Raw genomic sequence first — 72,089 nt, forward strand, 5'->3', positions numbered from 1 at the left:
AATACCGCATTATGCATCTCTTACGCTTAAGATGCCCGGTCCACGAGGCATCATCTCTTTGAAGGGAAAGCACTAAAGTGCACCTCCCCAAGCGGAGGACTGTGCGGCCGCTCTGACAGCCCCACAGCAAAATGGCCTCACCGGCCAAAAAAACTTCGAAATAGGTCATTCAAGACCACAAACGCGGATAGACGAGTTCGGTGCAAAATCATAATTGATGCAGGCCTAGAAGCCATATACCCCCGCACTAGGGGCTCCACGCGTATACAATAAGAGACAATAAAGCTCAATCTTATATATCTTACTTTATACTTTGCTTATCTTAAATTTTTTCGGCACGACCCGTTTTCAACTCAGTTCCTCTCTTTTACAGATGAACGTCGTGCGGCGCCCGTCCAGGATACGACACAACGGAGACACAGGCGCAGACGTGCAGTAGGGACCCGTCCTAAAGGATTCTTTTTAGATTAAGACCCTGCGTAAACCTTTTTTACGGTCTCTTGTTGCTACACATCCCCTGGTTTTTTCTTTCTGATATAACCAAGGAGGAGCCTGGCGTCTTGGCATGTGGCCACGTCAAAATTTTTGCACGTACCTGACACTAGGGGCTTTTTTAATAAAGAGTGTTGTTTCGCCTGCACTCATAAAGACTGAACACCTTAGGGAGAGTTCAGCGTCGCGAGTTTTGGCATTATATGCATCAGCTCCGAATCATGTCTTTGGTCAAATGTTGGGTTGCCCGGCTCCTGAGTTCGGCTACCTTACATTCCGCTCTATCAGCTAAGGTAGCACCAGGAGAACTACTATGATTGTGCCCCGGTTCGGTCGGGCGAGCACCTCAGTAGAGAAAGCCGAAAACTGATTGTCATGATGTAGCATGAGACTGGTCAGCCACTCGATGACCTATCGGAGTCTATCGGATTCCTCCAATTTAACGAAGGGCCGCTTCCCGGTCAGGCACATACGCGCCCCGAACTTGGATGAGCGCAGTTGCCACCAAGGGGCTACCTAAATAGTCTCATTGTCAAACTCCTATGGCTAAGTGAAAGTGTTAAAGCATTATAGTCCGGTTGCCTGGCCCGCTGCGCTATCACCTCCTTTGTAGGACCAAGACGTTGGGTTAAGTGTGAAAATGCATCTTCTGCGAGCACCCCCGCACTATGTGCGTGGGGGCTGAAGCCAACGACTGCCATCTTTCAGATTCTGTATATATATATATATATCTTAAAACGGCCGCATAGGAGGTGTTCCCAATACTTGGAGGCACAAGTATAAAAAAGGCCACTACAGTTTATCAAAATATTACTTTATAATTACATATGCTATCATAACATAGCATCTTTTGGGCACTGCGTCTCTATTACACGAGCGCCTTCAAGAACTTCCTGAAAATAGTGCTCGGAGTGTACTCAGCTTTGGTCTGAATCTCGGGACGCAACAACGGTGGTCTCCATCTCTACCCAGTATGTCTTAACACGGGCAAGAGCCATCCTAGCGCCCTCTATGCATGCTGACCTCTTCATTGCATTTATACGTGGCACCGCGTCAAGGAATTGCTGCACCAAGCTAAAATAACTCTTCGGCTCCGATCTCCCCGGCCACTGGTGACCCATGACGTACTTCATGGCGAGTCCAGACAACCTATTCAGTTCGGCCCATTGAGCCAAACGATCATCCACTGCCAGCGGACGCTCTGGATTGTGAAACTGCGACTAGAAAAGCTTTTCCACTTCGCGATCTTTCTGATCTCGAAAGTGTTCGGTCGGATCAGCAGCACTCGCTGCCAAGTCCAGATAGGTATCCTCCACAGTCCACATCCGGTCCAACGGAGCAAACTTCGGATCACAAAATTTCCTTCGCAGCATAAAGGGCTTTCCAGCCGCAATCTGTTCGGCTTGACGCAGCTCCTCCTTCACAGCTCTCATCGCAGAGCGCGCGTCCTTGGCATTGGCAACGGCCTTCTCTAAGTCCATCTGTTTCGCCTGGTCTTCTTTTTCAAGAAGTCTGCAACGGTCTGTAGCGCTTTTTAACTTTTCGGCCATCTCGGCCATCTCTTCTTTGCTTCGGCAATGAGCAGCCTGTTCGGCTCTTAGCTCTTCAAGGGCTTTCCTGGTGGCCGCATCACTTTCGCTGGCTTGTTCTTTAGCTCGGGCAAGTTCTGCCCTAAGACTCTCCACGGCGGCCGCACCATCTGCGTCAAGCACACACATCGTAAGACACAGGCATAAAACTGTTCTTACCTGATGCCGCCCGAGGAATTACATACCTTGAGCCTGATCAAGCTGCTTATCGACAAGCGTGATGTCGGCATCTGCCACTTCCAATTGCCGCTTTAGTTTGGCAAAATCGTCAGTTCGGCTCGATTCCGGACACCCTGCCGCCTACATTCAAAGGCGACATCTTAGACCTGGGATTATGATCCTCCGCGTGCCATCATTTCTTGACGCCGCGCAGAGTCTCAGGGGCTACTATCTACACAGGGTGCATCTTATTCATGCGCAACTGACAAAAGTATACATTATCTAATGTACCTCGAAACCCGTTGGTAAACTTTTGACGGCCTCATACAATCCGCTCTCTACGGATGAAATCCTTTCAATCACCGTGCCCATCAATGCGCGGTGCTCCTCTGAGATAGAAGCTTGCCCCAGCAGAATCTTTAGCTCCTCCGGCCGAGCACCAGACGGTGCCGGGCTCGTCCCATGACCTCTTTCGAAGGCCGGACGCGGAGAACCTCGGGGGGCCGCATAGCCACCTTCCGCCCTTTCCGGATTTGGAGAAACCCTCCGCGACGACACCTCAGGGTCTCCCGCCTCGCTAGGCGGCATGGCAGGGGGAGGCCTCCCGCTCTCCATCATCTCCGAAAGGAGATCCCCCGAAGACGAGCTCTACTGAGAAGGGCTGAGGTCCGAGCTACAAGATAAAGGTTTGGTTAATATTCTCAGATATAAATCAAGGACTTCCCTCATCCCTCAAAAGGAAAATATTTTCTCCACTTACGGCTCGCTGGAGGGCTGATCCCCTTGAGGGCGTAGTCCGACCGAGGAACTCCCCGGCGTTGGACCCTCTGACGAGGATTTTCTCCCCCGTTTCGAGGCCATGGTTTCCGGGTCGTCAGAGGAGGCTCTCTTCTTCCCCTTAGGAGAGGAATTGTCGGTTCCTCCCTTCGCAGAAGCCTCCTTCGAGGAGGCCATAGCTTCGTTGTCCTCTCCCTCCAAAAGCATTATCTCCAGCATCCTGACTAGCACGGGATCCGGCCTGGTTTCAGGAAGGGGAGCCGGACACCTGATCAGCTTTGCCTTCGCTATCCACTCCTGTTTAAAAGGACGACTCTTTTAGGGGCAAGTTTATGACAATTATACGGATAGAAGGTCCGGGCACAAGGTTGCTTACTTGAGTATCTGGGCGATTGCAGCTTAGGCCTGCGTCCTCGGTTAAATCCGGACACATCTCTTGTGATCCGAAGAACAGTCTATACATCTCCGCGGGCGTTGCGCCCATAAAGTTCTGGAGAGCTCGCGGTCCCTCTGGATTAAACTCCCACAGGCGAAGAGGGTGACGTTTGCCGGGCAATATTCGGCGAATCAGCATGACCTGCGTCACCTTGACCAAGCTGAGGCCTCCTTCCAAGAGATCCTTAATTCGGCCCTGTAACAGGGGCACGTCTTTGGGCAAACCCCAATCTAACCCTCTGTTAACCCATGACGCTAGCCGTGGTGGGGGACCCGAGCGAAAGGCAGGAAGCGCCACCCACTTGGTGCTCCGGGAAGCGGTGATATAAAACCACTCTCATTGCCACAAGCCTAGCTCCTCTTGAAAAGAGCCCTCGGGCCATGGAGCATCAGCATTTTTGCTTATAACAGCGCCTCCGCACTCTGCGTGCCGTCCCTTGATCATCTTCTGCTCCACTTTGAAAGTATTGAGCCATAATCCGAAGTGAGGGGTAACACGGAGGAACGCTTCGCATACAACGATAAACGAGGAGATATGGAGGATGGACTCCGGAGCTAAGTCGTGGAATTCCAGCCCGTAATAAAACAACAGTCCCCTCACAAAGGGGTCCATCGGGAAGCCTAACCCCCGAAGGAAGTGAGACACGAACACTACGCTCTCACCGGGCTGGGGACTGGGGATAGCCTGCCTTTGAGTAGGCAACCTGTGCGAAATTTCGGCGGTCAAGAACTTAGCCTCTCTCAACTTTAGCACGTCCTCCTCCGTGACGGAGGAGGGCATCCATCGGCCTTGAAGGTCGGAACCGGACATTGTCGAAGGTTTGAGGCGCCCGGAATCTGGAGCCTAGGGTGTTGGAACTCGAGGCGACGGGCGAACTTGTTTTGGGATTGGAGAAAAGGAGTAAGGCCCTGGTCTCTTTATAAGAGGTTGAATACCAGGAGCCCTCCCCGTAACCATTTGGGACTCGCCTTTAATCGAGAAAACATGCTAACGGGCACGATTGGGTTACCCACGTCCGTATTGATGAGAATCCCATAAAAGGGGGGCACATGATCTCTGCTTTGACAAGACGTGCCAAGGAAACCGCCTCGCAAAACACGCTAAGGTGGAAAAGTGAAAACGATTCGAGTGAAGGACTTGGCTGTAGTGTGATGACACACTATGGAATACGTCAGCAGATTTGATTTGTGTTAATATTATTCTCTCTATGGCAATATGTGGAAGCTTATTTTGCAGAGCCGGAAATTAATCTTGGTGTTTACAATCTTCTATGAAGGACTTGGAGGAGGAACCCGCCTTGCAATGCCGAAGACAATTTGCGCGCCGGACTCGTCGTCATTGAAGCCTGGTTCAGGGGCTACTGAGGGAGTCCTGGATTAGGGGGTGTTCGAGTAGCCGGACTATACCTTCAGCCGGACTCCTGGACTATGAAGATACAAGATTGAAGACTTCGTCCCGTGTCCGGATGGGACTTTCCTTGGCGTGGAAGGCAAGCTTGGCGATGCGGATATTCAAGATCTCCTACCATTGTAACCAACTCTGTGTAACCCTAACCCTATCCAGTGTCTATATAAACCAGAGGGTTGTAGTGCGTAGGCAATCATCTCCATATACAACAATCATACCATAGGCTAGCTTCTAGGGTTTAGCCTCCTTGATCTCGTGGTAGATCTACTCTTGTACTACCCATATCATCAATATTAATCAAGCAGGACGTAGGGTTTTACCTCCATCAAGAGGGCCCGAACCTGGGTAAAACATCGTGTTCCCTGCCTCCTGTTACCATCCGGCCTAGACGCACAGTTCGGGACCCACTACCGGAGATCCACCGGTTTTGACACCGATAATTGGTACCCTAACAAGCGCTGCTGTTAAGAAAATAGCAGTAGCGCGAGGCCACTAAGAAGTGCTACTTCTACTTCTTCTATGTGTAATCTTTTACAAGTAGCGTGTTTTTTGGGAAAGCGCTATAGCTAGTTTTATGTAACAGTAGATAATTTGGCTGGCACACATAGCAGTAGCGTGCTTTGCTGCCCAGCGCTACTGTTATGGTCGCCAGCCAAAATATCTGCCACCTCCCCCCTTCTTCTTCCCCCCTTTCTTTCTCCCCCCTCCCTCTTGCACTTGCTTGTCCTTCAATGCTTCCCCCTCTTCTTTGCCCCACCTCCCCCCTCCATTAATGCCCTTCCTCCTTTCTCTTCCTTGTTTTTGCCCCTCCTCCCCTTCTCTTCTTTGCCCCTCCACCACCCCCTCCATTAATGCCCTCCCTCCTTCATCTTCCTTTATTTTGCCCCTTCTCTTCTTTGCCCCTCCACCACCCCCTCCATTAATGCCCTCCCTCCTCCCTCTCATAGCTCTATCTAGAGCTACTAGCTAATTATAAGAAGGTGCTCAATATTCCTCTCGACAAATAGCTGAGCAAAAAAAGAGTTGCGCAAGAATGGAAATATGTGTGTTTGTGATTAGGACCGAAACTATGTGCGATATGAATATACCGAATTGTGTGTGGCATGTGAGTGACATGAGTTGCCTATGTTTTGCCGAAATGTCTATTCATTTCTATTTTGGCGAATTTCGGGCAAACTCTATATGTCCTATTTTTAGGGAAGATCATGCAGAATTTTTGTACGAATTTGATCCATGCATGCATGCATATATACGTGGTTATAATATTTGCTCCGCGTGAAGGTGTTCATGAAGGTCAATGGAAGGATGGTGGAAAGATATTAGCAATCCGCTGTGGATGACATGTATGAAAAAAGACTGAAGGATGTTTTATGTCCGTGTTGAAAATGCAAAGGAAGAGTCAGGCTCGACCCCTTTCAGGGTGGTAAATTCAAGGCGCACATGCTCATGCATCGTTTCATGCATGGCCATACTCGGTGGATAAGTAAAGATGATGATGATGATGATGATGATGATGATGATGATGATGATGAGGAAGAGGACGTTGTCGGGCCACCAGACGAAGAGATGACCGATTATGTGCCTGAAGAGGAAGACGGCCTCGGAAATGTCGATGGCGAAGAGGCAATTCAAGGCGGAGAAGATGCGGACACGCCACCGTCTTCGTCGCTACTAAGTTCAGCCATGCGGGACCCGCCTGCTCGGGACCTGCTTCGCAAGAAGGCGACTAGCTATAGAGCTGCTTCAAGAGAGGAGGCCAAACTGGCGCAACTGGAGGTAGACTCAATGAATCCTTTGTATGATGGTTGCAATCCCGAGGTGACCCGCTTGAGTTTCACACTAGAACTTCTGAAGATGAAGGAAAAAACAAATGGACAGATACATGCCTGGATGAGCTTCTCAAGTACCTAAAGAAGGTTCTTCCCGCGGGAAGCCTGGGTCCTACTAGTGTCGAGGAGGCAAAGAAAATCGTGTGCCCTCTTGATCTGCCACATATTAGATATCACACATGCATCAATGATTGCATCATATATCGGAACGAGCACGCGGAAAAAACCATCTGCCCAAAGTGCAATGCTTCACGATATAAAAAGGCCGGAAAGAAAGCTCCAGAGAAAGTTGTATGGTTCTTTCCGATCACTCCGCGTCTACAACGGTATTTCATAGATCCTAAGGAAGCAAAGCTTATGCGCTGGCACGCGGAGAGGGTGAAGCCAGATGACAGAGATGAGCTGAAGCTGAGACACCTCGCAGATGCTAGCTAGTGGAGATCATTAAATGCTGAATTTGAATTTTTCACAAATGATCCAAGGAACATCGTGCTTGGCAGTAGTAGTGATGGCATGAATCCATTTGGCAGCCAGAACACCAATCATAGCACATGGCCCGTGTTTGTATGGATGTACAACCTCCCACCTGGTTATGCATGAAGCAAAAATACATACACATGGCTATGCTTATTCAAGGGCCGAAACAACTGGGAAATGATATAAATCTGTATCTCGGGTTGCTGAAAGAGGAGTTACAGACCTTATGGACAACGCCGGCCAAGACATGGGATGCAAGCAAATGAGAGTATTTCTACATGAGAGTCGCGCTGATCACGATGGTGCATGACTATCTCGGTTACGGCTCTCTCTCCGGCCAGCTGTGCCACGGATATTGCGGATGCACGAGGTGCATGGATGATACAATTGCTCTGCAGCTATCGAAAGATGGCGGGTCTTTGAAAATCGTGTACATGGAGCATCGAAGATGGCTCGAGAAGGATGACCCATGGAGAAAGCGTGGAGATCTATTCAATGGTAAGGCTGAGCATCGAGGTCCTCCATCTAAGCATAGTGGTGCAGAAATATACGAGTTATTGAAGAACTGGGAAGAGTGCCCCTCGCCGGGAAAGACGAAGAAAAAGGCGCCGGAGCCCCTGCTGAAGATATGGAAGACGAGATCTGTTTTCTGGGACTTGGAATACTGGCCCATACTCGACACGCCTCATAGCCTTGTTCAAATGCATATCACAAAAAATATCCTTGAGAGTTTTCTTGGAACATCAATGAACATGCCGGAGAGGACTAGGGATGGGCCGAAGGCAAGAAAAGACTTTGAATTTTTGAAAATCAGGAAAGATCTCCAAATGCCCGGTAAAAGGTTGTCAAAGGAGACGGAGACGGAGACGGAAGATAGGGGCAAAAAAGTAAACAAGAAGGAAAAACAATATTGCCCCCCCCCCTCTTGCTTCACCTTAGATCCGAAGGAGGTCGATCAATTGTTCAAGTTCCTTGCCGGAATCAAATTTATTTACGAATACTGTGGGAAGATAAGAAGATATCTAGACACTAAGAAGAAAAGGTTCAGTGGGATGAAGTCTCACGATTGTCATGTGATGATGACGCAGTTACTCCCGGTTGCACTTAGAGGGATTATGGACACACATGTGCGTGAGACGCTTACTGACCTATGCCACTTTTTTGATGCTATCTCTTGAAAGTCGATCACTGTGAAGCAACTCCATAGGCTACAGGAAGATATCATTGTCATACTGAATGAGCTAGAGATGTACTTCCCACCCGTGTTCTTTGATGTCATGGTGCATCTATGTGTCCACATCGTGGACGACATCATCGACCTAGGCCGACATTCCTGCATAGCATGATGCCGTTCGAGAGGATGAATGGGGTCATCAAAGGATTCATTCGTAACATGTCCCGTCCATATGGAAGCATAGCCCAGGGATGTCTGACCAAAGAGTGCATCTCTTTCTGTGAGAGTTATCTTACCAAAGACCCTGTTGTTGGTTTGCCCATCAACAAGCACTGTGGAAGGCTCGAAGGCGAAGGTCACACCAACGGTCATAGGGATGTGCATGTGTTACACTTGGACCTACAAAATGACCTTGACAGGGCAAACTTAGTAGTGCTACAACACCTAGATGTGCTAGAAGATTTCGTGACACTGCACAAAGAGACCATCGCAAACAAGTACCGTGACCGTGGGGTGCACAGGACGGACGCTGAAGTTATTAGAGAGCACAACTCCACTTTCGTGTGTTGGTTCAAAGAGCGAGTTCTGGCTAATCCCCCGTAAGAGGGTTGTCTGAACGGAACACTCATATACGCCTTAGCACATGGCCCCTCGACCAACCTCGCGACTTATCAAGCATACGATATCAATGGATACACGTTCTACACGGAGGAGAAAGATATAAACAGTGATGACCAAAACTCAGGGGTGACGATGGAAGCCATGTCCGAGAATGTAATTGAAAAATATTATGGAAGGGTCGAAGAGATATGGGATCTTAACTACTCTGGATTGCATAGCACAACGATGTTCCGTGTCAGATGGGCTAAGAATGTACATAGAGAAAACCGACATTTCACTACCATGTGTCTACCCGACTCCTATAGCGGTACCGTCAACCCCATCGCCAAAAATGAGCCATGGGTACACGCTAAACACGTGACACAATGTTTCTTCATAACTGATCCGATCAATCCCAGCCGTGTTGTTGTGAGGAGAAGCAAAAGGAGCATCGCCAGAATGGATGGAGTCGCCAACGAGGAAGACTATGACCAGTACGGTAATCCGATGAGGGAAGATGATGCTGATGACGACGAAACATATGTCAAAAGAAGAATGAAGACTACAATACCTGGAGAAGGAAAAGTCACGACCATGGGCTCAATTATTCGACAACAAACAAAAGAGGAAAGAAGACCAGTCTGAAGCGTCGTCGTCGCCCAAGCTGACAAACTAATCCCCAAAGTGCAAATGGAAGAAAAAAAAGTGCAAAAGAAAGATAAGAAAAAGAAAAGTGCAAATGAAAGAAAAAGAAAAAGAAAGGAAGTTTTGCAAAATGAAATGAAAAGAAAAAGAAAAAGGAACTAATAAGTTGTGGAAAATGAAATGCAAGAAAAATAAAGAAAATAAAGAAAATAAAAAAAATAAAAAAAGTTAGTAGTAGCGTGTTTTGGACTGGGCAGCGCTATAGCTAAGAAAAAGAAAAAGAAAAAGAAAAAGAAAAACAGAAAAAAAGTTAGCAGTAGCGTGTTTTTTCCTGGGCAGCGCTATAGTTAAGAAAAAGAAAAATATAAATATAAAGAAAAAAAAGTTAGCAGTAGCGCTGTTTTGCTAGACCAGCGCTATAGCTAACTTAGCTATAGCTATAGCTAACTTAGCTATAGCGCATTTTGCCCACACGCGTTATAGCTAGGTTGCCTACAGCGCCGGTCCACTAGCTCCCCTCTTTCCTATCTCTCACTCGCGCCACTCGTCGATCCCCTTTTCTCTGATGCCACCGCCGACGCCGCACCGCCCACACTGCCGCCGACGCCGCCCCGCCCACGCTGCCGCCGACGCCGCCCCTCCCACGCCGCCACCGACGCCACGCCGCCCATGCTGCCGCCCACGCTGGACTCGACCTCATCCATGACCTTGACGCCGGCCACTGACCCCCTCCCGCTCTGGTATGGCCTCCCACCCCCTCATCCTTCCTCTTTAACTCCTCAGCCCCGGCTCTCTCTCTCTCTCTCTCTGACCCCCTCCCACTCCGGTATGTCTCTGCAGATCAAGAAGGCTCAGCGACCCCGGGGACCCCGACGCCGGCCACCGACCCCGACCCATCAGCGCATCCCTCCAAGAAGAAGCCGGCGACGCCCAACAACGCCAGCGAGCACTTCATGGACAGGTGCCTTTCCCTCCCCTCCCCCCTCCCCGCCCCGTGTGTACAAGCTTAATTTAATTGTTGTTAGTGTTTGTTAGTGTTAGTGTTAGCCCAGTGATGGTGCTTAGCTTAATTGTTGTTTGTGTTAGTTAGTGTATTCTGCTGGTTTCTGTGGTGGTACGAGCAAGTTTAATTTACTGTTACTACTATTCTGACTAAATTCAGTTAAATGAAAATGAGCTTTGACAGAATATTGAAATAAAAATTAGCTTATGTTGCTTTGTTTTTAAATGAAAATGAAAATTACAGTTTTTGCAAATTAGCTTATGTTGCTGTCCATTTTGAAAACTATAGTGTTTCAAAATAATGATGTAAGGGGGAGTGTTCATAATGTGGTTGTTAAGGTGTTCATAATGATGCAATGGGGAGTGGAGCTGTTAGATTGGTTAATGATCTCGCTGTTTTACTATGGTAGTTGATCTTTTTTGCATCAGTTGGGCAGCAATGTTCGTGATTGTGTATATGTCAGCAGTAACAAAGTTTGTGATGTTTTATTCAGCTTCTTAGAGTGCTCATAATGTGGCTGTTAAAATGGTTGTTAGAGTGCTGAAATGCTTGCTGTTAGAAAAGTGACCTATGTTTTGCCGGAAATGTTGATTCATTTCCATTCCGGCAAATTTCAGGCGCTCTATATGTGCACTTTCTAGAAAAGGTCATGCCGAAATTTTTTGTGAATTTTGGCATGACTTGTGCTAGAAAGTTGGACATATCGAGTGCTTGAGATTTGTCGCGACGAGAATGAAACGAAATTTACGGCAAAACAAAGGTCACTTTTTTGTCATTATTCACTTTATTATATAAAGCTCGATAATTAAACAACTACGACATTGAACCCTAGGAAACATGACCGAAAACAATGAGGCTAGAGGTTCTCAGTCCCAATTAGGTCGAGCACACGCCTACCTCGACTTTCTAGCAGATCAAGAGAGACATCAAGTTGGGTGTCCAGACCCCCTTGTCATGACGGATGACAACGGTGGTGGCGCCGGCGCCGACACTGATGCCACCAACGACACCGGCACTGAGACTGGCGCTGATGATGTTCCTAACTACAGCACGGAAGTTGGGACCTCCCAAGCCAGTGAGGGAAAGAAGGAAAAGAGTACACGACGCCGAAATGAGCTCGGCACCGGAAGACTGGTGGTCACGACAGTGCACCCTGGCGAGTTCGAGCCAATAGAGCCGCGAGAAGTGGCAGCGTGTTACGGCAAGCAACTAGCATCCATCCTACAGGATACCGCTAACATCAACACCACAAAAATACTAAAGAATGAATATTTGAAGAAGCTCCTTCTAACTAGGTTGGACGCAAGATTCTTGTTCCCCCATCGGAATGACGATGTCAACCCATGGGATGATGATGCCATGAAAAAAATCAACAACAAAGCCCTAGGGAAGTTCAGCAACGCATTGAGCGCTTGGAAAACTTCGGTGAAAAGGCAATTCAAGTAGACCATGGAACCTACACCAAGATTGTTGCAGACAATCCGAAAATTATGATAGAGGACTTTGAAAAGTTCAAGGAGACTTGCAATGAAGAAGCTGCCAAGGCCAGGTTGGAGAGAGGCAAGCAGCTGCGGGCAAAGAACATGGGGAACCACCGCCATGGAAGTCATGGTTACAAGGGAAAGAGGCCCGTGTGGGCTAAGGAGGACGCAGAACGTGAACGTCAGGGGATCCCAGACCCATTGGCTGAGGGTTTTCCTAGTAGTGCGGCGGTGGCCACTCTCTCTCTCACCGTTGGTCAGTGATCCGGCCACATCCCGTCCGTCGGCGGAAAGGGAGGATGTGCATCGTTTCTCCATTCGACGGCGTTGAGGCAGCACGTCCTGATCCGCGGTACCCGCCGTTCTCTCTGACCAAGCTCGGGCGTGGTAGGGCCTTCGCCACTTGCTCACTGCCGCAGTATGCGCAGATCCCGGCCGCCGGTGCCCTCCTAGTAACATCCCGACGACCCTCAGGTACAACTTCCTCCGACCTTGCTCCACTGCCCATCTTCCCATGTTACTGCATGTGGATCTTCTTTAGTTGTTTTCTTAAAACGTATCTCGTCCGGCATAATTTCCATCTTGCAATCTAATCCTCAAACCATTTTTGATAAACCACCATGATGTTATCTTTCCCTTATTACATGGAATATGCTTCTTTTTCGTTGGCATATGTGTCTTCAACTCGTGTTATTGGGCAGTAATTGCTTCCTTTCTACCTCCTTTCGCAAACAGGGCTATCAGTTTTCACTTCGTTGCTATTGTGACCTTTTGGTGAACTGCACAAATCACTTTTTTCTTAAGAATGTTTTGTGCAGTTCCGCCAAAATGTCACACAGGCAACGTTTTTACATTTCTGCAGGACTGCGGAAAGGGAGATTGGTTTTTCTATCCTCCTCATCCAACTGTGTGCCTAATCTTCTCCAACAAGTAGTTATTCCTAAAGACAGATCACGCAGGTGATCGGCTTCTATTTGTGTGTGTTCTTTTTCATCATCTAGTTCCACTATTACTGTAATCACACTAACTGGATATCTTTGCAAGCAGGGATGGTCCGATCAATTTTAGTGGAGCTGCACAAAATAATCGGATTGTGGTGTCCTCCATACACCTCTTTTTTGGCTACAGAGCTGGGTGAAACTAGCTGCCAAGCAATGAACATTGTGCCCAGGAAATGGAGCCATGCCTACGAACAACATCGATCAATTATATATTTTTCTTTATTTGTACACCTTCTCACAACTTTGTCTTCAGTTGTGATGTGAATACTAGCGCTGCTCTGTGAACCATTCAGATGCATTAGCAGCCATGGTAGTTTCATTTGTATTTGATGGAATATTGTAACGAGATAATCTTGAGGCTAGAGGAAACATGAATTCTAAGTTGAAACCTTTTTTCCCGCGGGAACCAAAGTTGAAACCTTCATAGCATCATAGTACAATTTCATTAAAATTATGCATACATATAAAAAAATCCTGAAGGATTGATAGCAACGCTAGAAATAATTCAACTTCGTTTCACCGACATGTGGGACATCCTTCATCCGGCTCCACCTGCCATGCAACAATATTGAGTGCACAACTGCAGGGAAAGATTCACCCCGGTCGTTGCGCCGCATTAGTAATAACTAGTGAGCAGTCAAATCACAGAGCCCCACCTTCCCCACAGTAAGTTGCTCGGAAGAAGCAACCATCATTTCTCTGTTCCTTGAATCCGCTGGTACTCCCATATTCCCAGAGTAGTAAGTTGGTCGGGCGAAGCAACCATCACTTCACCTTTCCCATAGTAAGTACTAGTACCTCCTTTTTTTTACTCTAGAAACAACCACACACGAATATTGGCGGTAGCAGCACAACAACAGAATCAAAAATCAAAACCAACCAATGAACTACTACTAATGGTGAGCGTCTGCTAGTATCATATACTCCGTCTATCCATGTATATAGGGCTTAATGCGTTTTTTGAGACTAACTTTGGCCCTGTTTGGATCCATGGGTTAGAGTTAGTTTGAGATAACACGACAATAGATTCCTGACGACCGAGAAGGAGCAAGGAACCTCGTGGTGGAGCGTCTGCACTCATAATATTTTATATTATTCAGCGATATAAAATCAACCAATCATCTCCACAGTAGACCGGAAGAGTACGAAACACGGCAGCCTAGTGTAGTACTACATGGCTAACCTACGCTATCACCATATTTCTTGGCCTCCGTGCGACACCTAGCTCTAGTAATACAGCAGCCCGTATCGCTTCTCGCTCCTCGTCTCTCTCAAAGTGCGGAGGGCTGGCGTTTGCCGTCTATTGAGGTCGGTTAACTCATCACATGTTACCGAGGCTTGGGTGGGATAGTTTTTTTGGTGGGTTTGGGGCAACTTGCTCCAATTTAACCCTCAAGTTTGGCTACTTTAGGGCTAGCCCAAACTAACTCTAACCCATGGATCCAAACAGGGCCAAAGTTAGCCTCGGAAAACGCATTAAGCCTATATACATGGACAGACAGAGTACATGATACGTAGTACTAGGAAACGCTCACTACTAGTAGTAGTTCATTGGTTGGTTTCGATTTATGATTCAGTTGCTATGCTGCTACCGTCCAATATTCTCATGTGGTTGTTTCTAGGATAAAGAAGGAGGTACCCCTGCTTATGTTACTCCCACTATGCCTAGACTAAGGTTAGTAGGTGACCTTGCGCTTGGCTCTTCGCCTCTTTCGGAAGTCAAAAAATAATGATGGTACTACAGTAGTACTTCTGGTAATCTGACACCAAATGAATTGTTGCACGTCCACCGCTTGTAAGCAAAAGTTTCTCCTCGTGCTGCGAGCCACCGCGCACGCGTTTGCGAGGGAGAAGGCGTAGTAAGCAAGCTTCTCGTCATTCTGTGAGTTGACGGGACACATCAAAGTTATTTAGTACGTACTCTCTCCAAAAAAAGGGATGACCATGTCATGGCTACCATCCCGTGCTCCGTTGTTGAGTACGTGCACTATTAAAGTGCCATCAACGAGAAAAAATATTGTGAAGTAGGTGCCATCGAAGTGCACGACTCACTTATGCACTGCTTATCTGATTATCTCCATTTTCTTGCATGACACATGCACCTTGATGCTAGATGTCTCGCGTGTTGGCAAAAGGATGAAGAAAGATCACGTCAAAAAAGAGAGTGGAAGAACATAGATTCCCGACGAACGAGAAGGATCAAGGAACCTTGTGGTGGAGTGTCTGCAAGGAACCTTGTGTGTTTTCCCCTGTTATTGCCTCCTGCCCACCTATAAACAAATAAAAGAACATGGACTCTTCGCTAACAACTAGAGACGATACATCATGATGCTAAGTTGAAGATATTTTATAGTTTATATTGATAACCATGCAACAAGCCACGCATGTTCACACGCCAACACACTAACTCATGCCAATTCAACTCATGTACATACGCGGACAACATGGAGCACACAACACACATAGATAACACATGCATGCACACACACTCGGCCGCAGAATGCACGTGAATAACACATGCATGTGCACACACTCGGCTGCATGGAGGCTTGCGCCATCTACGGTGATGTCTGGTTCGTCGTGCTACGGCGAAGCTCGCACAGAACGGCGCCTAGGCATCTCTTGCAGCACCTCTTTGTTGTCGTTGCTCAATGACTAGCCGGAGACAAAGATGACCGCAGCCTCGGCCTTAGAGCTAGCACCGATGGAAAAGCACGCACGCTGCATGCACATGAGCATGTACAGAGTGCCCACAACGTGGTGCGTCCCCAGACGCCTCTATTCCTTCGGTGCATGTTGTATATGAAGGCGGCTGCATGCCCAATGATGATGTGGGTGAGATCTTCTAGGACTCAGATGATGACGAGGAAAATTATGAGGTTGTCCCCAATAGTGTTGCTCGGCTCGCACCTCTTGCATCATGGTGGTCGAGCTTGGAGTCATTCATCTGGTACACGTGGCATCTCAGATCTAGACACAAGGTGACGTATACCGTCAAGGTCCACGGTCAAGGGGGTCAGGGCGGACGCAACCTCTAACTGTGTCTGCCATTTGAAGTGGCGCGCTGGCCCAGGGCGCCGCCCACTGCACTCAGAGCTGTACCCGCCACCTCGCTGCATTCAAAAACCTACATTTAAAACCGCGTGGAATGCGCAAAACCAACTCCGGCCACACACGTCCGTTCAGGACAAGGACGCCGGCCAAGCTCCTCCTTCCACCATTTTGTCCACTCTTTCGGCGGCATCCGACGAGCAGGAAGAGAAGTTCTCTAGCATAAAAAGCCATCTGGGTGGCCCGCCGAGCCCGACAGTTACGAGCAAGGCAGCCCGCTTCTCCACCTACCTCGCCTAGCCCGTCGGAGGTAGTTGCCACACTAAGCCAGCACGTGGTTTCGCAGCTGGCCTCTCCAATACAGCTCGACGAAGAGGGTCGACTTGCTCCACGCCGGCTTGTCGGGGAGCACGGCGGCACGGGAATCATTGCAGCCCTTGAAGCCGCCGCGTCGTACATCGCCTCCAGTGTCTGCGACTGCGCCATCCGCCATTGACGCGCTCGTAGCCACGATATGCAGGGAGAGAAAGAAGCCGCCACCGTGGATGTCAACGAGGTGATGCGGCTATGCGGATGTCGACGAGGTGATGGGCAGCAAGTCCCCGCCCGCCGCCATCAACGACGAGAAGTAGAACATGGGAGGCCGCCGCCGATTGTATCCCATGAAGGCCACCACCGAGGCGACACCGACGAATACAGCCAGTGTCTTGCACGATTCTTCTTCTGCCAGATGCTGGAGGAGGACAAAGAGATCAGGCGGCGACCATTTATATTAGGTATTTTAATTCTACCAGGCTGGTTGTAATATGAGTATTATAAGTAGTATCATGTATGCCAAGTAGTAGTAGGCAAATTTGATGAGGTGGCGTAGAATTAAATGAAGAAAGAGAGAGTTGAGTATCATATTATGATACAGTATGGAATTAAGACCTCTTCCAATGCAAATGTGCTTAGGTGAGGTGCTAAGTGCATTAAATGGGTTAGCTTACTTTGTTGTTGCTAAGCTTGCTTCATTTAATTAGCTATAGACTCAAAACTGTCTTTCCACCGTTTCTTCCTGGGGTCACTAAACTAGTCTCTATCTTCTTAATTAACTTGCCACATCATATTTTATCCCTACGTGGCAGACTTAGCAGCTATACATGGTGGAGCACTGGCGTCTCTTTTATTCTTTCGAATGGGCAATAAGCTGGAGAGTGTCTCGGGCTGCATCTAGTGTTAAGTCCATTTGTTTTTGTTTTTTGCGAGTAGAAGCCCATATTTCTTGAAGAGGGGGCGATCCCAGAAAAACCCTCCTTCCTCCTCGCTTCCACTTATAATACAGCTCGCTGGACTCTCCCGCTTCCGTCGCCCCCCAATTCCCCCCGCTCCCCATCTTCCTCACTCGTCCAGAAAACCCCCGCTCACCTTATTCCTCACTAGTACAGAAAACGTCTGCTCCTCTTCTTCCACTCCTACAGAAGACCCCAGCCCTCCTTCTTCCCCACTCGCACTGCCACTAGGCTCGTCTCTGGCTACTCTACTCAAAACCGTGAGCTTGGCGCGACGCCCACAAGGAAAATGGAGTCGGCTAGCACCAGCGCCAAGAAGATGAGGCTCCCGCCAGTAGCGATGCCGGTTGTAGATCCCGCTCCCGGCAGCGCGGGGAGAAGCGGCGAGCCCCCCGGCCCCCACTCGAATTCGAGGAACAGGTAGAATCTCCGGTGGACCGCATCAGCGATCTCCCGGACATCATCCTTGAGGAGATCATCTCGCTTCTCCCCACCAAGGATTGCTGCCGCACATAAGTCCTCTCAACTCGGTGGCGCCCTCTATGGCGCACCACGCCCCTCGATATCGATTGTCATCAGATAACTGTCCTTCCTGAATTTGATCTCCTTAGAGCCATCGTCTCCTCTCACCAGCAGGGCCCCGTTCAACGCCTCTACATCCCGACATGCTACCTACTGTCCATACCCAGGACGGTGGACGCTTGGCAGACATCCCATGAATTCGGAAAACTCCAGCAGTTTGAGTTCTACCATTACCACGAAAGTTTCATACCACGAACACGCCAAAAATTCATGCCCACACCACCGTTGTCCATCTTGCGGTTTTCCTCTTCTCTCCACACCACCACCTTTGCCCGGTGCCATCTACCAGATGATCTCGTACAAATGCTTCAACTCCTACTGCTAAAAAACTTTCGCTTGTGGTGGTTTATCTATCGAAGGCCTCACTGCACAGCATCATCCATTCCAGTTGCCCTGTCCAGGAGCGCTTGCTGATTGTTTTGGGAATAGAAATCCCTATCAGTTATCTCAAAATAAAGTTACCTCAACTTAAAAGCATTGAAATTTGTTTTGAAGGACAGCCGCTCATCATCGAAGATGCCCCTTCACTTCAAAGGTTGCTCCTTAATAATTGTTATAAACCTTCGCAAATAACTGTCGTCTCTGCGCCCAAACTGGAGACCCTGGGTGTAATTCGTGATCCGTTTGATTATCACAACAAGTTGGTTTTTGGCTCCACACTTTCTCAGGTATCGTATATTATCATCTACACATTTGTAATCATAAGCTGCATTTTTCATTTCTGCTCATAAGTTTTATATCATCTTGAAGTACACTTTGGGTACTAATATTATGTTATATGCTCAATGAAGAGTTTGTCCATGGATAGCCTATCAATGCTGTTGGATTCTGTCAAGATCTTATATATATCAGAATGTTTAGTTTTGATCTGAACATAATTATTGGCTTGATGCGATGCTTTCATTCTCTGGAGAATTTATATATAAAGGTGATGATTTCATGCACATTGAAAGACCATATATATTGTACTAGAATTAGCCGTTCAGCTGTTGCTCTTTCGACACTCTTTTTTCAGACTTTAATAGTATTCAAATCTTCATGTCTACTTAGGTACTGCAACCACATGGAAAAAAATGTATAAACAATCGGTGGGTAATAAGCACCAGGATTTTTCAGTTCTCATGACATTTGTTTGAGGACAATAACGATGGAAAGATATGCATCCAACCAGGCAAACAGAAGGTTTGTCATATTCTACCTCTTGAATGTGAGGTTACTATTGTCCATGAGGCTTAAGTTTTACAGCAAGAGATTTCTCACGGACGGACATATTGAACAGCAAAAAAAGAAGTTTCAAGTGGACAAATGGGTTTCTAAATGTGCTCATTTTCTATTTACAACAAGTTGTAGTCATCCTGAAATAATTTTGTTTGCACAGGAAGTTGATTTTATGGATCAGACCGATCCATTTGTTTGTGACTGCGAAAAAGAGTGGTTGGGTTAGATGTTACTGCCATGTTCAATCTGTGTTTTGTCTAAAAAATTGATGAACAAATAATCCTTGGGCTTTTTGTACTGTTTGTAAGCTTGAGTTGCATGTTGTTGCCCTCGTACTCCCCTCCACCTGCCACTACACTGCCGCATCTTCCACAGTTGTTGTTCGTTCCCATCCGAGGCCTCTCTGTCGTTCTCCCCCTTGGTTCACTTGCTGTGCCCGCCGCAGTCTGGCGTTGTCAACATGGTCAACAACCAAGAGGAATCAGGAGATGACTGTATGTGGAGAGGCTGATATTAGGGACCCACCAGGTTCATTGCATTATGCAACTAGGTGCCTCGTTATTACAAGCCAAAAAATACTTCCTCCTAATTGTTTACAACTAGGTCCCATGCCATTGTCAATGTAGTCAATAAACGAGAAAATTACACAACAAGCGGATAACACCAGGGACCCAGCAGCTCGCCCATTTGTTTTTTAGTTTCAGAGACACAGCTCAACCGCGCGCTGTGCGGGGGTTGTGGCCCGTCTTGCCCATGCTTACGCTTTTTATTAAACATATGACGAGCCCAGTTGATATCTTTTTTCTTTCTGAAAATGGCTAGCCTAGTTCTTTTCTTTTGGAGAATACCAAAATTGAGGCCTACGTGCTTTTCTCAGCCCTGCTGGGCTGCAAATCTTTCAAGACGAGGAGGGATGTAAGTGGTAAGAAATGGGCTTCCCCAGAAAATGGGCTATAAGTTGTAAGAAATGGGCTGTAAATTTTTAAATCAAAGCCAACCGGCAATTACATTAAAATATCATTTTTTCTGGATTTCTCTACTCTCTACTCTTATAAAAACCAAAGCTAACTGGCAATTACATTAAAATATCATCTTTTCTAGCACAAGATAAACTACTCATACAAATGCATCTTCATGTTCCGTGCAACGCACAGGCATCTTGCGAGTTAAGATTTTAAATTTCATTCATTTTTTTATGGAGAATTGTTTTTTGAAAATTATTTTGATATAATTTTTAAAAAATTATTTTTAACGTGACTCAAATTTCGTAATTAAAAGAATTCCGACCCCACCGAAATATGCAAAATTTCGTTGAATTTTTTAGGAGTGCCCAGAATATATGGTCTGTAATGCTAATAAAAAGAATATGTGCACGAAATACCCTTAAGAATTAGCAAATGGGATGTAAATTATTGACAATATTGGCAAATGGGTTGTATGCTGTTTTCCACAGATTTGGAGGCTAACTTCTGGGCCAACTAGGTTGACGATGACGCTGTCCTAAATTTTTTTTGAACCTGGATATTGTGATGTTAAGTGGTTATGCCACCATTTTGTAGGATGTCTCAAATCTTTTTGAGCATTTACAGGCGTTATGCTGTCCGAGTCATCCCAGGTTTCGAAATAGTCTGATGCATTTGCAACTCCCTTCTTTCCATTCCCGATGTTTCTTTGGTCCAGTTTAACCATACTAATCGGTGAGTTGAGGTACTCTGTTGCCCCGACATATTTGTTGGAGCTATTATTATGACCCTAGGTGTCTTAGAGGATCACCTATTAATCTAGCAATGCTTTGTATCCCCAGTGTGATGATTCTGGCCATTATTCTCCGAAGCATCTTGTGATGCCATTTAGTTAGTAGGCATTCCATTCCTGGGTTCTTGAACCCGACATTCACTCTATGCATCCATGTTGGTAGTGTTTGCTAGTTCCTTTTATGATATTATTAACCTTTGCAATAGTCCTCGAGGTTCGTGGTATTTCCTTTTTCCAAATACCATGAACTACTTATGGCAGAAGTTCCTCGTTGAACCGAAAGATCTCAACTAGAGTGCTCTTGATGAGTTCTCGATTCTATGTTGTGACTCTGCCAGTGTTACCTTTATGCATGGGTTATCCAGAAGAAATATGTTGAAATTGTTCGACATACCAATCTATGCATCCAAAACTCAGAAAGTCATATGTGCCTTGAGTTGTCCCTCTTAAATTGTGTTGTGACCTTCAACTATCAATTGAGAGTCAAGAGTATGTGTGCATTCGTGTTCATTGATGCCTATTATTCTTATAGTCCGTCAAGTCTTTATATTCCGGAATGACTAGGAGAAACAAACTCCAGTACCTCGTCCATTTTGAGGATTGGGTCAAAGTAGTTGTATTCCATAGATCAAATTGCTAATCCAGCCTTTGATCTGTTCTATCTTGTAGTGTCACCCTCTTTCATATTAACAATGATGTGAGAATTGCACAATCTCTCATGAATTCTTGATGTAGTGATACTTCTCGCCATCATTATTTATCCCTCGGTCTCCGTGTTGGTTGTAACCGGAATGCTGACAAGTGAACCGTGATGTGTGAAATCAATACTCCTAGTAACTACGTTGCTTGGTATTTAATGGACAATAATCTTATTCTTAGTGTGTTGGTTATTGGATCATCATCCTAAGGTTTATCGTGCGACCTAGTCCATTTTCCCTGGTGCACTCCTCGATCAATGAGATAGGATTGTGTCAATCCATCACTCGCTTGATCACATCATCTTGCCCCGAAAAGCAAGATTGTTCTCGAGCTTAGTAACATATCAGTGGTTCGTGATTTTCTGAATATCTTCTCAAAAGTGTTACCAGGTTGTCACCTGACCGCTATGTTGAGTTCGTGATTGAGTTGGTTTCTTGTAAAACATCCCTTCTCCAAGAACCCGTGCTGGATACCCCAGGGCTAGTTGGTTAGGCCAAACAACAACTTGGAGAGTTGGAAGATAAAAGCTTGTCTGACTTAGTTCATTTTAAGGGATATCTTCTTGTGTGTGCATTGAAGGAAGATAATATCTTCATCAATTGGTCCTCGTATCAGTTGTTGGATCTATTGTCTTGTTGGTTTGAGTGTGGGATATCGTCCAATCAGATCAGAACCAACAGTGTTCGTAATGTTGTCTTATTCGTGGTTGATCCCTCGAGCATGCACCATTATATCTTTTGGTCTGACCAACACTATCGCTTTGTTCACATAGTTGTGGAATTCCATCTTCAAGGAAACCTGGATGAATTCTTGTTGATCCCACTGACAATATCCCTATCTTCTCCATGCTTTGTTGGACATTAAGCTAGTGTTGGAAACTTTGTAAGCAATGCCTTCGTGTTTTATTCATGAGGTATATGTTTGGATGAGAGAAGTGACTTCCTCTAATTCACGTGTAATTGATGCAAGTAGCTATCGTGAATTCAAGAAAGCTTGTTTTCGCTTCCTCTCGGAATCATCACAAGTCAGTCACGCATGTGTGAAGTACTCTATGGTTTGATAGGTTGGCCGCCTCCATTCTATATGTGTTCCTAGCACACCAAGCCACTGATTTACTTGTTCTATGTAAAGAAGTCTAATTTAAGTGCAAAAGACTTCGATATCCTCGATGATGGTTCCCTACCGGGACTCAGTAGTGTTTCGTTGTAAGACTACCATGTGGTCATGCTTGTCTGGGATAGCGTGTTCACATGTGTGTAGTAGAACCAGCTCATGTTTCGAAGCTTGCTATCATAGTTCATCTCCCGAGAATCTCGCAATGTCATCTCGTTGATTTGTGTTGCAAACTTTCTTTTCAGACATGCTGAGTCTGAAGCCTGTTGTCACCAACCAGATCTGAATCTCACGCAGATATGATGGTTGGAACATTCCCAATATTTGCATTTTGTTCCCAGCTAGCACCACCATTGTGCCAATTTTCCATGGGCTACCCTTCTCAGTAATTGCTGTTAAGGATCATCTTCAAAAGTGGTCCTACCATGGGTTCCATCTATTTCCGATGATAAGCAAAAATCATCCATTGCGTTGTCCTCAACAAGGTAGTCCACATCATCCATCCTAGTCCGAGCATGTCGTTCTTTGGAACTCCTTCAAATGATCGATTGTGATTTCCTCAGGCTGGTATAGAGTTTCAATGATCTTTTTATCAGAAGTAATTCCTTTTGCCACTTAAGGGAATAACACTACAAGTCACCTCCCCTAAGGTGCCCCATTTTGGAATCATGGCAATTATTTCATCACTATCTTGAAATCATGCACCATCCTCTTCAGCGTGGAATTTTTGCCTATACAGTAGAACCTTGTCATCTACCTCTTTCCATCACTCCTGATCTGTGTTTCATGTCTCAGCTCAAGATATTTCTAACGTCTCACTACATGAGTTGATCTTGAGTGCTCGATCTTCGAGGAGATCGTTTCTTGTAGAGTTTCCTTCTGTCGTCATCCTGTTGGATGAAGATCTCGAAAGCAAAGACGTCAAGATCAATATGAAGCAATGAATCAACATCTTCGAGAATGGAAGGTGGGTCATGAGATCGTGTTAGCTCTGTGTCCCCTCGTTCTACTTACCTCACGTCTTGAATCTCGAGACGAGATTCTTGTTTAGTGGGGGTGAGTTGTCACATCCTTAGATTTACCGTGCACTAGGCTAGCACTTGTCTCTTGCATCATGTTTAAATTTTATGTAAAGCTGAATGTGGGATTGATCAAACCCTAGCACCAGAAAGAATTCAAATAGGTTCAAATAAAATCTTTTTCAAAGAACCCAAAATGCCCTTGAAAATGTTCGTGATTTTTGATAAACGTGAAAACGTCTGGCAAAACTGATGAGCATATTTGTTGGCCATTTATGGATTTTTCAATTAACTCATATTGTATTTGAATTGGGGCATTTGAATTCTATAAATATTTTGAATGCTCCAAATATTCTGGAATCATTTGTGGGCCTTTGGCATAATCCAAATAGTGTCCACCATTTATCTCAGGAGTTTTAAAAATGAATTAGTATTTTTACTAATTCAAAACATAGGTGAAACAAATGTATAGAAAACAATAAATAAAAGAGAGAGACAGAAGAGAGAGGACTGACCTGGCAGCCCAACACTGTAGCAGCCCAGCCCATAGGGGCAGCACTATCTTCTTCCCCCTACCAGGAGGAGAAGCAGTTGCGTGCCCGCAACACACACAGCTGGCGCCACCTCCTACCTGCCTGCTTACCCCTCCTCGAGCCTGCACGAAGCTCCAACGAGATGGACTCAATCCCCTCTGCCATTCCACTCTCCCTCTGTTTTCTCTCTCCCTCTCCTCGCCTTCCCATCGCCACGGCCGAGAGCCGCGTGAGCTCGTCGCCCTGAACCTCGCGGCCAAAGCCTCCCCTACGTCCCGTGATGTGACCAGGAGCCTTGCCGCAAACTCCTCTTCCTCAACGTCGAGCCATGTAACCGGGGACGCCCTGCTTCACCATCACTGCGTCGTCTTAAACCTTCGGCCCCGTCGATCACCGCCGTCGATTTGTCACACCCTAGCTAGTTCAAGCATTAGAGTGTGCATCATGTTTAAATTTCTCTTAAATTTGAAATGGGGAAGGCAAAAACCCCCAACACCCCCTGGAAACAACTAGGGTTTACTAAAATTATTTTCAATGAACCTGAAATGCCCTTCTAAAAAGTTCACCCTCTTAGTCTTGGGTTAGAACCTCTGGCAAAATTGGTGCACAATTTTCTAGGTCAACAGAAGGTCATTGAATTAAATCATAAGTATTTGAATTTGGGCATTTAAATGCTATAAAATAATTTAAATGCTCAAATAATTCTGGAAATAAATGTTTGCTGTTGGAAATATTGTAAACAGAGCCCACAATTATTTTCAGGATTTTTGGAAATGTTTTAGTATTTTAATTAAAGCCCAACAATTGCAGTCAAATAGAAAAACAGAAACAAATCAAAAAAAGAGAGAGAGGGAGCCCACCTGGGCATTACCTGTGCTGGCCCAGCCACCTGGCTCAGCCCAGCCGACTGGCTTGCCAGTCGTCGTCCACCTCCCGCCAGGAGGACGCGGAGCGCGTGGCCGGCGCCCACGGCCACACGCCGGCCACGTCCTGCTTCTGCCGACGTCCCGGAGACGTCCAGGGATGCCTTGCGACCCCCACGTCCTCCTCTCATCCTCGCTCACTCTCCCCTCGTCTCCCTCACCCTCTCCCGCACCATGGTTGATGCACATGTCGCCGTCTCACCGCCATAGTCGCGCCCTCCATCACCACCTCGCCTCTCCGACATGTCCAGAAGCTCCGCCGCGACGCCCTCGCCCTCCCCACCGAGCCACGCTTCGCCGGAGGCCCTGCATCGCCGCCATCGGGCCGTCTTCAACCTCGGTACCCGTCGGACGCCGTTCATTGATTCGCCTCGCTCTGGTCGCCCCCGAGCCCACTGAGCTGCTCATCGACCTCCCTGTGAGCTCCGCCGCCTTTCCCCTCTTCTTTCCCAAGCATTTGCACCCTCTAGGCCATAGTTCCACCATGGCCGAAGCTCGTCTCCGCTCGAGCTTGTCGCCGGCGTCGCTCTGGCGACCATTTGGTCCTCCGTGCTACGCAACATGCTTGCCGCATCGCGTAGTGCCTCGCCAGCGCCTTACTTTTCGCGTTTGCACACCGCAGCCCACACCCCGCACATGGCCGAACTCCGGCCGCCGCCTTGGAGCTCGCCGTCGTCGTATCCGGCCACCGTTGGCTCGGCCTCCACCACCACTAGATGCGCGACTGCAAGAGCTCTCCAACAAGCCCAAGAACGGCCTCGCCTGTGCACTATGGGCGTTTTCTGAGCCGCACCACCGTCTCGGGCCTCGCCGGCGTCGAGTCGCCGGCGAGTTTGACCCAGTTTGACTCCTGGGTGGGCCCAGGTAGACCCCCCTGAGTCTATGACAGGTGGGGCCGGTCTGCTAACTAATCTAGGATTAGTTTTAACTTAATTTTAATTAAATCAGTCACTGACATGTGGCCCAGGCCCCACTGACAGCTAATTAGTGTTAAAATCTAATCCTGTTAATTAGCTGAGAAGGCTGACAGAAGGCCCACCAGTCAGGTTTGACCTGGGCTGGCGCCTTTGACCTGCTGAGGTCAGCATGATCAATGCTGATGCAATAATGCATTTTCTGGATTATTTTATTCAGGAAATTCCAGAAAATAGTCAAAACTTCTAAAAAATCATAGAAAATCAACCATAGCTCCAAATGCAAAGATTATATATGAAAAATGGATTAGAAAAAATTCAATCTATCCATCTGTAATGGTTTCATGCATTGACAAAACAAGTTTACCTTGCTGTTTAAGCAGAATAAGGAAATGCACTATTAAGCCATGTTTAATGAGCTAATAATTTGAATCTTTGATTCAAATGAGAATTCCTTTCTGTTATTAGCTTGGCATTAGGCCAAGACACATTCATATGCCATGTCATAGCATGCATTCATATTGTTGCATATCGTCATGTGTTGATTGTGTTCCCGATGTGTTCTTCGTGGTAGGTTCTGCCTCCGAGGATATTCACGAGTATCCAACTGAAGGGCAGTATCCACTACCTCCATCAGGCCAAGCAACCCATTTTATCATTCCGATACAAACCCATGTTCTCGACTTCTGCTCTTGTTTACTGCATTAGACACGCGATTCAAAACTGCTGTGTGCTACGGTAGTTGAACCTTATTCCTCTTGCATGACCTGTCATTGCCACAGTAACTAGATGAAACCACTAGCATGTGTAGGAGTGATTGAGCCATGTATGTGATTCCTACCTTGCTATGCCTGCTATGCTAGATTGTTGCTGGTCTGGTTCATTCTGGTGATGGGCTAGAGTGAAATGCTTATGTCGGTAATGTGAGATGTGTTGAACATGTTTGGTAAAGGTATCGATGAAGAGGCCATGTAGGAGTACATGGTGGGGTTGTTTCATTGAGGTCGTCCCTAAGAACTGAGATCTGTATGTGTGATTTGAGATTCAGCTACTACCATGCATTGGGATCCTTAATTGACCCTCTCGGCTTCTTAATCACCCTAGTACTCTGTCCAAGAGTTGCAAATAGTTTCTAGTGTTTGTAGGTTTTGTGTTGGCGGCCGTGCGTAGCGCTGACCCTAGGGGTGGGCTATGTTGCGGTAGATACACTGTGGCATGGTGTACCGAGTCACCCTGTTTGGTGTCTCGGGAACCCTGTTCACATCGTTCGGGGCCGTTATGGAAACCTCGGCCGGACTCCCTGCAGATGGAACCTGGATAGGCGATAAACCTGGACTAGAGACTTAAGTGTTTAGGTAGGCCGTGGCCGACACCCTCGCTGGGCTTCCGCTTGAAGGTTGCCGAGTACATGTCGTGTAAACGGCGGTAAGTGGTGAAAGCGTGTATGACGAAGTACACCCCTGTAGGGTATAAAACTATTCGAATAGCCGCGTCCACGGTAAAGGACTACTTGGTTGCCTATACAGTTAATAGACAAGTTAATGGATACTACTAAAAGACTCAAGATAAGTTTGAGTACCGAGGATGGCCCTCCCGTAGGATGACGAGGGAGGATCCACCGGATGGAGTATTGTGTTGGTGAGTAGTGGACTCGTGTGCGAAAACTATTTTACTGGTGAAGTTCCGTAGGATAGCTTAGCCAACAGTCAAAGCTGGCTTGCTGCATAACCCCACCACCTTCTTGAGAATGAGCATGTATATTAGGTTCTGATGTAAGACTTGCTGAGTACCTTTGTACTCATGTTTGCTTATTTATTGTTTTCAGACGACAACACTGCCCCCTCCGATGGGTTTTATGTAGACCTTGACGTCGATGAGTGACTAGCCACCCAGGTGGTGATCCTGGCCATGGAGGGCCCTATGTAGATAGACAGGCTTCGAGAAGCCTTCTTTCTTTCTAGTGTCTGTACTCAGACCGGTTGCTTCTGGCATGTGCTTGTATGATTGTATGACTTGAGTGTCGGGTCATGTGACCCCTATCTATATGAACATGTTATGTATGGCTCCCTAGAGCCTTTTAAATAAAGTACTTGAGTTGTAGAGTTTTGTTGTGATGCCATGTTGTATGTACTCATATCGGGCATATTGTGTGTATGATTGAAATGCTTGGTATGAGTGGGATCCGACAATCTAGTTGTTTATCCTTGGCAGCCTTTCTTATGGGGAAATGTAGTCTAGTGTTCCTCGAGCCATAGTAGTCCGCTACAGCCCGGTTCACCGGAGTCCTGCTAGCCCAGCACTACTGTTCAGGACACTTGACTGGCCGGCATGTGTTTCACTTCGTTCCTATGTCTGTCCCTTCGGGGAAATGTCACGCGGTGACTTCCGCAGTCCTGCCTAGCCTGCTACAGCCCGGGTCCCCCGGAGTCCTGTTAGCCCAGTGCTACAGCCCGGAATCACTCGCTGATGACCGACATGCTCGATGTGATTCATGTATGCCTGTCTCCATAGGTCTGTGCCGCTTTGGGTTCATGACTAGCCATGTCGGCCCGGGTTCTCTGTCATATGGATGCTAGCGACACTATCATATACGTGAGCCAAAAGGCGCAAACGGTCCCGGGCCATGGTAAGGCGACACCCGTGGGATACCGTGCGTGAGGCCGCAAAGTGATATGAGGTGTTACCGGCTAGATCGATGTGACTTGGAATCGGGGTCCTGACAGCGTTGGCATCAGAGCCAGACTGCCTGTAGGTTCGTTGAGCCAAACTGGTCGATGTCGAGTCTAGAAATGCTTTAGTTATATGTAGGGGAATTGATTGTGGGAGGGAACGTAAGGCTCTTTTACTCCTTTACCCTATGTCTCTGATCTGAGTCATTCTCTTCTCATTCAACGTGGGTTAAGGACTAGGGTCTCTTCTTCTATCAGGTTCACATGTTACTAATCCGTAGTAGCTTATAGGATTGTTGTTACAAGTCCCAGTTCAGTTTCTACTATTCTTAGTATGCTGCTAATTGGATCAGAACCTTGATATGATGATTCTGAGTGGTATTGCGAACTGTTGTGGATGTCTCAAATCTTTTTCTAAGCATTTACAGCTGTTATGCTGTCCAATTTTTCCCTAGAAATTCTGATGTCTTTGCATTGTGGTTGTGCTTTTAGATGGCCAACCGTGTTCAAAACCAAGTGGTTCGCCTGACCCGGTGCCTCGACGTGCCCGGTCATACTGCTATGTTAGTCCGGGTAATGATCGAGACGGGTTACCGTTGGTATCCCGAATACACCGTCGAGGAGCAATTCCGAGACTTTAATCAAAGCCAATATTTCTGCACCGTCAGGATATTTCCTTCTTATCCTGGATCTATCGAGCCCCTTCACTGTTCCTATGGACTCGGGGTTACTGCTGAGATGGCTGTGCAGGATGCTACCTATTCCATGATGACCATCATGCCAGTCCGGACTGGCCTGCTTCGGAACACCGACTTCCGTTACATGCCAGCTTCACTTCCGGGAGCGCAAGGGTATCTTCAGGCTATATATGCTGACTCCACTCAGGAGGACTCATTAACTCGCACCACTGCCCATGGCCATGTCAACTATGTTTCAGCTGAGGAGGCTCATGAGGATCCTAACGTCGTCCTTGGTACGCTCCTTGTTAACTGCCATCCGGCATCTGTTCTTTTCGATACTGGAGCATCTCATTCATTCATATCCGAGAACTATGCTCGATCGCATAACACGACATTCTGTGACATGCCCACTTCCATGGTAATTCAAACTCCGGGTTCCAAATGGCAAACTTCTAGAGTAAGCCATGGGAACGAAATTCTTGTCAATAGACTTGTCTTCCTTGCATCCTTAATAGCTCTCAAGTCCTCGGACATAAACATCATCTTGGGTATGGACTGGATGTCAGCTCATTATGCTAAGATTGATTGTGCCACTAGAACCGTTCAACTTACTCACCCATCAGGCAAGACAGTCAATGTCTTAACTCGAGTGGCCAAGCGCCAGCTTTACTCCTTAAATGCCAACCCCCTTCCAGACCTTGAGGATGTTCCGGTAGTCCGAGACTTTCCGGATGTCTTTCCAGAAGAACTGCCAGGTGTTCCACCTGACAGGGATTTTGAGTTTGTGATAGACCTTGTTCCAGGAACCGTTCCAATTTCTAGAAGACCCTACAAGATGGCACCCTTAGAACTAGCCGAGCTTAAGAACCAACTCGATGAGTCCTTGAAAAAGGGTTTCATCCATCCTAGTTCCTATCCTTGGGCTTGCCCCGTCCTCTTCGTCAAGAAGAAGGATGGAACGGATCGAATGGTTGTGGATTATCGACATGTCAATTTGGTCACCATCAAGAACAAATACCCGCTTCCCAGGATCAACGATCTGTATGATCAGCTCGCTGGATCCTCAGTCTTCTCCAAGATGGATTTGAGGTTGGGCTACCATCAAATCAAAATCAGAAACGGGGACATTCCCAAAACGGCCTTTGTTACTCGTTATGGCCAATACGAGTACATCGTTATGTCCTTCGGTTTAACCAATGCCCCAGCCACCTTCTCCCGGTTAATGAACTCGGTCTTCATGGAGTATTTGGATAAACTCGTCGTAGTATACCTCGATGACATACTCATCTACTCCAAGAACGAAGAGGAACATGCCTAACATCTAAGGCTGGTATTGATGAAACTCCGAGAGCATCGCCTTTATGCCAAATTCTCCAAGTGTGAATTTTGGTTGCCAGAAGTGACCTATCTAGGCCATGTAATCTCTGGTAATGGTATTGCTGTCAATCCCGAGCGAGTTCAAGCCGTCCTTGATTGGACTCCACCTGAGACGGTTAAGCAAGTTCAGAGCTTCCTTGGCCTAGCGAGCTATTGCCGCCGCTTCATTGAGAATTTCTCCAAGGTTGCTAAACCACTAACCGAACTCCTCAAGAAAGATAAAAAGTTCGAGTGGACTCCATAGTGCGAGTTCAGCTTTCAGGAACTGAAAAGACCCTGACATCTGCTCCCGTACTGGTACCACCAGATTTCTCCAAGGACTTTATTATCTATTGCGACGCCTCGCGACAAGGACTAGGTTGCATACTCATGCAAGATCGTCAGGTAATTGCCTATGCTTCACGACAATTACACCCACATGAGGAAAATTATCCCACACATGATCTAGAGCTTGCAGCTGTAGTCCATGCACTTAAAACTTGGCGACATTACCTTCTCGGTAATCGTTGCGAGATCATCATCGATCACCAAAGTTTGAAATATATCTTCACCCAACCAGATTTGAATCTCAGGCAAAGACGTTGTGTTGAGTTGATCTCGGATTACGATTTAGGAATAACTTACACCCCGGGCAAAGCCAATGTCATGGCTGATGCGCTAAGCCGTAAGTCCTATTGTAACAACCTGATGTTACAACAAAGTCAACCACTTCTCCATGAGGAATTTCGTAAGCTTAATCTTCACATTGTTCCTCGAGGTTTTCTATCCACCCTGGTAGCGAAACCTAACCTTATGGATCAAATCATAACCGCCCAGCGGAATGATAAGGGCATATCCCGAATTAAGGAAAACATCGCTAGCGGAGTTGCTAAATGTTTCTCCATGGATGAGCGAGGTGCTGTCTTCTTCGAGAACCGTTTGGTGGTTCCCAAGAAACAACATCTACGCCATTTGATCCTTAAGGAAGCTCATGAATCCCCTCTCACCATTCATCCCGGTAGTACTAAAATGTATCAAGACCTACGCCAGAGGTTTTGGTGGAATAGGTGAAGAGAGAAATCGCTCAATACATTGCTAATTGCGACGTTTGTCGTCGTGTTAAAGCAGAGCATCAACGGCCTGCTGGCACCCTTCAACCTTTGGCTATTCCCGAGTGGAAATGGGATAAAATCAGTATGGATTTCATCACTGGGTTTCCCAGGACCAAGAGAGGGAATAATGCCATCTTCGTCGTGATCGACCGACTTTCCAAAGTAGCCCATTTCCTACCTGTTTATGAGAGTATCACCACTAGCCAGCTAGCCGATTTATACATCTCCCGAATAGTGTCTCTTGTTGGTGTCCATTGGAAATTAACTCAGACCGTGGGAGTCTCTTCACCTCTCGATTTTGGGAAAGTTTCCAAAATGCTATGGGAACTCGTCTCTCTTTTAGTACCGCCTTCCATCCTTGATCAAGTGGTCAGGTAGAGCGAATCAATCAAATTCTGGAAGATATGCTCCGAGCTTCTGTCATCTCGTTAGGAATGAGTTGGGAGAAATGCCTTCCATTCGCGGAGTTTTCTTATAACAATAGTTATCAAGCCAGCTTGGGAAAGGCTCCTTTCGAAGTTCTCTATGGACGAAAATGTCGAACGCCTCTTAACTGGTCAGAAACCGGGGAAAGACAACTCTTTGGCCCGGATATGATTCAGGAAGCAGAAGAGCAGGTTCGCGTTATTCGTGAGAAATTGAAAACAGCCCAATCTCGTCAAAAGAGTCAATATGATCGTAAACATAAGCCTATGACTTATGAAGTCGACGAGAAGGCTTACCTTCGGGTTACCCCGTTAAAGGGAACCCATCGTTTCGGTATCAAAGGCAAATTGGCTCCTCGTTACATTGGACCCTTTCGCATTCTTGCCAAACGAGGAGAAGTTGCCTACCAATTGGAACTACCTCCGCATCTTTCCAGAGTTCACGATGTCTTCCACGTTTCACAACTCAGGCGTTGCTTCGCGGATCCTATCCGTGGAGTGGACCACGAAACGCTTGATCTACAAGATAACCTCTCATATCGGGAATATCCCGTTCGTATCCTTGATCAAGCTGAGCGTACCACTCGACGTCATAATATCAAGTTTCTCAAGGTTCAATGGTCACACCATTCCAAGAAAGAAGCCACTTGGGAAAGGGAGGATCGTCTTCGACTCGAGTACCCCACCTTCTTTCCAGAGGATCCTAAATCTCGGGACGAGATTCTTTTGAGTGGGGGTGAGTTGTCACACCCTAGCTAGTTCAAGCATTAGAGTGTGCATCATGTTTAGTTGTCCACCCTAGCTAGTTCAGCCATTTAGAGTGTGCATCATGTTTAATTTCTCTTAAATTTGAAAATGGGGAAGGGCAGAAACCCCCAACAACCCCCCTGGAACAACTAGGGTTTACTAAAATTATTTTCAATGAACCTGAAATGCCCTTCTAAAAAGTTCACCCTCTTTGTCTTGGGTTAAAACCTCTGGCAAAATTGGTGCACAACTTTCTAGGTCAACAGAAGGTCATTGAATTAAATCATAAGTATTTGAATTTGGGCATTTAAATGCTATAAAATAAATTAAATGCTCAAATAATTCTGGAAATAAATGATTGCTGTTGGAAATATTCTAAACAGAGCCCACAATTATTTTCAGGATTTTTGGAAACGTTTTAGTATTTTAATTAAAGCCCAACAGTTACAGTTAAATAGAAAAAAACAGAAACAAATAAAAAAAGAGAGAGAGGGAGCCCACCTGGGCCTTACCTGTGCTGGCCCACCCACCTGGCTCGGCCCAGCCGACTGGCTTGCCAGTCGTCATCCACCTCCCGCCAGGAGGACGCGGAGCGCGTGGCCGGCGCCCGCGGCCACACGCTGGCCACCTCCTCCTTCTGCCGACGTCCCGGAGACGTCCAGGGATGCCTTGCGACCCCCACGTCCTCCTCTCATCCTCGCTCACTCTCCCCTCGTCTCCCTCACCCTCTCCCGCACCATGGTTGATGCACATGTCGCCGTCTCACCGCCATAGTCGCGCCCTCCATCACCACCTCGCCTCTCCGACATGTCCAGAAGCTCCGCCGCGACGCCCTCGCCCTCCCCACCGAGCCACGCTTCGCCGGAGGCCCTGCATCGCCGCCATCGGGCCGTCTTCAACCTCGGTACCCGTCGGACGCCGTTCATTGATTCGCCTCGCTCTGGTCGCCCCCGAGCCCACTGAGCTCTCATCGACCTCCCTGTGAGCTCCGCCGCCTTTCCCTCTTCTTTCCCACGCATTTGCACCCTCTAGGCCATAGTTCCACCATGGCCGAAGCTCGTCTCCGCTCGAGCTTGTCGCCGGCGTCGCTCCGGCGACCATTTGGTCCTCCCGTGCTACGCAACATGCTTGCCGCATCGCGTAGTGCCTCGCTAGCGCCTTAGTTTCGTTTGCACGCCGCAGCCCACACCCCGCACATGGCCGAACTCCGGCCGCCGCCTTGGAGCTCGCCGTCGTCGTCTCCGGCCACCGTAGGCCCGGCCTCCACCACCACTAGATGCGCGACTGCAAGAGCTCTCCAACGAGCCCAAGAACGGCCTCGCCCGTGCCCTGTGGGCGTTTTCCGAGCTGCGCCCACCGTCTCGGGCCTCGCCGGCGTCGAGTCGCCGGCGAGTTTGACCCAGTTTGACTCCTGGGTGGGCCCAGGTAGACCCCCCTGAGTCTATGACAGGTGGGGCCGGTCTGCTAACTAATCTTAGGATTAGTTTTAATTAATTTTAATTAAATCAGTCACTGACATGTGGGCCCAGGCCCCACTGACAGCTAATTAGTGTTAATCTAATCCTGTTAATTAGCTGAGAGGCTGACAGAAGGGGCCCACCAGTCAGGTTTGACCTGGGCTGGCGCCTTTGACCTGCTGAGGTCAGCATGACGCAATGCTGACGCAGTAATGCATTTTCTGGATTTATTTTTATTCAGGAAATTCCAGAAAATAGTCAAAACTTCTAAAAATCATAGAAAATCAACCATAGCTCCAAATGCAAAGATTTATATATGAAAAATGATCAGAAAAATTCAATCTATCCATCTGTAATGGTTTCATGCATGACAAAACAAGTTTACCTTGCTGTTTAAGCAGAATAAGGAAATGCACTATTAAGCCATGTTTAATGAGCTAATAATTGAATCTTTGATTCAAATAAGCACATTCCTTTCTGTTATAGCTTGCATTAGGCCAAGACACATTCATATTGCCATGTCATAGCATGCATCATATTGTTGCATATCGTCATGTGTTGATTGTGTTCCGATGTGTTCTTCGTGGTAGGTTCTGCCTCCGAGGATATTCACGAGTATCCAACTGAAGGGCAGTATCCCACTACCACTCCATCAGGCAAGCAACCATTGATCATTCCGATACAAACCCATGTTCTCGCTTCTGCTCTTGTTTACTGCATTAAGACAACGCGATTCAAACTGCTGTGTGCTACGGTAGTTGAACCCTTATCCTCTGCATGACCTGTCATTGCCACAGTAACTAGATGAAACCCACTAGCATGTGTAGGAGTTGATTGAGCCATGTATGTGATTCCTACCTTGCTATGCCTGCTATGCTTAGAGTTGTGTCAGGTCTGGTTCATCTGGGTGATGGGCTAGAGTGAAATGCTTATGTCGGTAATGTGAGGGATGTGTTGAACATGTTTTGGTAAAGGTATCGATGAGAGGCCATGTAGGAGTACATGGTGGGTTGTTTCATTGAGGCCGTCCCTAAGAACTGAGATCTGTATGTGTGATTTAAGATTCAGCTACTACCATGCATTGGGATCCTTAATTGACCCTCTCGGCTTCCCTAGTACTCTGTCCAGGAGTTGCAAATAGTTTCTGGTGTTTGTAGGTTATGTGTTGGCGGCCGTGCGTAGCGCTGACCCTAGGGGTGGGCTATGTTGCGGTAGATACACCGTGGCACGGTGTTCACATCGTTCGGGGCCGTATGTGGAAACCTCGGCCGGACTCCCTGCGGATGGAACCTGGATAGGCGATAAACCTGGACTAGAGACTTAAGTGTTTAGGTAGGCCGTGGCCGACACCCTCGCTGGGCTTCCGCTTGAAGGTTGCCGAGTACATGTCGTGTAAACGGCGGTAAGTGGTGAAAGCGTGTATGACGAAGTACACCCCTGCAGGGTATAAAACTATTCGAATAGCCGCGTCCGCGGTAAAGGACTACTTGGTTGCCTATACAGTTCATAGACAAGTTAATGGATACTACTAAAAGACTCAAGATAAGTGTGAGTACCGAGGATGGCCCTCTCGTAGGATGACGAGGGAGGATCCCCGGTGGAGTATTGTGTTGGTGAGTAGTGGACTCGTGTGCGAAAACTATTTTACTGGTGAAGTTCCGTAGGATAGCTTAGCCAAGAGTCAAAGCTGGCTTGCTGCATACCCCACCACCTTCTTGAGAATGAGCATGTATAGTAGGTTCTGATGTAAGACTTGCTGAGTACCTTGTACTCATGTTTGCTTATTTATTGTTTTCAGACGACAACACTGCCCCCTCCGATGGGTTTTATGTAGACCTTGACGTCGACGAGTGACTAGCCACCCAGGTGGTGATCCTGGCCATGGAGGGCCCTATGTAGATAGACAGGCTTCGAGAAGCCTTCTTTCTTTCTAGTGTCTGTACTCAGACGGTTTGCTTCCGCATGTGCTTGTATGATTGTATGACTTGAGTGTCGGGTCATGTGACCCCTATCTGTATGAACATGTTATGTATGGCTCTCTGGAGCCTTTAAATAAAGTACTTGAGTTGTAGAGTTTTGTTGTGATGCCATGTTGTATGTACTCATATCGGGCATATTGTGTGTATGATTGAAATGCTTGGTATGAGTGGGATCCGACAATCTAGTTGTTTATCCTTGGCAGCCTTTCTTATGGGGAAATGTAGTCTAGCGTTCCTCAAGCCATAGTAGTCCGCTATAGCCCGGTTCACCGGAGTCCTGCTAGCCCAGCACTACTGTTCAGGACACTTGACTGGCCGGCATGTGTTTCAAGTGCTACAGCCCGGAATCACTCGCTGATGACCGACATGCTCGATGTGATTCATGTATGCCTGCCTCCATAGGTCTGTGCCGCTTTGGGTTCACGACTAGCCATGTTGGCCCGGGTTCTCTGTCATATGGATGCTAGCGACACTATCATATACGTGAGCCAAAAGGAGCAAACGGTCCCGGGCCATGGTAAGGCGACACCCGTGGGATACCGTGCGTGAGGCCGCAAAGTGATATGAGGTGTTACCGGCTAGATCAATGTGACTTGGAATCGGGTTCCTAACAGATTCGCCACCGTCAAGACCTCTTCAAGCTCACTGACCTTCCCTTCGACCTTGTTGTGAGCTCCTGCTCCCAATCTCTCTCTCCTCTCGGTCGATTTCCCCCTCTAGCCCCACTGGCCACCGCGGCCGAAGCTCGCCGCCGCCATGCCTCATCGCCGCCGTGGGTTGAAAATGAACCGCTCGCGCTCGTGCACCCAAACGTTCTCCTAGTGCCTCCAGGAGGCCAACGCAGCAACTAGCCGGTCCCCTAGTGCATCCCAGCCACGTGCATGCATGCCCCCCGAACTCTGTCCACCTCACAGCTTACTGCCACAGGGCACCCTAGCTCCTCCCGCTTACTTCCCTGGATGCGCGCGAAGCCCAGCAACACATAGCCGTAAAGCAGGCGCGAAATTGTGCTCTGTAGCACCGCCCCGAGCAACTCCGGTGAGCCCCCACCATTGCTGTGGTTGCCAGCGTCAACTGCTGACATGGCACCGGTTTAGTTAGCACTAACGACCCCACCAAACACCCCCAGAGCCACTGCCATGTGGGCCCCTGTGCCTGTTTAGGTTAGTTTAATTCTTGTTTAGACTAGTGCTAATCTTGCGGACCCCACATGTCAGCTTTGAGTTTGACAAAGTCAACGTTGACCGGTCCCACTAGTCATCCACCCAAACCAGCCCTGAGACACTGACGTGTGGGTCCCAGCCGTCGGGTTTGACCTTGCGGGCCCTGTTGACTCGCTGACGTCACAGTGACGTAATGCTGATGCAATAAAGCATTTTCTGGATTTAGCCTATTTTAAATAACCAGGAAATTCCAGAAAATGTTATAAACTTAAGAAAATCATAGAAAATAATCTATAACTCAGAATGAAATAAATTATACATGAAGAATGGTAAGAAAAATCCAATCTCTCCATTGATACTGCTTTCATGCATGATAAAGCAACTTAACATTGTTGTTTAAATCAAAACATGATAATGGCATTCTAAATGCTTGATATGGAGTTGCATATTAACCCTTGGTTCATATGGACATCATTTAAATTGTTGCTAGCTGCATTAGCTCAAATCACAGCATATTGCCATGTCACATTCATGCATCATATTGTTGCATTGCATTGATTGTGTTCCTTCTCTGTTTGTCGGTGTTCTCCCCCCTCAGTAGACGTTGTTCCGACGATGAGTTTGATGACACCGATGAAGAGCTATATCATGTTCAAAAGTGCCAGGCAAGCAAAACCCCCTTGTTCATTCCGATACAATCCCACTCTCTTGCTTTTTCTCTCTTTTACTGCATTAGGACAATAATGCTTCAACTGTTACCTTTTCTCGGTAGTTGAACCCATTCCTTTGCATGACAGGTCATTGTCACCAAATTGCTAACCCATCCTACCATGCTTATGAGTTGCTTGAGATTTGTTGTGACCACTCTTCCATGCTCGCTTGCTATGCTTTGTAACAGCCTAATTTTTGGCCCTTTCTTTTTCTTTTGTTTTTCTGAGGTTTTTGCCTGAGATTTCCTTTTTCCGTGGCTTTGTGGTCTAGAAACTGAAGAAGATGCCCTCTTCTTTGTTTCCAGAGTGGCTTGTCATTCCCAAATCCTTCCCTAGACCCTGTCATTTACATCCTAGCCCAAATCCCAATATTATTTTTATTGGGAATATTCCTTTTCTATTAAAGGAATAACTCAAATTGCCCTAGCTTGTGAAGCAACCTTTACTTCCATCACTCCTAAAATTCCCAAATAATTCTAGTAAATTGTTTGGGTCATATCTTTATCAAGTATGGCAAAATATTTCATTTGTCATGTTTATCATCATGCTCAAATAATTCATTTCCTATTTTTCCCTAAATGGTACATTGTGAAGCAAGTGCTATTTTCCTTTTCCCAATTGACCTCAAACTCCTTGGACACCTTTTCCTGTCGATATCATTGTCACATGCCAAAATGCAACCTCATTTGCCTAGTAATTATTTAATTATGATTTTCCAAAGTTTCTATCCAAAAAGAAGCTTTGTGAAGGAGGTGCAAGCTAGGCATATCCCAAAGAGTTGCCATTTTGCATGGTCCCTCATATCATCATATCATAGCCCTCCACCAAAGTAGAGCTCATGTCATTCCTCCATGTGAGCTCATCTTCAATTCTTTGATTCTATCCAAAATTTTAGTTTGTGAAGCAAGTATATTTTATCTTGCTCCATTATGGCTGCCTATTTTTCTAGGCCTTCTACTATCCATATAACCTACCTCCACCCATTTTGGGCATGGTTCATCAAGCCATTATTCCTCTAGAATTTTTGAATGTTTCGGTCTAGAGGAGATGTTTGTGAAGCAAGTACCGGTTTGGCTTAGCCAATTGGTATGAGACTTTTTGAGCATCTTCATAGGACCAAATGACTCCACCTTGCCCAATTTGAGCTCAATTTGACACTCCGTGTGAGTGCACCTTCCTGATCAAGTTTCTGGACCAGATTATGCAGTTGCAAAGAAAGTGCATTAAATCTTGGTCCATTTCCTGCGAAACTCCCCAGTATGGTAGTTCTTCCTAAGCTAATCACCCCAGACAACTCGTTTTCCTCTAATATCACCTCGGTTGAGTACTGTTTCACGACCAAGTTTACTGCAGTAAACTTCAGAGGGTGATTACCTTTTTAACCGGAGCCCTTTTATCAAACTACCACCGCAGTTGCAACCTCCCCTAGATGAACTATCAGCTAGACAATGTTTTGGGTGCTGTAGAGCATTGAATGCCCCGGTTCACACGGTGACCACGATAATGGCGTGCCTGCGCACGCGCTCTGTGCGCAGTGGCCGCGTCCAGGGCGTCGTTTCTGCTTCGCCCGCTTCCCCCTCGTTGACTTAGCATGCGTGAGCATGTCCATTGTCTTCATCTCATCATCGCCGATCACCTGGACCCCGCTCCCCCTCCGGCAGCTTCCTCACCGACGCAAGCCGCCGCGTGACCACGGGCCCACAGTGGCGGTTTGGCTCGGTTCGTCGCCGTTGTCATCCTCCCTGCGCTCCCTTGGCCGCCTCTTCCCCGTGAGCTTTCTCCATGTGCCTCCATCGTTGTCTACCTCCGAGCTCATGCGCGTGGGCACGCGTCCGTGGCGCCGAACACGCGTCCACGGCGGCGCCAGCACGGCACACCCGTCCCATTGGCTATTTAAGCAGCCCCGGGCGCCCTCGACCTCACCAGGCCACTCCTCGAGCTCCCAGGACCCCGCCTCACTACTCTCCTGAGCTCATAGAGCTCTCTGCTTCCTTCCATGGCCGCCGTGCCCGCCTCGGTGTCGGCCTAAATTCGCTCAATGCCGAGCTCCTCCCTCCCTCACTCCACCACCAGAGACCTCCATCCTCACCCCGAAGCCACCCCAGCATCTTTTCCCCTCTCCGATGGCCTCTGGCCGCAGGCTCTGTAACGACCAGAGACGCTGTCCGCCCCGACCCAAGGTGTGCCTGCCTCCTTTGTCCTCGAGGCTCGTGAACCCCATGGATGGATGCGCCGCTCCGCCCTGAGCACGCCGGTGGGCAGAACGCCACGAGAGGTGGCCGGAGCTACCGGTGGTCGTCATCGGGGTGACCGGCCTCGCTTCTGCCTCAGCGTGCATCGTGGAGGAGGAAGGAGCCGGGAGGAGAGAAAAGCGATGCGTGGGACCCGCACGTCAGTGAGACGGCCCCGGCCCCGCCTTTGCCACGCTGGATAAGTGGAGGCGTAGTCCACCTGATCACGTCTTCGCTTATCGAAATCGCATTATGTTTCTTCTTCGAGCTAAAATACGCTTTTTGTTATGGAAAAATATTTCCTGAGTAGGCGCTTTCTGTTTTCTGGCTGAGGCTTGTTTGTGATGATTTCATTATAGATAGGTCCCTGGCAGAAAAATAGCTATAACTTTTTAACCACAACTCCAAATGAGGTGATTCCAAAGCCCACTTCTTCGTCTCGTCGAACCCGTGCTGTTGGTATCACTTTCACCATGTGCTAATATTCTGGAAATGACCTTTTTGCCCTTGCATGTAAACAACCCCTCCGAGAGAGAACTGTTTCCAGCAAATCTATCTGCGGCTTCACCGCACTTCTCCCCGGTGCCTTCTTCACCCCCAGGCAGGCCACAATACCCACTTGCATGATGGTAATGCATTAACCATGGTTTTCAACATGAATACTTCTTAAATGTTTGCTTGTTTAAAATATGGTTATCATTGTTTCGGTAATGCTTCTAGGTTAGTGCTTACTTACTTGCTATGTGGTTATGCACCTGGTTATCATGCCCTGCTAGTATTTAGTATTACTTTCATATTGCCATGCTTGATAGTACTACATGTTGGGTTGGTCATGTTCTTCGGTGCATGACTAACGTCGGTTACAGAGTACTGTTAATATGCTTTGTTCCTTTGTTGTTACTTGGTTAAGTGTTACGCGGTAATGTTATTGATGCGTTCTTGCATGGTATTTATGGTTGATGCTAGTGGTCTTGTTATGCTATGAGTAGTGTTGCACTTGTAATATTTATGCTCATCATTATGCCATGTTCAGTTGGAGATTATTCATAGTGGATATGGTGGATAGTTATGTTGCATCCCGTGCTTGTGTGGATATCATGCTCATGCTTGTAAATGCATCATGTTATTTTATCATGGCTCAGCATATTTTCATTCAAGTTTAACCGGATTAAATTGAACTTGAACAACTATTGGCTGAGTCATGGTGCCACCATATCGAACTAACCAGTGCAACCACGCTTACCTTTATGGGAAGGTCCTAATTGGGTCTATTGTCGTGCCTCTCGCCGGTGCCTCCAACTAGGGAAGGTTATGGGCACGCGCTACCCTGGTCAGGTAGTCGGACATAACCTTGTGTGCTCGTTGTTGCTATTATGGATCCAGTCCGCGTGAGGGGCGTTGGCCACGACGGTGGTCGTTGTGTCTTTGGTAGACACGGGGCCACCCAGGACTAGCCCAGTTGGGAGTGGGTTGGAGTGGGCGGGAGAGTGTCATGGCAATAGATCGGTTTTGGCGGAACCCCATTGGTCCACCCGAATGGGAGTTTGAGGCCATGGGTTCCGTAGTGTGGGTACAGTGTACTAACCTCTTCAGTGTATATTAACTATATCGATAGCCGCGCCCGCGGATAAGGGCCCAGTTCGTGTCTGTCACACTGTGAGTCAACATTATTAATAATAACTTGATTAATGACAACCCCGGTTCGATGATGAGATAACTTGGTTGTGATCGCCGGAAAGATCACCGTTTGAGACCAATTGTTGGTCATGGTTGTGATCACTGGAATGATCACTATGGTATCGAGGATACCAAGTTATTGTGTATTCGTTATGTTGTGCGAGAATCGTGGGTAAATATCAAGCTCCTTGTGGTAATTTGATGATTACTACGGTATTGTTTATACCAAGCTTGATTTGATCCTGAGATGATCGTGTAATGTCCGAGGTTGGTGAGTGATGCATGTGATGGTTACAAGGTAACCCGAGCAGAATAAATGGTGCATGTAGTGTTATCTTGTTGAATGCTAGTATCATCAGATTTATATGTTCATGCCATGATCATATTGTTCTAGCGATATTATGTTCATGTTGTTCATGCCATGTTATCCTGATAATCTCATGATAATTCCTGCTTAACCGGTAATTGCCATGCTGTTGTTTGTCTTGAATGCTTCTGGTTATTGTGAGCTTGCAAGTACATTCAATGTACTGACCTGGCGTGTCATCCCAGTTTGCAGGCCGTGCCTGGATTGCTTTCTTGTTTGTTGTTGTTTCCGTTCTTGCGAGCTAGGATAAACGTTCCAGCCAGAGTTCCTGTGGTTTGGAGTCCATCATCGCCGCTCGTTGTTCCGCTGCTTCGAGTTGTTATGCTGCTTGTATAGAGCAACCGTGGTTGGCGCAGTGTCGTCGTGCCGATGTTATTCATTGTAATATCGGAACCCTTGTATTCATATTCGTGTTGTAATAGAGAGCTGGTTTGTTCTATACTAAGCAGTGCCATATTCCAGAAGACTTCACCTCGATCTATGGGCTGTAATACGGGGCGTTCCGGTTTTCTCTGAGCCGGGGTGCCACAGGCTTGGTATCAGAGCAGGTCTGGCTGTAGGATGCCTTAGCCCGCGCGAACGTTAGAAAGTGGTAGTATAGATCCCAGTTGGTTTGTTGCACTTGATTATTGCATTTGTTTGTCTTATAGCATGCATATATATTATTATTTTGTCACTAACGGATGATCTTGTGAGTGTAGGCGGCATCATTTTCGGTCCACCGCCTACACCCTCCTTAGCATGTCTGCTCTTTGGTGTTCATCATCATCTCTGTCCCAGCACGGTGATGCCCTGTTCCCCAGAGTTCCAGGCACCATTTGTAGGAGTTATGCTCAGGTATCACGTTTATTTTTCCGCCACCCACCCACAATATTTCGGTGATAGACTTGTCTCTATCCCAAATCATGCCATCCATCTCGTCCCTCTGGCAACCCTTACTGATCTTGGTTATCAGAAAAGGGCAATGCCAGCGAGCGTTGTTTTTCCACCGCTACCCTACCCAGTCATTTTATTCTTTGGACATGTACGAATCCCTTTCGTATGCTTGATGATGATGTGGTCGTGACTTTTGTGTCTCGCTACTTGATCGTCAAGTCCGTCCTCACCTGTGTATCCATCCTGATCCGGCCACTGTTCAGCCAGTGCTTGGTGTAGCTTCGGTTATGCCAACTCCTTCCACACATGGATATAATTTTCGTGTACACCACCACGACATATTAGACCGTAATACCAGAGTATACGTGCGTTTTGTGTGCTTAGGTGTGCATGCATAGTATGGTGTGAGTAGCAGTAATATGTGATGATTGCTTGATTAATTATATTAGCAGTATTCTTGTGTGCTTTTGTTTTAGTCGTTTCTTTTGTTTCTTTCTTTGGGCCTCCGGTTTACAAATTTCCCCTATTAAAGTTGCTCGTCAGCCGACACCGGACCCAAAGAGTCAGCAAGAAATACATATATTTGGAAACTCGGCTAAACAGAATGGAATTTTCAGCAGACTACAGTGAAATTGGAAATAGCTCGTCTGAATACAAAAGAAATCCTGGATGGAATGTCAGTATAAAGTTTGCATTAACGTGTACTCCTCACAACGATATGGAATTCTCAGCCAACTGCATTCAGATTGGGGGATATCTGATCATGTTTCTGAGTGTCAAGTCTCTCTCAGCTTGCACTCCTCATAGCACAAATGATCAAATCAGCAAGAAGATAAAATTGTGTGCAAGGTTGACAGAATATTATCAAAGGTATGGCTCAGAAACAAGTTTAATTTTTCGTTGAGGATGATTTTGGAACCCGATGTACCTGGAAGCAAGCAAAAATATGGCATGTACTCAGAAAGGAGGATAGTCCTGCAAAACCTCGTTTCATACAAGAAATCAATAATAAAAATTTTAAGATGGTTATATATGTGGAAATCGGTCCGGATATCACAATAAGAAGCTTCTGGTGTAAGCAACCCAATCTTCCCTCGCAAGATACCCGAGAGGCTTCCAAGGCAAGATTCATCTATCTTCCTCAGTACGATACATGGATGATTTCCCGTACAGGGTGCTCTGCCTTCTTCAGTAAGCAACCGCAAAAGCTTCCACCGTAGGGTACTGAGTCTTTCCCCAGCAAAGTCTTTAAGGGGGTAAGCTTCTGAAGCACGATACCCAGTCTTCTTCAGCAAGCTGTTCGATGAAAGTTTCGAGCACAAGCCAGCCAATCATCCTCAGTAAGACATTGGTACAAGGTAGTACGCTGTGAATCGGTAGCATATGGCAGTGAATCCCGAGAATCAGATCCGCAACATTTTGGTCAGAAGAAAGAATCAGTTAGAATACACGTCTGTCTCGGGAATCAGATTCTCATATATATGCGGTGATCATACCACCAAGATCCTACAAGTCCCTCGGCCGAGGATATGACAACCACGTGAGGATGGTTAAGAGAAGAAAGCCAGTATACACCGTAGTGTGACAAAGGATTATAAGCATTGACGACCTCAATGAGCTCAATGCAAGTACCTGTGAACCTGGAAAATGTGATGAGCCCTTGTCCCCTTTTTCTCCAATGACGGCACCACGCTTCTGATCTAAGCTGTTTTTAGCTATCCGGGGTGGATGCCGATTTTTATTTCTCTCTTCAACGACTGTCACGAGTTCTGAGCTGCTTTTTGGCCGTCTCGTACAGCTGTTGAGTTTCTTTTTGTGACAGTAGCCCTATAGCTACTTTTTGGCTATTTTAGGGAGCTGCCACCTTCTTCTTATTAACCCGGTCTCATGTTTTGAGCTGCTTTTCAGCCGTCCTGAGCCGTGGTTAAGTTATTTCAGTAATGTCCCAGATCTGAGTTATAAAGACCGTTCTGGTGGCTACTGATTTATTTGACGATTTCTTGCAAAGGTTCGGATAATCATTTTCCTGTGGTCAGAATTTGAGGGGTGTTGAACCTGCCATTTAATGGGGTACCCTGTCAGAAAAATGAGGATAAGCTGCGATTGCCAAAAAATTGCACCCACAGTACCTATGGTGATACGAAGAAGCAATATGACCCAGCTCTTTCAGCCAAGGATCCAGGCCAAGAAAACAATAATGAAGGAGCAAGACCAGTGATGCAGGCGACAATCAAATATTTGGTACGGATCCGATACTCAAGACAGTGGAACCAGTTAAGATGATTCAGAAACTTCCGCGATAAGACAGAAGCTGTCAGGAAAGCGGTTATGACCCAACTCATTGTTTGGAACCCGAAGGACATGCATTTAGTGGAGAAACCCAATGTAAGGAATTAGAGCTTGGGTGTCCACTAGAAAAATCTGATCACCACTTTATGAAAGATTGTCAGTGTCGGATGACACACCCAGCGGAAATCACTCTTGGATTGGTGAGACCGACATATATTTCAATCATGAGAATCAATCACAGTCAGCTAAGCTAGCAGATCTAAAAGGAAATTGGAGCCTATATAAGCATGAACAAGCAAGGTAAGATCAGTCAAAATATGGATATATTAAAGCAAACCACCCAGGGCCACTCAGATAAAAATTTAGTGGGAACAAAAATAAGAAAAAGGATACCCAAGTTGAAAACGGTTTCCTTAAGTCAGTATCTTCATACTTGTTCCCCGAGCAACCAAATATCGAGGACGATATTTATTTAAGGGGGTAAGCTTTGTAACAGCCTGATTTTTGGCCCTTTCTTTTTCTTTTGGTTTTCTAAGGTTTTTTCCTGAGATTTCCTTTTTTGGTGGCTTTGTGGTCTGGAAATTGAAGAAGATGCCCTCTTCTTTGTTTCCAGAGTGGCTTGCCATTCCCAAATCCTTCCCTAGACCCTGTCATTTTCATCCTAGCCCAAATCTCAATATTATTTTTATTGGGAATATTCCTTTTCTATTAAAGGAATAACTAAAATTGCCCTAGGTTGTGAAACAACCTTTACTTCCATCACTCCTAAAATTCCCAAATAATTCTCATAAATTTTTTGGGTCATATCTTTCTCAAATATGGCAAATATTTCATTTGTCATGTTTATCATCATGCTCAAATAATTCATTTCCTATTCTGCCCTAAATGGCACATTGTGAAGCAAGTGCTATTTTCCTTTTCCCAATTGACCTCAAACTCCTTGGACACCTTTTCCTGTCCATATCATTGCGACATGACAAAAATGCAACCTCATTTGCCTAGTAATTATTTAATTATGATTTTCCAAAGTTTCTATCCAGAACGAAGCTTTGTGAAGGAGGTGGAAGCTAGGCATATCCAAATGAGTTGCCATTTTGTATGGTCCCTCATATCATCATATCATAGTCCTCCACCAAAGTAGAGCTCATTTCATGCCTCTATGTGAGCTCATCTTCAATTCTTTCATTCTGTCCAAAATTTCAGTTTGTGAAGCAAGTATATTTTATCTTGCTCCATTATGGCTGTCTATTTTTCTAGGCCTTCTATTATCCTTATAACCTACCTCCACCCATTTTGGGCATGGTTCATCAGGCCATTATTCCTCTAGAATTTTTGCAAGTTTCGGTCCAGAGGAGATGTTTGTGAAGCAAGTACCGGTTTGGCTTAGCCAATTGGTATGAGACTTTTTGAGCATCCTCATACGACCAAATGACTCTGCCTTGCCCAATTTGAGCTCAACTTGCACTCCGTGTGAGTGCACCTTCCTGATCAAGTTTCTGGACCAGATTATGCAGTTGCACAGCAAGTGCATTAAATCTTGGTCCATTTCCTGCGAAACTCCCCAGTATGGTAGTTCTTCCTAAGCTAATCACCCCAGACAACTCGTTTTCCTCTAATATCACCTCGGTTTAGTACTGTTTCACGGCAAGTTTACTACAGTAAACTTCAGAGGGTGATTACCTTTTTAACCGGAGCCCTTTTATCAAACTACCACCGCAGTTGCAACCTCCGCTAGATGAACTATCAGCTAGACAATGTTTTGGGTGCTATAGAGCATTGAAGTCCCCGGTTCACATGGTGACCATGACAATGGCGTGCCTGTGCACGCGCTCTGTGCGCTGTGGCCACGTCCAGGGCGTCGTTTCTTCTTCATCCACTTCCCCCTCGTTGACTTAGCGCGCGTGAGCATGTCCATTGTCTTCATCTCGTCGTCGCCGATCACCTGGACCCCGCTCCCCCTCTGGAAGCTTCCTCACCGACGCAAGCTGCCGCGTGCCAATGGGTGCACAGTGGCGGTTTGGCTCAGTTCATCGCCGTTGTCATCCTCCCTACGCTCCCTTGGCCGCCTCTTCCCCGTGAGCTTTCTCCCTGTGCCTCCATCGTCGTCTACCTCCGAGCTCATGCGCGTGGTCACGCGTGCGCGGTGCCCTACACGCGTCCGCGGCGGCGCCAGCACGGCACACCCCTCCCCTTGGCTATTTAAGCAGCCTCGGGCGCCCTCGACCGCACCAAGCCACTCCTCGACCTCCCAGGACCCCGCCTCACTAGTCTGTCGAGCTCATACAGCTCTCTGGTTCCCTCCATGGCCGCCGTGCCCGCCTCGTCCTTGGCCTAAATTCGCTCAACGCCGAGCTCCTCCTCCCTCACTCCACCAGCAGAGACCTCCATCCTCACCGCGGAGCCACCCCAGCATCTTTTTGTTGGAAATATGCCCTAGAGGCAATAATAAAAGCATTATTATTATATTTCTTTGTTCATGATAATTGTCTTTATTCATGCTATAACTGTATTATCCGGAAATCGTAATACACGTGTGAAGAATACATAGACCATAATATGTCCCTAGTAAGCCTCTAGTTGACTAGCTCGTTGATCAACAAATAGTCATGGTTTCCTGGCTATGGACATTGGATGTCATTCATAACGGGATCACATCATTAGGAGAATGATGTGATGGAAAAGACCCAATCCTAAGCATAGCACAAAGATCGTGTAGTTCGTTTGCTAGAGCTTTTCCAATGTCAAGTATCTTTTCCTTTGACCATGAGATCGTGTAACTCCCGGATACCGTAGGAGTGCTTTGGGTGTACCAAACGTCACAACGTAACTGGGTGACTATAAAGGTGCACTACAGGTATCTCCGAAAGTGTCTGTTGGGTTGACACGGATCGAGACTGGGATTTGTCACTCCATATGACGGAGAGGTATCACTGGGCCCACTCGGTAATGCATCATCATAATGAGCTCAAAGTGACCAAGTGTCTGGTCACGGGATCATGCATTACGGTACGAGTAAAGTGACTTGCCGGTAACGAGATTGAACAAGGTATTGGGATACCGACGATCGAATCTCGGGCAAGTAACATACCGATTGACAAAGGGAATTGCATACGGGGTTGCTTAAATCCTCGACATCGTGGTTCATCCGATGAGATCATCGTGGAGTATGTGGGAGCCAACATGGGTATCCAGATCCCGCTGTTGGTTATTGACCGGAGAGTCGTCTCGGTCATGTCTGCTTGTCTCCCGAACCCGTAGGGTCTACACACTTAAGGTTCGGTGACGCTAGGGTTGTGAAGATATGTATATGCAGTAACCCGAATGTTGTTCGGAGTCCCGGATGAGATCCCGGACATCACGAGGAGTTTCGGAATGGTCTGGAGGTAAAGAATTATATATAGGAAGTGCTGTTTCGGCCATCGGGACAAGTTTCGGGGTTATCGGTATTGTATCGGGACCACCGGTGGGGTCCCGGGGGCCCATCGGGTGGGGCCACCTATCCCGGGGGGCCACATGGGCTGTAGGGGGTGCGCCTTGGCCTAGATAGGCCAAGGGCACCAGCCCCAAAAGCCCATGCGCCTAGGGTTCCACTTAAGGGAAGAGTCCCAATTGTGGAAGGCACCTCTAGGTGCCTTGGGGGGGAGGGAAACCTCCCCTTGGCTGCCGCACCTAGGAGATTGGATCTCCTAGGCTGGCGCACCACCCCCCCTTGGCCCTCCTATATATAGTGGGGGAGAGGAGGGACTTGACACCAGCCCCTGGCGCCTCCCTCTCTCCCCGTTACGTCTCTCTCTCGTAGTATAGGCGAAGCCCTGCTACTGTGACACCCTGCATCCACCACCACGCCGTCGTGCTGCTGGATCTTCATCAACCTCTCCTTCCCCCTTGCTGGATCAAGAAGGAGGATACGTCTCCCATCCCGTACGTGTGTTGAACGCGGAGGTGCCGTCCGTTCGGCGCTTGGTCATCGGTGATTTGGATCACGTCGTGTTCGACTACATCATCACCGTTCTTTGAACGCTTCCGCACGCGATCTACAAAGGTATGTAGATGCATCCGATGACTCGTTGCTAGATGAACTCCTAGATGGATCTTGGTGAAACGAGTAGGAAAATTTTTGTTTTCTGCAACGTTCCCCAACAGTGGCATCATGAGCTAGGTCTATGCGAAGTTCTCTTGCACGAGTAGAACACAATTTGTTGTGGGCGTAGATGTTGTCAACTTTCTTGCCGCTACTAGTCTTATCTTGCTTCAACGGTATTGTGGGATGAAGCGGCCCGGACCAACCTTAAACGTACGCTTACGTGAGACCGGTTCCACCGACTAACATGCACAAGTTGCATAAGGTGGCTGGCGGGTGTCTGTCTCTCCTACTTTAGTTGGAGCGGATTCGATGAACAGGGTCCTTATGAAGGGTAAATAGAAGTTTACACTTCACGTTGTGGCTTTCACGTAGGTAAGAAAATGTTCTTGTTAGAACCCTACTTCAGCCACGTAAAACCTGCAACAACAATTAGAGGACGTCTAACTTGTTTTTGCAGCAACTGCTTTGTGATATGATATGGCCAAAGTTGTGATGAATGATGAATGATCTATATGTGATGTATGATATGTTCATGCTATTGTAATAGGAATCACAACTTACATGTCGATGAGTATGACAGTGACAGGATGATCATGGAGCCCCAAGATGGAGATCAAAGGAGCTATGTGATATTGGCCATATCATGTCACTATTATTATTTGATTGCATGTGATGTTTATCATGTTTTGCATCTTGTTTGCTTAGAACGACGGTAGTAAATAAGATGATCCCTCATAATAATTTCAAGAAAGTGTTCCCCCTAACTGTGCACCGTTGCTACAGTTCGTCGTTTCGAAGCACCACGTGATGATCGGGTGTGATAGATCCTTACGTTCACATACAACGGGTGTAAGACAGATTTACACACGCAATACACTTAGGTTGACTTGACGAGCCTAGCATGTGCATAGACATGGCCTCGGAACACAGAAGACCGAAAGGTCGAGCATGAGTCGTATAGAAGATACGATCAACATGAAGATGTTCACCGACGTTGACTAGTCCGTCTCACGTGATGATCGGACACGGCCTGGCCAACTCGGATCATGTTATACTTAGATGACTAGAAGAGGGATGTCTATCTAAGTGGGAGTTCATTATAATTTGATTAGATGAACTTAATTATCATGAACTTAGTCTAAAATATTCACAATATGTCTTGTAGATCAAATGGCCAACGTAGTCCTCAACTTTAACGCGTTCCTAGAGAAAACCAAGCTGAAAGACGATGGCAGCAACTATATGGACTGGGTCCGGAACCTGAGGATCATCCTCATAGCTGCCAAGAAAGATTATGTCCTACAAGCACCGCTAGGTGATCCACCCGTCCCACAGAACCAAGACGTTATGAACACTTGGCAGACACGTGCCGATGACTACTCGTTCAGTGTGGCATGCTTTACAGCCTAGAGCCGGGGCTCCAAAAGCGTTTTGAGAGACATGGAGCATATGAGATGTTCGAAGAGCTAAAAATGGTTTTCCAAGCTCATGCCCGGGTCGAGAGATATGAAGTCTCCGATAAATTCTTCAGCTGTAAGATGGAGGAAAATAGTCCTGTCAGTGAGCACATACTCACTATGTCTGGGTTACATAACCGCTTGACTCAGCTGGGAGTTAATCTCCCGGAAGATGCGGTCATTGACAGAATCCTCCAGTCGCTTCCACTAAGCTACAAGAGCTTTGTGATGAACTTCAATATGCAGGGGATGGAAAAGACCATTCCTGAAGTATTTGCAATGCTGAAATCAGCAGAGGTAGAAGTCAAGAAGGAACATCAAGTGTTGATGGTCAATAAAACCACTAAGTTCAAGAAGGGCAAGGGTAAAAAGAACTTTGAGAAGGACGGCAAGGAAGTTGCCGTGCCCGGCAAGCAAGCTGATGGGAAGAAGAAGTCAAAGTATGGACCCAAGCCTGAGACGGAGTGCTTTTATTGCAAAGGGAAGGGTCACTGGAAGCGGAACTGCCCCAAATACTTAGCGGACAAGAAGGCCGGCAAAACAAAAGGTATATGTGATATACATGTAATTGATGTGTACCTTACCAGTACTCGTAGTAACTCCTGGGTATTTGATACCGGTGCCGTTGCTCATATTTGTAACTCACAGCAGGAGCTGCAGAATAAACAGAGACTGGCGAAGGACGAGGTGACGATGCGCGTCGGGAATGGTTCCAAGGTCGATGTGATCGTCGTCGGCACGCTACCTCTACATCTACCTTCGGGATTAGTTTTAAACCTCAATAATTGTTATTTAGTGCCAAGTTTGAGCATGAACATTGTATCAGGATCTCGTTTAATGCGAGATGGCTACTCATTTAAATCTGAGAATAATGGTTGTTCTATTTATATGAGAGATATGTTTTATGGTCATGCTCCGATGGTCAATGGTTTATTCTTAATGAATCTCGAACGTAATATTACACATATTCATAGTGTGAATACCAAAAGATGTAATGTTGATAACGATAGTCCCACATACTTGTGGCACTGCCGCCTTGGTCACATAGGTGTCAAACGCATGAAGAAGCTCCATGAAGATGGACTTTTAGAGTCTCTTGATTATGAATCATTTGACACGTGCGAACCATGCCTCATGGGTAAAATGACCAAGACTCCGTTCTCAGGAACAATGGAGCGAGCAACCAACTTATTGGAAATCATACATACTGATGTGTGCGGTCCAATGAGTGTTGAGGCTCGCGGTGGCTATCGTTATGTTCTCACCCTCACTGATGACTTAAGTAGATATGGGTATGTCTACTTAATGAAACACAAGTCTGAAACCTTTGAAAAGTTCAAGGAATTTCAGAGTGAAGTTGAGAATCCACGTGACAGGAAAATCAAGTTTCTACAATCAGATCGTGGAGGAGAATACTTGAGTCACGGATTTGGCACACACTTAAGAAAATGCGGAATAGTTTCACAACTCACGCCGCCTGGAACACCTCAGCGTAATGGTGTGTCCGAACGTCGTAATCGCACTCTATTAGATATGGTGCGATCTATGATGTCTCTTGCCGATTTACCACTATCTTTTTGGGCTATGCTTTAGAGACTGCCGCATTCACTTTAAATAGGGCACCGTCGAAATCCGTTGAGACGACACCGTTTGAATTATGGTTTGGGAAGAAACCTAAGCTGTCGTTTCTAAAAGTTTGGGGATGCGATGCTTATGTCAGGAAACTTCAACCTGAAAAGCTCGAACCCAAATCGGAAAAATGCGTCTTCATAGGATACCCTAAAGAAACCATTGGGTATATCTTCTACCTCAGATCCGAAGGCAAGATCTTTGTTGCCAAGAATGGATCCTTTCTAGAGAAAGAGTTTGTCTCGAAAGAAGTAAGTGGGAGGAAAGTAGAACTTGATGAAGTATTACCTCTTGAACCGGAAAATGGCGCAACTCAAGAAAATGTTCTTGAGGCGCCTACACCGACTAGAGAGGAAGTTATTGATGATGAACAAGATACTTCTGATCAAGCTCCTACTGAAATTCGAAGGTCCACAAGGACACGTTCCGCACCAGAGTGGTACGGCAACCCTGTCTTGGAAATCATGTTGTTAGACAACGGTGAACCTTCGAACTATGAAGAAGCGATGGCGGGCCCGGATTCCGACAAATGGCTAGAAGCCATGAAATCCGAGATAGGATCCATGTATGAAAACGAAGTATGGACTTTGACTGACTTGCCCGTTGAACGGCGAGCCATAGAAAATAAATGGATCTTCAAGAAGAAGACAGACGCGGATGGTAATGTGACCATCTATAAAGCTCGGCTTGTCGCTAAGGGTTATCGACAAGTTCAAGGAATTGACTACGATGAGACTTTCTCACCGGTAGCGAAGCTAAAGTCCGTCTGAATCATGTTAGCAATTGCCGCATTCTACGATTATGAGATATGGCAAATGGACGTCAAAACGGCGTTCCTTAATGGTTTCCTTAAGGAAGAGTTGTATATGATGCAGCCGGAAGGTTTTGTCGATCCTAAGAATGCTGACAAGGTGTGCAAGCTCCAACGCTCGATTTATGGGCTGGTGCAAGCATCTTGGAGTTGGAACATTCGCTTTGATGAGATGATCAAAGCGTTTGGGTTTACGCAGACTTATGGAGAAGCCTGCGTTTACAAGAAAGTGAGTGGGAGCTCTGTAGCATTTCTCATACTATATGTAGATGACATACTTTTGATGGGAAGTGATATAGAACTCTTGGATAGCATCAAGGCCTACTTGAATAAAAGTTTTTCAATGAAGGACCTTGAAGAAGCTGCTTATATATTAGGCATCAAGATCTATAGAGATAGATCAAGACGCCTCATAGGTCTTTCACAAAGCACATACCTTGATAAGATTTTGAAGAAGTTCAAAATGGATCAGTCCAAGAAAGGGTTCTTGCCTGTTTTGCAAGGTGTGAGATTGAGCTCAGCTCAATGCCCGACCACGGCAAAAGATAAAGAAGAGATGAGTGTCATCCCCTATGCTTCAGCCATAGGATCTATTATGTATGCCATGCTGTGTACCAGACCTGATGTAAACCTTGCCGTAAGTTTGGTAGCAAGGTACCAAAGTAATCCCGGCAAGGAACACTGGACAGCGGTCAAGAATATCCTGAAGTACCTGAAAAGGACAAAGGACATGTTTCTCGTTTATGGAGGTGACGAAGAGCTCGTCGTAAAGGGTTACGTCGACGCTAGCTTCGACACAGATCTGGATGACTCTAAGTCACAAACCGGATACGTGTATATGTTGAATGGAGGAGCAGTGAGCTGGTGCAGCTGCAAGCAGAGTGTCATGGCGGGATCTACATGTGAAGCGGAGTACATGGCAGCCTTGGAGGCAGCACATGAAGCAATATGGGTGAAGGAGTTCATCACCGACCTAGGAGTCATACCCAATGCGTCGGGGCCAATCAAACTCTTTTGTGACAACACTGGAGCTATTGCACTTGCCAAGGAGCCCAGGTTTCACAAGAATACAAGGCACATCAAGCGTCGCTTCAACTCCATTCGTGAAAATGTTCAAAATGCAGACATAGAGATTTGTAAAGTACATACGGACCTGAATGTAGCAGATCCGTTGACTAAACCTCTCCCTAGGGAAAACATGATCAACACCAGAATTCCATGGGTGTTCGATTCATCACAATGTAACTAGATTATTGACTCTAGTGCAAGTGGGAGACTGTTGGAAATATGCCCTAGAGGCAATAATAAAAGCATTATTATTATATTTCTTTGTTCATGATAATTGTCTTTATTCATGCTATAACTGTATTATCCGGAAATCGTAATACACGTGTGAATACATAGACCATAATATGTCCCTAGTAAGCCTCTAGTTGACTAGCTCGTTGATCAACAAATAGTCATGGTTTCCTGGCTATGGACACTGGATGTCATTCATAACGGGATCACATCATTAGGAGAATGATGTGATGGACAAGACCCAATCCTAAGCATAGCACAAAGATCGTGTAGTTCGTTTGCTAGAGCTTTTCCAATGTCAAGTATCTTTTCCTTTGACCATGAGATCGTGTAACTCCCGGATACCGTAGGAGTGCTTTGGGTGTATCAAACGTCACAACATAACTGGGTCACGAAAGTGTCTGTTGGGTTGACACGGATCGAGACTGGGATTTCACTCCCATATATGACGGAGAGGTATCACTGGGCCCACTCGGTAATGCATCATCATAATGAGCTCAAAGTTGAACCAGTGTTGGTCACGGGATCATGCATTACGGTACGAGTAAAGTGACTTGCCGGTACGAGATTGAACGAGGTATTGGATACCGACGATCGAATCTCGGGCAAGTAACATACCGATTGACAAAGGGAATTGCATACGGGGTTGATTAAATCCTCGACATCGTGGTTCATCCGATGAGATCATCGGGAGTATGTGGGAGCCAACATGGGTATCCAGATCCGCTGTTGGTTATTGACCGGAGAACGTCTCGGTCATGTCTGCTTGTCTCCTGAACCCGTAGGGTCTACACACTTAAGGTTCGGTGACGCTAGGGTTATGAAGATATGTATATGCAGTAATCCGAATGTTGTTCGGAGTCCCGGATGAGATCCCGGACGTCACGAGGAGTTCCGGAATGGTCCGGAGGTAAAGAATTATATATAGGAAGTGCTGTTTCGGCCATCGGGCCAAGTTTCGGGGTTATCGGTATTGTACCGGGACCACCGGAGGGGTCCCAGGGGCCCACCGGGTGGGGCCACCTGTCCCGGGGGGCCACATGGGCTGTAGGGGGTGCGCCTTGGCCTAGATGGGGCCAAGGGCACCAGCCCCAAAAGCCCATGCGCCTAGGGTTCCACTTAAGGGAAGAGTCCCAATTGTGGAAGGCACCTCTAGGTGCCTTGGGGGGGAGGGAAACCTCCCCTTGGCTGCCGCACCTAGGAGATTGGATCTCCTAGGCTGGCGCACCACCCCCCCTTGGCCCTCCTATATATAGTGGGGGAGAGGAGGGACTTGACACCAGCCCCTGGCGCCTCCCTCTCTCCCCGTTACGTCTCTCTCTCGTAGTATAGGCGAAGCCCTGCTACTGTGACACCCTGCATCCACCACCACGCCGTCGTGCTGCTGGATTTTAATCAACCTCTCCTTCCCCCTTGCTGGATCAAGAAGGAGGAGACGTCTCCCGTCCCGTACGTGTGTTGAACGCGGAGGTGCCGTCCGTTCGGCGCTTGGTCATCGGTGATTTGGATCACGTCGTGTTCGACTACATCATCACCGTTCTTTGAACGCTTCCGCACACAATCTACAAAGGTATGTAGATGAATCCGATGACTCGTTGCTAGATGAACTCCTAGATGGATCTTGGTGAAACGAGTAGGAATTTTTTTTTTCTGCAACGTTCCCCAACACTTTTCCCCTCCTCCAGTGGCCTCTTGCCGCGGGCTCTGCAACGACCAGAGACGTCGTCCGCCCCGACCCGAGGTGTGCCTGCCTCCTTCGTCCTCAAGGCTCGTGTACCCCATGGATGGATGCGTCGCTCCTCCCTGAGCACGCCGGTGGGCAGAACACCGCAAGAGGTCGGCGGAGCTGCCTGTGGTCGTCGTCGGGGCAACCGGCCTCGCTTCTGCCTCAGCGCGCATCAGGGAGGAGGAAGAAGGAGCCAGGAGGAGAGAGAATAGGTGTGTGGGACCCGCGCGTCAGCGAGAGGGCCCCGGCCCCGCCTTTGCCACGCTGGAAAAGTGGAGGCGTAGTCCACCTGATTACGTCTTCGCTTATTGAAAGTGTATTATGTTTCTTCTTCGAGCCAAAATACGCTTTCTGTTATGGAAAATGTATTTCCTGACAAGGCGCTTTCTGTTTTTCCGGCTGAGGGCTTGTTTGTGATGATTTCATTACAGATAGGTCCCTAGCAGAAAAACAGCTATAAATTTTTAACCACAACTCCAAATAAGGTGATTCCAAAGCCCACTTGTTCGCCTCGTCGAGCCCGTTCTATTGGTATCACTTTCACCATGTGTTATTATTCTGGAAATGACCTTTTTTCCCTTGCACGTAAACAACCCCTTCGAGAGAGAACTGTTTCCGGCAAATCTTTCCGCGGCTTCACCGCACTTCTCCCCGGTGCCTTCTTCACCCCCAGGCAAGCCACAATACCCACTTGCATGATGGTCATGTATTAGCCATGGTTTTCAACTTGAATACTTCTTAAATGTTTGCTTGTTTAAAATATGGTTATCATTGTTTCGGTAATGCTTCTGGGTTAGCACTTACTTACTTGCTATATGGTTATGCACCTGGTTATCATGCCCTGCTAGTATTTAGTATTACTTTCATATTGCCATGCTTGATAGTACTACATGTTGGGTTGGTCATGTTCTTCAGTGCATGACTAACGTCGGTTACAGAGTACTGTTAATTTGCTTTGTTCCTTTGTTGTTAGTTGGTTAAGTGTTACTCGGTAATGCTATCGATGCGTTCTTGCATGGTATTTATGGTTGATTCTAGTGGTCATGTTATGCTATGAGTAGTGTTGCACTTGTAATATTTATGCTCGTCATTATGCCATGTTCAGTTAGAGATTATTCATAGTGGATATGGTGGATAGTTATGTTGCATCCCGTGCTTGTGTGGATATCATGCTCATGCTTGTAAATGCATCATGTTATTTTATCATGGATCAGCATATTTGCATTCAAGTTTAACCGTATTAAATTGAACTTGAACAGCTGTTGGCTAAGTCATGGTGCCACCATATCGAAATGACCAGTGCAACCACGCTTACCTTTATGGGAAGGTCCTAATTGGGTCTATTGCCGTGCCTCTCGCCGGTGCCTCCAAATAGGGAAGGTTATGGGCACGCGCTACCCTGATCAGGTAGGCATACATAACCTTGTGTGCCCGTTGTTGTTATTATGGATCCGGTCCCTATGAGGGACGTTGGCCACGACGGTGGTCGTTGTGTCTTTGGTAGACACGGGGCCACCCAGGACTAGCCCAGTTGGGAGTGGGTTGGAGTGGGCGGGAGAGTGTCATGGAAATAGATCGGTTTTGTCGGAACCCCATTGGTCCACTCGAATGGGAGTTTGAGGCCATGGGTTCCGTAGTGTGGGTACAGTGTACTAACCTCTTCAGTGTATATTAAATCTATCGATAGCCGCGCCCACGGATAAGGGCCCAGTTCGTGTCTGTCACACTGGGAGTCAACATTATTAATAATAACTTGATTAATGACAACCCCGGTTCGATGATGAGATAAGTTGGTTGTGATCACCGGAAAGATCACCGTTTGAGACCAATTGTTGGTCATGGTTGTGATCACCGGAATGATCATCGTGGTATCGAGGATACCGAGTTATTGTGTATTCGTGATGTTGTGCGAGAATCGTGGGTAAATATCAAGCTCCTTGTGGTAATTTGATGATTACTACGGTATTGTTTATACCAAGCTTGATTTGATCCTGAGATGATCGTGTAATGTCCGAGGTTGGTGAGTGATGCATGTGATGGTTACGAGGTAACCCGAGCAGAATAAATGGTGCATGTAGTGTCATCATGTTGCATGCTAATATCATCAGATTTATATGTTCACATCATGATCATAATGTTCTAGCGATATTATGTTCATGTTGTTCATGCCATGTTATCCTGATAATCTCATGATAATTCCTGCTTAACCGGTAATTGCCATGCTGTTGTTTGTCTTGAATGCTTCTGGTTATTGTGAGCTTGCAAGTACATTCAATGTACTGACCTAGCATGTCATCCCAGTTTGCAGGCCATGCCTGGATTGCTTTCTTGTTTGTTGTTGTTTCTGTTCTTGCGAGCTAGGATAAACGTTCCAGCCAGAGTTCATGCGGATTGGAGTCCATCATCGCCGCTCGTTGTTCCGCTGCCAGTAGTTGTTCCGCTGCTTCGAGTTGTTATGCTGCTTGTATAGAGCAACCGTGGTTGGCGCAGTGTCGTCATGCCGAGGTTATTCATTGTAATATCGGAACCCTTGTATTCATATTCGTGTTTTAATAGAGAGCTGGTTTGTTCTATACTAAGCAGTGCCATATTCCAGAAGACTTCACCTCGATCTCTGGGCTGGAATACGGGGCGTTCCGGTTTTCTCGGAGCCGGGGTGCCACATGCTTAGAGTTGTGTCGGGTCTGATCCATCTGGGTGATGAATTGGAATGAACATGTCCTCATGAAGAGACTTAAGTGTCTTGACCCATTTTGGCCAAGTTGGTGATGAGAGGCCATGTTGGAAAACATGGTGGATTGTCTTGTGCTATAGCTCACAGGAATTGAGTTATGTGCTTATCAGAGTCTACCTTGCAGTTACACGGACATTTGCGGTCAGGTGTGCGGGCACGTGACGCATGACGCGTGTGTCCAGGTGACACACGGCATGGCACAGTGCCCGGACTGGACGTAGATATGTGTTCCAAGAGGGAACGTTGCTGATGGGATGGGGACGGGTTCCTTTGAGTCAAGGTTAACATGATTCGAATAGCTGCGTCCGCGGTAATGGACTTCTGGGTTGCCTATACAGTTCATAGAAAAGTGAATGAGGATACTCTAAAATACGCAAGATAAGCATGAGTGCTATGGATGGCCTTCTCGCAGGGAGACGGGAGCAGATCCATAGTGGTGTATTCATATGGTGATTATGTGGACTCGTGTGCGCCACCTCAAAGAGTTACCAGCAGTCGTAGTACAGGATAGCCACTGAGTCAAAGTTGGCTTGCTGCAGTTAAACTCCACCACCCCCTTTGTTGATACTGATGCATATGTAGCTAGTTCTGATGTAAGTCTTGCTAGGTACATTTGTACTCACGTTTGCTTAATTTATGTTTTTGCGGAGAGACCTCAGTCTCACTAGTAGTTCTGCATGGACTTCTACGTTTAGCTTGTTACCTCAGCTACGATCTTGTGCCCTCGGCAGGTTCTTGTAGACAGTCAGGCTTCTCAGCCTTTTTCATTTGTAGTTGTCTGTACTTAGAGAAGTTAAGCTTCCGCATGTGCGTATTGCTTGTATGACTTGGATGCTGGGTCACCAGACCCATGTTTGTATTATTTGGATCCTCAGAGCCTAATGAATAAATACTTTGAGTCGTAGAGTTCTCTTGTGATGCCATGTTATATTTGCACATATCGAGCATATTGTGTGTATGATGTTGAAATGCTTGGTATGTGTGGGATCCGACAACGTAGTTATTTATTCTTGGTACCCTCTCTTATGGGGAAATGTCGCCTAGTGCTTCCACTGAGCCATGGTAGCTTGCTACTACTTCGGAACACTTAGGCTGGCCGGCATGTGTCCTTCTTCGTTCTGTGTCTGTCCCTTCGGGGAAATATCACGCGTTGTTCTTTTAAGTCCTTGTAGCTTGCTACGACTTGGGTTCATACGTTGATGACCGACATGTTCGTTGCTGGGTCATGTATGCCTATCCCTGTAAGTTAGTGCCACTTTGGGTTTACGACTAGTCATGTCGGCCCGGGTTCTCTGTCACATGGATGCTAGCGACACTATCATATACGTGAGCCAAAAGGCGCAAAAGGTCCCAGGCCAGGTAAGGTGGCACCAGTGGGAATACCGTGCCTGAGGCCGCAAAGTGATATGATGTGTTACATGCTAGGTCGGTGTGACTTCGGATCGGGGTCCTGACATCCAACGTCAATAATTGTGGCATATAATATTTTGATGAGGGCTCACAATCACAAAAGATTTCTAGGATAGTATATTTTTATGTGAATCTTCTCTTCCTTTATTAATTCTTTCATGGGTTGCATTATTGACTAATGTTGTGTTTGTCAATCTCTAATAAAATTTTCTACTTGTACTTTTCCTTATGTGGTGCCATCACCTACCATATGATTAGTATATAATTTTATTGATTTATTTACTTTCTCTTTTTATTTCTTTATTTCTTTTCTTTATTTGCAACATGATAGTAAAGAAAGCAAAAACTCATACTAAACTTTATTATATAAATTGCACACGAGTGCAAGGATGGATCACTAAGAAAACTCTCAAAGAAGAAAGGATCAAACTAAACTTTTATTCATCTAAAGCAAAAATATTGCACTAAAATAAGTAAAAACAAAAATTTAGTGGGATGATACGATACCGGGGCACCTCCCCCAAGCTTGGCAAAAGACAAGGGGAGTGCCCATACCCGATACTCAATTCTTCTTTGGTGGTGAAGAAGGTGATGTTGGTGAAGAAGAAGAGATCTTCTCCTCGTATTTCCACGGAAGTGGTCCACCATCATAAGAGGAGGAGTGAGTCTCACGAGTCCTGCAACTAGAAGCCAAAATCATACCTTTAAACCTAGCCTCATATTCAAAGACTTGGTTTTGAGGATCATAGATCTAGCTTTGGAGAAAGTTGATTTGCTCGTTGAGGGTGAAGATGATGTCCTTCATGGGCTTTCCATCCACCTTGAGATCACGGGAAAGGTCCGTGATCATGAGGTGATTGGCATTGAGCCCACACGCCACCATCCCCTTGCACCGAAAGACGTCTTGCTCCACAGCTTCAAGCCTGGCCTTCACAGTTCCCGTCCCCTTGGGACATGGCATATCGCGGAGGTGAAGCACCCCCTCATGCATATGGATGACCTGAGAGTGCTGCACCACTTCCCGCAGATATGGGTTGATGACGTTCTTGAAGAACTTGTCCTTGGAGGAGCTTGAAGAGGCCATGGTAGATAGGATCTGATAGAAAACAACAAGGAAAAAGAGAACAAAGGATTTCTCCATGATACGGTGATCAACAAGTTTGGGAAGTATATATAGATTTTTTTATCTTGGAGGAAAAGTATATGGTAGAAAAACGGAGTACATAAGGTGTCCTAGGTGGGCACAACCCACCTGGGCGCGCCAGGAAAGCCTGGCACGCCCTAGTGTCTTGTGCCCACCACGGGACGCTTCCTGGAAGTTTCTTTATTTCCCAAATTCTTAAATATTCCAAAACTGATAAAAAATATTTTGCGGATTTTTCGAAGACAGTTTACTTACCGTATCACGTACCTCCTTATTATCACGATTCTGGAGTGTTCCGGAAAGACTCTTTTATGTCTTCTTCCAGTGTCATAGTCTGGATAATATTACTTTCAACATTAATAGGCGTACCAAAGATATAATGCTTTATTCTTTTCCCATTGACAACCTTCGGGTTAGTACCTTCAAAATTATTTATTTTGATGGCTCCAGACCGATAAACCTCCTCGATGACATATGGGCCTTTGCATTTTGAAAGGAGTTTTCCTGCAAAGAATCTGAAATGAGAGTTGTACAAAAGAACAAATTCCCTGACTTTAAACTCACGCTTTTGGATTCTTTTGTCATGCCATCTTTTAAGTTTTTCTTTGAATAATTTTGAATTTTCATAAGCTTGGGCTCTCCATTCATCTAGAGAGCTAATATCAAGTAACCTCTTTTCACCAGCAAGTTTGAAGTCATAATTTAGTTCTTTGATTGCCCAAAATGCTTTATGTTCTAACTCAAGAGGCAAATGACAAGCTTTTCCATAAACCATTTTATAAGGAGACATGCCCATAGGATTTTTATATGCTGTTCTATAAGCCCAAAGTGCATCATCTAATTTCTTAGACCAATTCTTCCTGGACCTATTGACAGTCTTTTGCAAAATTAATTTTATTTCTCTTTTGCTAAGTTCAACTTGACCACTAGACTGAGGATGATAGGGTGATGCAATTCTATGGTTAACATCATACATGGCAAGCATTTTACGGAAAGCACCATGAATAAAGTGTGAACCACCATCCGTCATTAAATATCTAGGGACTCCAAACCCTGGGAAAATAACTTCCTTAAGCATTTTAATAGAGGTGTTGTGATCAGCACTACTGGATGGAATAGCTTCTACCCATTTAGTAACATAATCAGTAGCAACCAAAATATGTGTATACCCATTAGAGGAAGGAAAAGGTCCCATGTAATCAAATCTGCAAACATCAAATGGTTCAACAACAAGTGAATAATTCATAGCCATTTCTTGACGCTTACCGATATTACCTATTCTTTGACATTCATCACAAGATAAGACGAACTTACGGGCATCCTTGAAGAGAGTAGGCCAGTAAAATCCAGGCCACAATACCTTATGAGAAGTTCTATCTCCAGCATGATGCCCTCCATAAGGTTTGGAGTGACATTTCTGTAGGATTTGTCCATGTTCATGCTCAGGTACACAACATCTCGTAATACCATCTACTCCTTCTTTATAAAGATGTTGGTCATCCCAAAAGTAATGTCTTAAATCATAGAAGACAATTTTCTTTTATTGGTATGTAAATCTAGGTGGTAAATATTTAGCAACAATGTAATTAGTATAATAAGCATACCAAGGAGTACTATGAGAAACATTTATTGCAGCTAACTGCTCATCAGGAAAACTATCAGCAATAGGTAGTGGGTCATCAAGCACATTTACATTATCAGCTACTGGGTTCTCAGCTCCTTTTCTATCAATGATATGCAAATCAAATTATTGTAATAAGAGAACCCATCGAATAAGTATAGGTTTAGCATCTTTCTTTTCCATAAGATATTTAATAGCAGCATGGTCTATGTGAACAGTCACTTTGGAATCAACATTATAAGGTCCAAATTTATCAGAAGCAAACACCACTGGTAAGAATTCTTTTTCAGTAGTAGCATAATTCCTTTCAGCACTGTATAGAGTTTTACTAGCATAATGAATTACATGAAGTTTTTTATCAACTCTTTGTCCTAGAAAAAAAACCAACAGAATAATCACTAGCATCACACATAATTTCAAAAGGCAAGTTCCAATCAGGTGGTTGAACAATAGGTGCAGATATTAAATCTTTCTTAAGTGTTTCAAAGGCTTCTAAACAATTATCATAAAAAACAAAAGGAATATCCTTTTGCAAGAGATTAGTAAGAGGCCTATAATTTTTTGAAAAGTCTTTGATAAATCTCCTATGGAAACCAACATGACCTAAGAAACTCCGAATACCTTTTATATCTTTAGGACATGGCATTTTCTCAATTGCATCAACCTTAGATTTGTCCACTTCAATACCTCTTTCAGAAATTTTATGACCCAAGACATTTCCTTCATTCACCATAAATTGGCACTTCCCCAATTCAAGAAAAGATTTGTTTGTTCAAACAATCATCAAAAGACTTCCCATAAAAAGAAAAGTCATCCATGAAAACCTCAACAATCTTTTCACAAAAGTCGGAGAATATAGCAGTCATACATCTTTGAAAGGTAGCAGGTGCATTACATAAACCAAAAGGCATACATCTATAAGCATATGTTCTAAAGGGACAAGTAAAAGTGGTCTTTTCTTGATCAGGTTGAGAAACAGGTATTTGTGAAAAGCCAGAATATCCATCAAGGAAGCAAAAGTGTGTGTGCTTGGATAATCTTTCAAGCATTTGATTAATAAAAGGCAAAGGGTGATGATCTTTTCTAGTTGCTTTTTTTTAATTTTTCTAAAATCTATTACCATTCTATAGCCTGTAACAATTATATGTGGAATAAGTTCATTCTTATCATTAGGAACAACAGTTATACCTCCTTTCTTAGGAACACAATGAACAAGACTTACCCATGTTGTAACATCCCAAAATTCTAAATTTTGGAATGTTATAATAAATAGATAGATTTGGTTGATTGTTTGATTGATTGACTGAAAGTGAGTGAATTAGAAACTCTTTGAAAGTTAAATGAGAGGGAATAAAAGAACTTTCCCAAACTTTCATTTTTGCATTTTATGCTCTCCGTGAATTCAAATACTTTTCATCACAAAACCCTGGAGAGAAGATGACATGACTTCTTCCATTTATTTAAATGACAAGGGGTGTTGAAAATATTTGAATTTCATTTGAAAATATTTCCGATTCTGGAACTTTATGCAACTCAATGATTTTCATGAGAGAAGATAAAATGACTTCTTCAAATTATATGAAATATGAGTTGGGAGTTTCAAAGAATTAAATTCAAAGTTCTTTTGAATTTATTTTCAATTTGGAGTTATTTGAGTTTTATTCAAATTATTTTTCTCCAAAAATAAAATATATGGAAATTAGGGTAACATGATTCCCTACATTAGAAAATTGGACAAAAATTAATTTGAAATCATTTTGGTATTTTTAAAATGATTTTTGTTGAATTTTAATAGACCAGTAGCACTCTTTGAATTATTAGAATTTGTGTGTATTTTATTTAATGCTAGAAAAATGTTCATGTCGAAGAAAATCTTTTTCTGAAAATTTTGATATATTATATGCCTATATAATATTTGCTTTATTTTCCTTTTCTTTCTTTTCTCTCTGTTAAAAAAATCACTCACCGATTGGGCCGGCCCAGCTCCTGCCAGGCCGCGGCCCAGCCCAGCTCCCCAGCCGCCTCCCTCCACCCGAGCGGGAGACCGCCGCCGCCACGACTGCCGCCACCGACCTCGGCGTCCGTGCCGAGGCAGGGCACCTCTGCCCCTTGCCCAAGGCGCTCCGCCTCCAATAAATAGGCCGGACCCCCCTCTGTCTCTCCCCGCACCTGCCCCGCTGCCTCTCTGCCCGCGCCGCCGCCGCCACAGCCGCCTGCCGCGCCGCGTCACCGTCGCCCGCACAGCACGCCTCCGCCGCGCCTGGATCCGCCGCCCTGCGCCGCTGCCGCCGCCGCGCCGGAGCGCGCTGCCCTCGTCGGAGCTGCGCCGCCCTCGCCGGAGATCCGCCGCCGGTTCCTCACCGAAGAACCGCACCGAACCGGTATAAAACCGCCCGGTTCACCGGTTTTTTTTAGGGTTCGGTTTTCGTTTAAAAAACGGTTTAGTTTTTTTGTTAGATCTATTTAGAGAACGTTCTCTGTTTAAGAACTAGTTAGCAAACGTTCACTTTTTAGTTTTTTCTTTTTCTGTTATTTTCGGCCAGGGACTTATATGTGAGGAGTTTTCTTTACAGTTTAGTCCCTGTACTTCAAACGACTATAACTTTTTGCTCGTTAGTCCAAATCCAACGAAACCAACGCCCACTTCTTCATTATGATCTTCTCTATCCAATAATCCAACTCAAACATGTTTTTGAAAAATTTAAAATTTGAATTAGATCAGATTTGAATTCAAAATTTTTTTGATCATATCTTTTTATCCGTAACTCCGTTTGAGTTGATTCTTTTTGCAAATCGAAGCTCTTGACCTAAACATTCTAATAATGCCAAATTCACATAATTTTGGTACTGTTAGAAATTGTTTTATGTTGCAAGAGTTATTTGCTTGGTTTTGATGTTTCCGAATCGTCTTCTTCGTTCTTTCTGTTCTTTTGAGTGATTGCTTATGTGTGGTTACTATTGCTTGCTTACGATAGATTGACCGGAGTGTGACGAGTAGAGCTATCAAGAGTTTTGAGTGCGAATCATCTTCATCAACATTGGAGGCAAGTTCACACTTTGATCATACCTTTTCTACAACCCAGTTTTATTGCATTAGATCAATCCTCTCACATTGCATGATTAGGATCTAATTAAATTGTGGGATGGGAAGTAGATGAGGTAGTACCTATTACCTGTATTATTATGAAACCTTTGGGAGTTACTTCTACGTTTGCTTATTATGCCATGCTATGCTAGTAGACGTGGATTGGGTGAGTGATATCCATGACAGATGTGAAATTGATAAGTTAATGGTTTACCTAAGGTGGAAACTTAAACACACATCTGGGTGGATTGAGGCACCTGATGTCTATCAGGACTTGCCTGTTTTTATTTCGGACCGCCACCCAGGCTCAAAGGGATCATAAGATAATTCATGCTAGAAACTTCCGTGTGCAGCCACATGCTATTATGGGCTCTGGCATAGTTGACTAAGTTGTGCGAACTCTTACGGGGTGGACTAGCAGATGTAGGTGTTGTAGGTGGTACGGTCTACCCCACATGTAAGGTGCTAGCGCTTCTGAAAGACTATGTCTCGGTCATTCGTTTCTCAAACACCATGTAGTGCGAGAAAACAAACGGAGGCGATCGAGTCATGTGGGGAAAAGTGCGCAAACCTCTGCAAAGTGTATAAACTAATCATGATTAGCCGTGTCCCCGGTTATGGACATCTTGAGTATCTAGTTCTTGGATTATCCTGTTGATCTCATCACGTTACTTTAAATGAATATTGTTGGGTTTTAATGATGTTACTTAATTGGGATTGAGAATGCTGTCAACCATTCTCAATGTTTAACAACCACCATGATAGTAATTAATCTTATTCCTTTGCAGTAGGGAAAAATTGGCTTTACGCGAAAACCTTATAACCATAAAGCTTTTCCACCAGCCATATATGCATATAGTGATAGCCATTGTTCATCATTTTCTCTATGGTGTGAATTTGCCAGTACATTCAATGTACTAACCCGTTTCGGGCTGCAACGTCTCATGTTGCAGGATGATCTTACGACGAGTAAGTGATACGTTAGGGTTACGATTTCTACACTCAACTTTGCCGTTGGTGTTGATGGGAATCCACAACCTTGTTGCTTCCGCTATATGGATTGAGGTAATAGTATTTATGTTACTTTATACATGTGATTTACCTCTGTTATAAATCCTTCGAGTACTGTGTGTGCTAGCATACCGATCCAGGGATGACACTTAAGCACAGAGACTTGATCCATTCGGGTCAGGTCGCTACAAGATGGTATCAGAGCACATGTTGACTGTAGGACGTGACCCTAGAAACTGGCAAGCCCATAGCAAAGTCTTTTCTCTACAACTTTCCCTTTCAAAAAGATCTTTTACCTCTCTTCTCTTCTGAGCTTATTCAAAAATTCCTTTTTTAGTGAGACCATACCCCTTTTCCCTTTTGACCACGAAGATTCGACTGATGAGACCACTCCACGAAGTACAGGATATCAGACTAGTAAGACCATTCGGAATGAAGAGGATTTTACCATACATTATGATAATGGAAACTACAGCTGTTGAAGACTCCGAAGACAAGTAGAATTTGAAGGCTCTAAAGAATTCCCAGATTTGTATGACCTAGGAAGGCTACCCTTATGGAACTTGGCAGACTATGGAAGTTGTCAATACCCGAGATCACGGTGTATCGGAGAAAGACTAAAACAAGGAGCATGAGAACTCGAAGTTTTGAGGCAGGAGATATCAACTATGGAATGATAGCGCATGGAAATGACAAGGGCAGAAACCCAGCTATCCAGCGTGTTATGGCCCGCTTATGCTATTGTCACCATGCTGAGTTGATGCATATGCATGGAAGGATTAAATGGTAGAAGGCTGATGGAGCACCTATTAGTAAGATGAAGGTTTAACCTTAGCTAGTGTATCACCAGGATCTGGAGTAGTACATCAAGAAGTTAAGATGGAGCTACAAGAAGCCGTATTTTGACAAGGAGCATTTCGTGAAGAACTTAGGTCCAAGAAGCGAAAGTAGCCAAGCTGGAGGAGCTACAACCTCGAGATACCGGAGAATTGTCAGGAACTGAAGGATAGTATGACCATGGTTCATGCCAAGGATGTTGAAACCTAGAAGTTTGAAATACAACTCCAGAATATTAAAGGATGTCACGAGAGATTTCACGTCAACAGAGATGATCTGGCAAAAGAACTTGAGAAGACAAGCATGATCGGAAGAAGCCATTGGAGGCATGAACAAGACTGGAAGAGTGTGGTGATGTTGAAGATTTATTGACCTTTAGAAGACCAAACCCCTGTTATATACCTACGTTAGATGCGACGTTTGTGAGATGTCAATTGTTTGATGTTTTTCCCGACAGCCACAGATAAAATCTGTCTTTTCAAAACCATTGTTTGTATTGTGTGCATCCCTCTTGATCTCTCTTATCTCACCCCAAACCCATGGACCCAATAGAGGATGAATGGAGATGAGCTTGTATTTTCGGGACCAATGAGTTAATTGGAGACCGACCGATGGATTCAGAACATGGAGGATCACTTGGAGAATAACCATATAGTTGGACATGATATGACCCAGCATGCTCTTCAGTGCTTTGAAAGAGGTGCTGCTACTTGGTGGAGGATGTACCAAACCATCAATGGATGGCAAGGAATAACCACTTGGAAGGAATTTAAGTTGACTCTGCCAAAGTCTTGGCTTGTGTCCCAGAAGTTGAAGCCTTATGGAAAGGATATGAAGAAAGCTTGCGCCTGCAAGACTTGTGGAGAAATAGGACACACCCATAAAGAACACAAGGATGAATGCCCTAATTGTGAAGGAGGTCACCTAGCCGAAGAATGCCCAACTAGGCAGATCACTTGTTTCTTGTGTGAATGGACTACCCACTACCCTGCACAGTGTCACATTTACACCATGGTACAAGGAACCATCTAGCAGAAAAAAGAAGCAATGAAAGGAGCCCTAATGGGAATTTTAAAAGAACCTGCGATGAAGGACGAGGTGGAGGACACACCCAAAGAGGAACCAATTAAACCCTACACCAAGTCTTGCTATTCATGTGGAGAAGAAGGACACATCTCCCCGAATTGTATGAATGGGAATCTAGTAGAATTCCCGACAGAGGAAGTAGAATATAACCCATGGGAAATAGAAGCCATGATTGGCATGGAAAGGTCCAGGAAGAGAAGCAGATTGGATTCCAGGAAGAACCTGAGTCATATCACTTGTTAGAGGTGTAAGGAGTCAGGGCACTACCTCAACAATTGCCCAAAAAGGAAACCTCGATACTTGTCAGAAGTAATATGTTTTAGTGGTAATGGAGCAGGGCACTTTGCCAGAGAATGCCCCAAGGAGAAGGAAACTTGTGCTAGGTAGTTGAGTTTGCAACAAAAGTAATGGAGTAGTAGAAGTGAGAACATTTTCTTGAGGTGTTGAGTTGAGACATGTAATGGAAAAGCGAGAGATTGAAATCATTTGAGAATGAATAAAGTAGCATCGTTGGTACTGATATGGATTTTATGAGTTGTTACTCTATGAAGAAGGATTTTGACCATTTTTGAGGATAAGAGAAATATGGTCTATGGAAGAATTGTGCATTTTAAGGGTGGTAGTACCCTGTAATGGATTTCAGAAAAAATGAATATGAGTTTTATCTCGATATGTGTGATACCCCAAGAGTATGTGGGATGAAGCTGGAGACCGTCAGTTGTTTGGACCAAATGTGATCAAGGAGTTAGAAGAGAATGTTAAGTTGATTCGAGATAGACTGAAGGTAGCTCAGTCCAGGCAGAAGAGTTATGTAGACTCAAAAACTCAAGGAGGTAGTCTATGAAATTGGAGACAGAGCATGTCTTCATGTGTTCCCTCTGCGAGGAGTTAAACGAATTGGAGTTAAGGGAAAATTAACCCCGAGATTTGTAGGACATACCGAGTTTTGGAGCGTATGAGAGAAGTGGCCTACAAGTTGGAGTTACCCGAAAGACTGTCAGGAGTTCAGGATGTGTTTCACGGTTCCCAGTTGAAGAAGTGCCATGCAGAGATGGCCAATATTCCCGTGTAAGGACACTTGACCGCGGAAAGGATAAATGATGTTCCCCAAAGTGGAATATGGACTCCATAAGTATAAGTTTTTATCTCGGTATGTGGGATATCCCACGAGGATGAAGAGATAAATTACTATTAGATATAAAGGAGGTATGATGTCGGAAATATGGAGCAATGGCAACCCCATGACAAGTCTGAGTACTCACGTCTTGGTTTGGTGCCAATAGAAGGAAGGAAGACAGTACAATTGGATGGATTTAAGAATACTAGGAAGTTGGAACAATGATCAGTTGCCCGATGATAAGTTCAAGGACTACAAGTGATGAGATGTGCCATAACCCACATGCCCCAGGACCTGCCAAGAAGCAAGCACATTCTTGCTGAAGGAAAAACCCTGGAAGTGGATATACCTTTGTCGACAGACGATCTTATAGGAGTTACGCAAAACCTGAGAGTTGTGAAGGAACGATAGATGGTTGTTTGGCTTGCAGAATCTATGGATTTATTCGAACTTGGTTCGTCGACAAGAGAAATTCTGCAATGCTTGTGAGGATGACCGAGTGTTAGAATGCGAGATTCGCTAAACCATATACAAGGTAATGATTTGGGTGCGGGATGGATTGATCACCATATCGACTTACTCTTATTGTTCACCTTGCTATATGGAATGGTAAATCTGAGTGACTTACCTATAGTAGAGAGACGACGATGAAAACCTTGTTTAAACCTTAGAATGGTATAGCAATTTTTTCCCTTGTACAAGGCAGCTTTGTCAACTGTAGGTTATACGGTGAGGATCAACCCAAACCCCTTTCCTGCAGGAGAAACCACAAATTGTTGACCACCATGAGATATCGATAGTTGTTTAGTTTTGGCGCCCGACCCGTCAGCTAAGAAGACCCAATCTCGGAATAACCTTACCAAGAGGAAAGGAAAGAAGAATTGAGGAAAAGGTTATGCCACTACCGGAAGAGCCAGAGAAGGAATTTTCCGAGGATTTGAGAAGACCGACACTGTTAACAATATGGATGAAGTATATGAGTTTCGATGGAGCTGTAACCATGCTTCTAAGGGTGGTAGCACCCCAGACCCCGGAGACGATTGATGGATTTTTTAGGAGACCCCAACCCTAACCTATTTCTTTCTAGACTCTCCGAATCTCGAGGACGAGATTCATTTTAAGGGTGATAGGTTTGTAACATCCCAAAATTCA

This window comes from Triticum urartu, chromosome 7 (assembly GCF_003073215.2).
Source record: "Triticum urartu cultivar G1812 chromosome 7, Tu2.1, whole genome shotgun sequence".
Classification (NCBI taxonomy): domain Eukaryota; kingdom Viridiplantae; phylum Streptophyta; class Magnoliopsida; order Poales; family Poaceae; genus Triticum; species Triticum urartu.